Source organism: Symsagittifera roscoffensis, chromosome 7 (genome assembly GCF_963678635.1).
Source record: "Symsagittifera roscoffensis chromosome 7, txSymRosc1.1, whole genome shotgun sequence".
NCBI classification, from domain to species: Eukaryota; Metazoa; Xenacoelomorpha; order Acoela; family Convolutidae; genus Symsagittifera; species Symsagittifera roscoffensis.
This window is the reverse complement of record NC_087068.1, coordinates 49582729-49654817: the sequence shown is the minus strand read 5'-3', so window position 1 is coordinate 49654817 and position 72089 is coordinate 49582729. Positions and strand designations below refer to the sequence as shown.

Sequence of the window (72089 nt, the reverse complement as noted above, 5' to 3'; positions counted from 1 at the left end):
GTGCTAGTTTTTTAACCAAAAATAAAGTGCTATTTTTTGATTATCAGTGCTATAAAATCATATACGATGTAATTGATTGCAAACCGATAAAGACCCTATTAGACACCCTAATACTCGTGCATACCCAGTACCCTAAAACGCCAGTAGAGTTTCGAACCTAAAAAAATTTGTGAAAAAAAAACCAGAAAAGTTTTCAAAAAACTTTCGCAAAAATGTTTTTTTTTTCAAAAAAAAAATCCTCGAAAAAAAAAATTTATAACAACAATTCCCAAAACTTTCACTGACAAAAAAAAACTTTTTTTTGCCCGAGTTTAGAGCAAAGTTGGAAAACACCGTTTTCGTCTGGCCCGTTCAACCGTTTAAACCGTCAATCGTGTCGAGCAAGTTTTTTGAGTGAATCACTTCCTCGGTTTCCTCCAGTGGTTGGATAAACTTTAAAGATTTAATCGGCTTGCCCCGTTTTCGGCCGCATACCGCCGCGACCGTTACTACTACCGTTTCGCCGTAACGTCGTTGAGTTTAACCGATAAACCGTACGCGTTAACTTAAACAGTACTGAATCGAAGCTTTAGTGGAACCTTACAAGCCCTCAGCTAAGGGTTCTTAAAGTTATTATCGTCATAACTTTTTTTTATTTATTTCTATGTGACGACTTTACAACAACAGACTCCTTAAATTGATTGCCATTAAAACAACCGTATCGCTTATCACTCTCAATGGTGTTCATCATTGCTGAGAGTTCTCTCCATCTCTCCGCTAATACATTACCATTAACTCCACGACACTTTTAAAGCAGTTCCAGGTTTAAGCTTTAATTTGAATGCAAATAACCGGCAAAAGACTTTCAATATCTTTTAAGCAATTCCTCAAATTATATGACAGAGAAAAGTTTTATAAACTGGCACGATGTTATAAATAAATCATTGAGCAAGCATAGATCAAACAACGATAACCCACTTACACCAGAATTTCTGATTGAAATTTTAAAAGAATAGAAAAACAAAATATCAGCCATTATTTACGTACACCCCAAAATACCCCCAATATTAATAAAAGTCTGTTTGAAACAGGAATATTAACCATAAAGGTGACCAAACATTTAATATCAAAAAGAAAAGCTAGCAACAAAGAACTAATTCGTAAGCTTGAATTAATTCATCCTCCGGCGTTTTTAGAAATAAAAAATTTGAGAATCATTCAATGTTATTTTCCCAATCTGTCCAAACTTATCAAAAAAATTAAAAATTGTCGACCAAGTTTAAGGAAAAGAAAAGCAGATAAGCATAAAATTTCACAAATGACAACAGTCGAAGAATATTTAACATTTGTTAGGCATTATAAATCTTGATTTGTTTTTTTTTCATTAGTTCAATTCATCTTCATTTTCAATCTTGTAGTTTGTTGTCCTTCTGTTCCGTAGGCAACGAGAAGCGGTTTAGGACGCGGCTACTTGAATTGATTTTAGTTTGATTCCGTCAATCGACAATAATTATTTTTCTTGCTCCTATTTAAAAACAAAAAACAAATTTTTCAAAATGGAGTTTGATATCGGCCAGAAGCTAAACAAAATTTATTCTGCCAGGAAAGAGTTGGAAACAAATCTTTACAATTACCATGCAAAAATTACGGAATATATAAGTTCAAATGATAGACCAGCTTATATTGAAACTTACATCGCAAAATCTAGCATTTGCTTACAAAAAATTATAGAGAAAAATGATGAGCTTAAATCTTTGTCTATGCACAGCAACATTGCTGCTGAAACAAAAAAATCAACTTAAGTTTTACCTAGGATCAATCACTGCAAAAAATGACGATGTATTAGGTCTAGCTAAAAATTAATTTCAAATTAAACCTCAAAAGGACCAGGTAGCAACTGCACGAACCCAACGCCAAGCGAATCCGTCCGTTCCAAGAAACCCCTTTCACAGCGTTCTAAGATTGCATCAATGACTTCGAGCGAGCGTCGAAGAGAGGCAGCCCTTGCACAATTTAGACGCGAGGAAGTTGAATGCCAGGCAGAGGCTAATCTTTGTTTGAAAAAGCAAGAGATCCAGATTCAGTTGAGGAAGGGTCAACTTGAACTTGATGTGGTTGAAGAGGAAAGCCGTCAAAAGCTAGCCGAAGCAACTATCGAGGAGGCTGAATATCTGGAAGAAGCCTCTGAAATCTGTGGACTTCGTCGTAGCAGATGGAAAGTGGCAATAGCCGTTCAGGAGAACCAAACGGAGGAAGACAGGACAAGAAGTTGGGTGAACACTCATTTCCCAGCTCATGAGATAGTTCAGCCGTGGCGCCAGTCCAAAGTGTCAATCTGGAACCAGCTTCTGAGTTCTTTTCATTTTCAAGTTTTGAACCGCCTTTCAGTAGAAATCTGACGATGATTAATAACTCTCATCCAAATGCTAATTATTTCGAAACCACGTGTATAAACTCACAGAATGTTAACGTCCCTCATACATCAAGTGCAAGTGTCAGCTTGCCAAATTCAAACGTAAACAGTACGTATGAGCCACAGGAACAGCTACTTTTGACCAACCTATACAACTACAACCCTTTGATGCAGAGTAGTTTTCATCAATCTAATATCCCGACGAGCCCAATGCCCATTGCTCATCAAACCTTTTTCCCAAGTAATTCTGCAAATTTTGTATACCAACCGCTTTTACCAACTAACGCTGGTCCTCTCAATTCTCCAACAGTCACCTTCTCCCCTAACTCATATTATGTCACACAGCCATCGAATGTTCAACCATTCTCTAGCGGAGGAAAAACTTTTTATGTCGGTGATCCTAATGATGTAGACGCCGCTATCTATTCGAAACCACTGATGGCGCCTTATACAAATGAGAACAAACAATATGGGCCCCCTTTACGTCCTCGGGCAGTAAACCAATCTTTAATCAAGATCTAGCTGAAATCTTGACACTGAGCCAGAAAGGTCCCTTGCCTGAGCGGAAATTGTCTTCTTTCGATGGAAATCCATTGCAGTGGCCTGAATGGTTTGGTCAGTTCAAAACGTTTTAAGTGATGATGTTAAACTGACATATCTCAAATTTCTCCTTTCAGGCAAAGCGAAGAATGCAATTGCCGAATTCGCTTACAGTGGAGTATTCTACAAGGACGCTTTGAAAACTCTGGAGAGGAAATTTGGACAACCACAGAGAATTGTGGCAGCTCATCTTGAAAAACTTACGAATTTTCCATCTCTCAAAATGCACAATTCAGAAAGCATTATCAGTTTCACTTCCTGTATATCCAGTCTTGTCGCTGTTTTAAAAACGTTAGGATATCAGTTCGACTTGAAGAATACACTCATTTTGAATCAAGTTATTTCAAAATTGCCTCCAAATATGAAAGAGTCGTGGTCTCTCCTTTCTGTAAAGAAATGTTTGAGACAGCCAATCGTTTTAGATTTTAATGTTTGGCTCCGCGGCAAGGCTGAGGCACATGAACTTATGCGTGTGAGTCAGAATAAGTCACGTCCTGAGGAGACTCCAAAGACTGGTTTCCATAAACCACCTACAAAAGTTTTTGCCGCTGCTTTAAAAGTTGAAAAACCAATTTATGCTCTGTGCCTTCAGTGCAAGGGTAAACACAGGGTAAACTCAACGAGCTCAATTTTCCGCACAAAATAGGTTGTGCTTTGCTTGATTTCAACCTGACAACATGTTCCGAAAATGCCCTAAAGCCCGCAAATGCACTAAGCCTGGTTGTGAAAGCACCCATAATGTCTTGTTGCATGGTGCTGAGAAAGTTTTCAGCGTAAGGTCTGCAACCAAAAAGTTAAAAAATAGCAATAACGCAAGCCATTCAAATTCAAACAGTGCCGCCCCGCCGAACCGGAATGAGCCGCAAACTTCGTCATCGAACGTAGCCGGTTCGCCGTCTTACAAGAAACTAACGGGACTCCTTCCTGTGTTTCAATTGGAAATAAGATCACACACAGACGTGACCACTGCTCTTGTAATGTGCGATTCCTGTTGTACCTACTCAAGGGTCTCGGCGAACCTAGCACAGCGTTTAAATTTAACTGGCCAAAAGCTAGGTATTCTGGTAAACGGCTTCAATTCGACGGAATCCGTTCTCACGCAACAAGTCGAAGTGAACGTTTTTGCCAAATTCGACCACCATGAGTACTCGTTTAGGGTTACGCCGTTTGTGAAAAACAGTTTGAGCGTTGGTTCTGAAACCACTGACGTTACCATTCTCCAAGACAGGTTCCCACATTTGCAGCCAATTAAACCTATTGTCTACAACTATTCCGACGTTGAGATGATATTAGGGCAGGATGTCTTTCATGCAATCAAGCCTCTCGAATACTTCCAAGGATGAAATCAAAATACTCCCGTCGCTGTCCGTATGCCCATTGGCTGGGTTCTCAATAGCCCACTCCCATCACCAATTGGTGTTCGAGCCGCCAATTTCAAGTGCAATGTTGAAGAGTGCAATGTTGTTCCGAGAGCACAAATACGCAATTTCCGCAGATATCGAAGGCATGTTTATGCAGGTCGGCTTACTAGAAAGCAATCAACGTTCCTTGCGTTTTTTGTGGCGGGAGGACCCCACATCAGATGTGAGTGTATTCAATATACAAGGAATATATTTGGAGCGAAAGATTCTCCGACATGTGCTACTTATGCTCTTCGCCGAACAGCCGTCGACAACCAAGATCGTTACCCCGATACCGCTTACGGCGTGCTAAGCAAATTTTACATGGATGACTACCTTGGATCTGTGAAAAATCCAGAAACTGCTTTAATGTTAAATCGCAGTTTAGTTGAGCTGCTTAAGTTGGGTGGGTTTAATCTTACAAAATTTAATAGAAACGTTCCCAATTTGTCTTCGAAACTAAATACCCGCGCTAACAACAGTAAGGAAATTTTTACCGCTGCGATTAATCCGGAAACCGCATCGCATGTTCTCGGTCTCAAATGGGACCACGTCACCGATACGTTGATTGTGAGCAGAGGAGTCGACCGCGAACTCAAAGACTCTGTTACGCAGCGATCGGTTCTTAGTTTTGTGTCCTCCGTGTTCGACTCCATGGGTCTTGTCGCCCCGTATACCGTACGCGCACGTTTGCTACTGGAAAATATTTGGAGATTGAGTGGCCAACAGTGGAACGAACCACAGCCAAATGAGTTGTGCCGCAGATTCACTGAATGTCACTCTGGCTTGGCAGTTTTAGGGCAGCTCAAAATACCTCGTTGCTATTTTGACTTCCCAGTAGATGAGGTTGAGCTGCACATGTTCGGTGATAGCTCATTGGACGTTTTCTGTTCTGTAGCATTCCTTCGAGCTCAGAAAACGCCGATTCTAAATGTCAACTAGCGTTTGTCTTCGGTAAAGCAAGAGTAGTCTCGATAAAGATGTTTTCCGAAGTTGGAGCTTCAGGCTGCGCTTCTTGCTAGTCGCCTAAAGGATGATATCGAGAAAGCTCTGACACTGAGTATTTCCAAAGTGTGCATGTGGTCTGACAGCACAACAGTCCTTCAGTGGTTGAAATCGACAAGCAAAAAGCCCGTGTTTGTAGCCAATCGAGTAGCCGAGATTTTGGAGTCAACATCAATTGATCAATGGTTCCATGTGTTGAGTGGAGACAACCCACTGACTACGGAACTAGAGGTATTACTGCTGACTCCCTCAAGCAAAGCAGTTGGGTAAACGGCCCTACCTTTTTAAAAACTTCGGATCGACCTTTCAATCCATATAGGGAAGTTACTGAGAAAATTTGCCTGGATGGTCTGGTCTACGATCTGAATGAGGGTTTCGAGGCCTCTTCAATTTTTCCGTGCACTGCAGTTTCGACTGACTTTGCTTTTCCTTGGGAAGAATATAGCGCGTTCTCCAAAATAAAGCGACTGGTAGCATATATGTTGAGACTCTCACCTAAGCATAGACATTTCAGATCGCCAGATAAGGCCATAATTGATCCAGCAGAACCTGTAATTGCAGAGGAAAATTTTTTGCAACTTTCGCAGTTAGAGTCATTCCCAGCTGAAAGTAAACAATTAGCAGCTGCAAAATATGTGAAAAAATCGAGCCGTATATCATTGTATTCGCCTTTTATCGGACGGAATGGTTTAATTAGATCTACCGGCGGTTTCCAACGTCTCTCCGCAACCGCTTTCGAAACTCGCCATCCTATAGTTTTGGATAGCCGCCATCGGCTAATCCAATTGTTTCTCCGGTTTTATCACATTAAGCACGAACATCAGTCAGTCGACTACCATCGTTCCGTCATTCATCAGCAATTTGTTGTACTACTCTTAAGATCTGCACTAAGAGCTTTTGAAACACATTGTGTGTGCTGTAGAGAGCGAAAAGTGAAAACCGTTACTCCATTGATGTCTGACCTTTCCGCGGAGCGTCTAGGTTACCAACAGCCACCGTTCTCGAACTGCGGCGTCGATTATTTTGGACCATTTCATGTAACCATTCGTCGATCTTCCGAGAAACGCAGGGGTTTTCTATTTACTTGCTTAACGACTCGCGCAATTCACATTGAGTTGGTTCCATTCATGGACACAAGTTCATGTGTGATGGCTATCGAGCGCTTTTTTTCTAGGCGAGTAACACCCTCAATAATTTGGTCGGACAACGGAACAAACTTTGTAGGAGCCGAAAAAGAGCTTCTTCTGTGCATCAAAAATTGGAACGCAGAAGCTCCACTGTCGCTCGTACACAACGGCTTTAAGTGGAAGTATAATTCGCCAAGTGCACCACATCAAGTGGTCCCAAGGTGGAGCATGGGAGCGAATGGTGCACAGTTGTAACCGTGTGTTTTATGCAACCTTAGGGTCAAAAAAATTGACTGACGAGATTTTGAACTCAACCATGTGCCTAGTTGAAGGTTCACTAAACGCTCGTCCACTAACTCCCGTTTTTGACGACCCAGATAGTCTTGAGGCTTTGACGCCAAATGATTTCCTCTTAGATCAGCACAGTCTAACGTTTCCGTCTCTTTGGTCGAGTGAAAACTATTCGCACTCTAAACGCTATGAGTTAAGTGGCATGCTATGTTCGGCCACTTAATTGGCCGAATATTCTTTGAAAACGGGAGATATGGTGTGGTAAGTTGAATCCACTAGCCCTAGGGGCCACTACCCACTAGCACGCATAAAATTGCTAAACTACGGCAAAGACAACACCGCCCGCTTCGCAAACCTAAGGACCGTTTCCGGAAAATATACTCGGCCGCTCGTTAAGCTCGTTCCGGTTCTCGCTCCTTCGGGGGTGGAGGATGTTAATGCTACTTAGCATTGAAGTTGAAATTATGAAAGTATCGTATAAAGCCAGTATAGCTCAGCGTTTACATAGTGCGTTCCGGGAAGTTCGGCGTGGGTTCGATTCTCACCTAAATTGTTTCAATTGAGAATCCTATTTGAGCTGAACCTGACAGAACATAAAATGCTAATTTTTTAATCGGTTCAAAATTGGTTTGCAATTGAGCTTCTGTTGGTTAAACTGCGTGAACTAAGTGTGAATTCATTGTGAAAAAACACATAAATCACACAAATGAGAGCATGAACAAGCCCACTTTTTAACTTGATACGTGTAATGTTGTTGCTAATTCCGTGCAATATAAATTACTAAAATTCGCCGTTTATTGATTCTCCTGAATCAAACCGATTCTGTTTCTTGTTTTTATTCGAGTTATAGAAAAGGCCAGAATACATACCAATATGTATTTTTTTGTTCCCCATGTTAACGGTAACAGACCGGCGAAGTCTAATTCTATTGCTTGATTTGGTTCTTTGACCGTTGGGAGTTTTCCGAGGTTTTTATGGTGTGAAAGAGGTTTCAAATTTTTACCTGCTTTGACGCACTCAATGCGGTTTTTGTCTTCGGTAAAGCAAGAGTAGTCTCGATAAAGATGCTTTCCGAAGTTGGAGCTTCAGGCTGCGCTTCTTGCTAGTCGCCTAAAGGATGATATCGAGAAAGCTCTGACACTGAGTATTTCCAAAGTGTGCATGTGGTCTGACAGCACAACAGTCCTTCAGTGGTTGAAATCGACAAGCAAAAAGCCCGTGTTTGTAGCCAATCGAGTAGCCGAGATTTTGGAGTCAACATCAATTGATCAATGGTTCCATGTGTTGAGTGGAGACAACCCACTGACTACGGAACTAGAGGTATTACTGCTGACTCCCTCAAGCAAAGCAGTTGGGTAAACGGCCCTACCTTTTTAAAATTTTCGGATCGACCTTTCAATCCATATAGGGAAGTTACTGAGAAAATTTGCCTGGATGGTCTGGTCTACGATCTGAATGTGGGTTTCGAGGCCTCTTCAATTTTTCCGTGCACTGCAGTTTCGACTGACTTTGCTTTTCCTTGGGAAGAATATAGCGCGTTCTCCAAAATAAAGCGACTGGTAGCATATATGTTGAGACTCTCACCTAAGCATAGACATTTCAGATCGCCAGATAAGGCCATAATTGATCCAGCAGAACCTGTAATTGCAGAGGAAAATTTTTTGCAACTTTCGCAGTTAGAGTCATTCCCAGCTGAAAGTAAACAATTAGCAGCTGCAAAATATGTGAAAAAATCGAGCCGTATATCATTGTATTCGCCTTTTATCGGACGGAATGGTTTAATTAGATCTACCGGCGGTTTCCAACGTCTCTCCGCAACCGCTTTCGAAACTCGCCATCCTATAGTTTTGGATAGCCGCCATCGGCTAATCCAATTGTTTCTCCGGTTTTATCACATTAAGCACGAACATCAGTCAGTCGACTACCATCGTTCCGTCATTCATCAGCAATTTGTTGTACTACTCTTAAGATCTGCACTAAGAGCTTTTGAAACACATTGTGTGTGCTGTAGAGAGCGAAAAGTGAAAACCGTTACTCCATTGATGTCTGACCTTTCCGCGGAGCGTCTAGGTTACCAACAGCCACCGTTCTCGAACTGCGGCGTCGATTATTTTGGACCATTTCATGTAACCATTCGTCGATCTTCCGAGAAACGCAGGGGTTTTCTATTTACTTGCTTAACGACTCGCGCAATTCACATTGAGTTGGTTCCATTCATGGACACAAGTTCATGTGTGATGGCTATCGAGCGCTTTTTTTCTAGGCGAGTAACACCCTCAATAATTTGGTCGGACAACGGAACAAACTTTGTAGGAGCCGAAAAAGAGCTTCTTCTGTGCATCAAAAATTGGAACGCAGAAGCTCCACTGTCGCTCGTACACAACGGCTTTAAGTGGAAGAATAATTCGCCAAGTGCACCACATCAAGTGGTCCCAAGGTGGAGCATGGGAGCGAATGGTGCACAGTTGTAACCGTGTGTTTTATGCAACCTTAGGGTCAAAAAAATTGACTGACGAGATTTTGAACTCAACCATGTGCCTAGTTGAAGGTTCACTAAACGCTCGTCCACTAACTCCCGTTTTTGACGACCCAGATAGTCTTGAGGCTTTGACGCCAAATGATTTCCTCTTAGATCAGCACAGTCTAACGTTTCCGTCTCTTTGGTCGAGTGAAAACTATTAGCACTCTAAACGCTATGAGTTAAGTGGCATGCTATGTTCGGCCACTTAATTGGCCGAATATTCTTTGAAAACGGGAGATATGGTGTGGTAAGTTGAATCCACTAGCCCTAGGGGCCACTACCCACTAGCACGCATAAAATTGCTAAACTACGGCAAAGACAACACCGCCCGCTTCGCAAACCTAAGGACCGTTTCCGGAAAATATACTCGGCCGCTCGTTAAGCTCGTTCCGGTTCTCGCTCCTTCGGGGGTGGAGGATGTTAATGCTACTTAGCATTGAAGTTGAAATTATGAAAGTATCGTATAAAGCCAGTATAGCTCAGCGTTTACATAGTGCGTTCCGGGAAGTTCGGCGTGGGTTCGATTCTCACCTAAATTGTTTCAATTGAGAATCCTATTTGAGCTGAACCTGACAGAACATAAAATGCTAATTTTTTAATCGGTTCAAAATTGGTTTGCAATTGAGCTTCTGTTGGTTAAACTGCGTGAACTAAGTGTGAATTCATTGTGAAAAAACACATAAATCACACAAATGAGAGCATGAACAAGCCCACTTTTTAACTTGATACGTGTAATGTTGTTGCTAATTCCGTGCAATATAAATTACTAAAATTCGCCGTTTATTGATTCTCCTGAATCAAACCGATTCTGTTTCTTGTTTTTATTCGAGTTATAGAAAAGGCCAGAATACATACCAATATGTATTTTTTTGTTCCCCATGTTAACGGTAACAGACCGGCGAAGTCTAATTCTATTGCTTGATTTGGTTCTTTGACCGTTGGGAGTTTTCCGAGGTTTTTATGGTGTGAAAGAGGTTTCAAATTTTTACCTGCTTTGACGCACTCAATGCGGTTTTTGTCTTCGGTAAAGCAAGAGTAGTCTCGATAAAGATGCTTTCCGAAGTTGGAGCTTCAGGCTGCGCTTCTTGCTAGTCGCCTAAAGGATGATATCGAGAAAGCTCTGACACTGAGTATTTCCAAAGTGTGCATGTGGTCTGACAGCACAACAGTCCTTCAGTGGTTGAAATCGACAAGCAAAAAGCCCGTGTTTGTAGCCAATCGAGTAGCCGAGATTTTGGAGTCAACATCAATTGATCAATGGTTCCATGTGTTGAGTGGAGACAACCCACTGACTACGGAACTAGAGGTATTACTGCTGACTCCCTCAAGCAAAGCAGTTGGGTAAACGGCCCTACCTTTTTAAAAACTTCGGATCGACCTTTCAATCCATATAGGGAAGTTACTGAGAAAATGTGCCTGGATGGTCTGGTCTACGATCTGAATGAGGGTTTCGAGGCCTCTTCAATTTTTCCGTGCACTGCAGTTTCGACTGACTTTGCTTTTCCTTGGGAAGAATATAGCGCGTTCTCCAAAATAAAGCGACTGGTAGCATTTATGTTGAGACTCTCACCTAAGCATAGACATTTCAGATCGCCAGATAAGGCCATAATTGATCCAGCAGAACCTGTAATTGCAGAGGAAAATTTTTTGCAACTTTCGCAGTTAGAGTCATTCCCAGCTGAAAGTAAACAATTAGCAGCTGCAAAATATGTGAAAAAATCGAGCCGTATATCATTGTATTCGCCTTTTATCGGACGGAATGGTTTAATTAGATCTACCGGCGGTTTCCAACGTCTCTCCGCAACCGCTTTCGAAACTCGCCATCCTATAGTTTTGGATAGCCGCCATCGGCTAATCCAATTGTTTCTCCGGTTTTATCACATTAAGCACGAACATCAGTCAGTCGACTACCATCGTTCCGTCATTCATCAGCAATTTGTTGTACTACTCTTAAGATCTGCACTAAGAGCTTTTGAAACACATTGTGTGTGCTGTAGAGAGCGAAAAGTGAAAACCGTTACTCCATTGATGTCTGACCTTTCCGCGGAGCGTCTAGGTTACCAACAGCCACCGTTCTCGAACTGCGGCGTCGATTATTTTGGACCATTTCATGTAACCATTCGTCGATCTTCCGAGAAACGCAGGGGTTTTCTATTTACTTGCTTAACGACTCGCGCAATTCACATTGAGTTGGTTCCATTCATGGACACAAGTTCATGTGTGATGGCTATCGAGCGCTTTTTTTCTAGGCGAGTAACACCCTCAATAATTTGGTCGGACAACGGAACAAACTTTGTAGGAGCCGAAAAAGAGCTTCTTCTGTGCATCAAAAATTGGAACGCAGAAGCTCCACTGTCGCTCGTACACAACGGCTTTAAGTGGAAGTATAATTCGCCAAGTGCACCACATCAAGTGGTCCTAAGGTGGAGCATGGGAGCGAATGGTGCACAGTTGTAACCGTGTGTTTTATGCAACCTTAGGGTCAAAAAAATTGACTGACGAGATTTTGAACTCAACCATGTGCCTAGTTGAAGGTTCACTAAACGCTCGTCCACTAACTCCCGTTTTTGACGACCCAGATAGTCTTGAGGCTTTGACGCCGAATGATTTCCTCTTAGATCAGCACAGTCTAACGTTTCCGTCTCTTTGGTCGAGTGAAAACTATTCGCACTCTAAACGCTATGAGTTAAGTGGCATGCTATGTTCGGCCACTTAATTGCCGAATATTCTTTGAAAACGGGAGATATGGTGTGGTAAGTTGAATCCACTAGCCCAGGGGCCACTACCCACTAGCACGCATAATGTTGCTAAACTACGGCAAAGACAACACCGCCCGCTTCGCAAACCTAAGGACCGTTTCCGGAAACTATACTCGGCCGCTCGTTAAGCTCGTTCCGGTTCTCGCTCCTTCGGGGGTGGAGGATGTTAATGCTACTTAGCATTAAAGTTGAAATTATGAAAGTATCGTATAAAGCCAGTATAGCTCAGCGTTTACATAGTGCGTTCCGGGAAGTTCGGCGTGGGTTCGATTCTCACCTAAACTGTTTCAATTGAGAATCCTATTTGAGCTGAACCTGACAGAACATAAAATGCTAATATTTTAATCGGTTCAAAATTGGTTTGCAATTGAGCTTCTGTTGATTAAACTGCGTGAACTAAGTGTGAATTCCTTGTGAAAAAACACATAAATCACACAAATGAGCGCATGAACAAGCCCACTTTTTAACTTGATACGTGTAATGTTGTTGCTAATTCCGTGCAATATAAATTACTAAAATTCGCCGTTTATTGATTCTCCTGAATCAAACCGATTCTGTTTCTTGTTTTTATTCGAGTTATAGAAAAGGCCAGAATACATACCAATATGTATTTTTTTGTTCCCCATGTTAACGGTAACAGACCGGCGAAGTCTAATTCTATTTCTTGATTTGGTTCTTTGACCGTTGGGAGTTTTCCGAGGTTTTTATGGTGTGAAAGAGGTTTCAAATTTTTACCTGCTTTGACGCACTCAATGCGGTTTTTGCCGTGAACTTGGATCTCGCGATAAATTTTTGGCCACCACATATGTTGAGTTGCCAGACTTTTCATCGCGAACTTGCCTGGGTGGGCTTCATGTAATCTATGAAGCAATGTCGATCTCAAGCATGCCGGGACAACTAATCGGTCGTCAAACAAGACATCCTCCGCTGACGTGTAAATTATCAATATAAGATCTATAGTAATTTCCCAATTATGTAATATCTTGTTTACGGTCTTCCTCAATTGCTTTAATGATTTTTTTCATTACCAGGTCATGTTTAGATATTAGTGAAATAAATTTCGAATCAAATATTTCAGGCCACGAGAATCTAAATATGTTTATCTTAACTGTTCTCGAGCTTTTATTTACTAGGTATTCTTTCCGAGGGATTATCCGATGGGTTGCTAGTACTTGGTTTTAAAGTATTCAAGTTATCAATGTTGGAATGTTCAAGTTGTTCGGCCACATATTTCAGAGTTTCATAGTTAATTGAAAAATCAATAATTTTGCAGGATGGATCGCAGTCCTCCGTTCGTGAATGTAAATTTTGGCACACTGAAATTTTAGAGTGGTTAATGATAGCTTGGAAAGTTTCAGCAGCGTTCACAATTCAATTCTCATGTTCTATTTCTTGACTGGTCATATGATCTATCGACTGGTCGATCGTATTGCAGTGTATGACGTCATGCGCTAAAATTTGCTGAGCAAAATTATTTCTTATTTGCGGCCAAGAATTTCTAGGCATCAAATAATCAAAACCTAGGAGAGTACTTATTTAGTTTACCGAAGTGATAGCAAATTTATCGTCGTCGAGGGAAACTGGTACGGGTTCACCCGATGGGTGTCGGGATAAGTAGTCGACAAATCCCATGTCCTTGCCCGTTTCCAAATCCCCCAATTGTTTTGTTTGACGGACGCGCCCAGTCCTAAATGCGATGCCTCGCATTTCACTCTGGTGTTCAGGTTTACGTCAAAATGGTGATTCATTACCGTTTTACAGATTTCTTTCTTGATTTTTTTCAAACGCCTCGGCGTGCACCGTGGACCACTTAAATGTTTTTTCTTCTGCATAAGTTCTCTAAACGGTGCTGATAAGGACGCTAGATTTGGTATAAATTTATTGAATTGGTCAAAAGAAAACCATTAGTTGCCTTTTTTGATAACGGAATTTGGCTATATGCGTACTTTAAGTCGATCGATAAGAACCAAATTTTGTTTTCCTCGTGACCGCTATTCGTTATTGCTACGTTATCGATTAGTTCAAATAGATTCGGCATTTGATATCTATTACGAAATATCTGTTTTTTCAATAATTTTGAGTTTAACGCTAATTTATTTGATCCGTGCTTTTTGGCTGTAATTACAATAGGGGATATGAAACAATCTTCAGAATATCTAGACAATTTTTCAATGTGACCATCTCTTAGTATTTGGTCGATGCATAATTTCACCTTAGGGAGAAGATGGATTGGAATGCGTTTCCCCTTTACCTGTATCGGTTTTATCGGTTCGTTGAAGTAAGTGTTAATTATGAAATTCTTTGGTCTATCGGATATTTTTATAAGGTCAGAAAACCGTCTTGTTGTGTATGCTTTAAACTCACTTTGTAATGGTGTTTCTTGGTCCTGGTCTGGTTTTCTGTTCGCTGCAAATTTTATTTGGTTGACGTCTGTCCCGATGGGAGTTCCTTTCTGGGTTGTCCGTAACTCTGACCCATTGGTTGGGGCTTGTTTGTGAAGTACTTCTGTTCCCAGGTTCGGTAATATGTTATTTCCGAGATTATTTTTTTTGCTCCTTCAGTAATGAAAAGTTTCTGATCTCTCGCGTCCCAACCCTTTGATCGAATCCTCATCCAAACTCTTGTGCTCTCGAAGCCCTGATTCGCTTTTTTTGTGGTTTCGTCTACAGCTTCTATCTTTAAAAACCTATCTCGTATTTTCAACTCATGAATTAGATCTTTCTTCATAAATGAAACTGGGCTTGTTGAGTCAATCTGAATTTCGGTGTAATAGTGGTTGGAATTTCTCAGAGATACCATCAGCGTCTTTTTTAGTTCTAGGCCTTCGTGATTGAATACGGTTCTCACTCCGCGCTCGATCTTATCTTCGACTGCATTTATTTGAATATCCGTGTCCACCGCTAGACTTCGAATTCTGGATTCTCCTGCGGGTTAGCCCGGGTGTTTTCTTTTTCGTGTGATGTTTGGTTTTGTTCGACTAAGTTTGTTTCCGTTGTTGCTGTACTCTTGCAATGCTTTGCAAAGTGACCTTTACGGCCGCACGTATTGCAGTTTCTATCTCTGGCTGGGCATGTAGTTAAGTGTCCTTTCTTAAACTGCTGACCACAGTTACGACATTTATTGTTTTCGACGATATTTAGGGTCGGTTCGTTCTTTACGTATTGTGGTCTTTGTACCGCGTTATAGACAAGGAATTTTAAGTACGTAGGATAGCACGTTTTCTTGGGTCAAGTATTCAATACATAGTTTCTTTTGTATCTCGACATTTCGCATATTTGTAATGAAAATATATCTTACTAATTCGGACTCGAGTTCTCCCAATTTACAATTTTTTGCCACATCGGATAATGTTTGTTGGAATTTCTCTTAAGACTCGTTTTCTTTCTGACTTCGGCCAAAGAATTTATATCTTTCGTAAGTTAGATTTGTAGTAACCGTAAAAGTTGTTTTTAGTAGTTCCCAGAATTCAGCAAAGTTAATATCCAGTATTCTTTTTCCAGAATTTTTGTGTGAGAAGCATTTCTGTCCTTCTCTTCCAAGTGCCAAGTATAATTGTTATTTTAATTTCTTGTCGATATCTCCGATTTGAAGTCCGTTGATCTTTGCGTTATCTTCTGCCTTTCTCCTTCTCATCTCTTCGTTGTAATCTTGGATAGGTAGTCGGTGACGTTCGTCTTTTTCTGCCCGACGGGTTTGATCATCGGAAGGATCCGTTGGTTCGGCCATAAGGTATGCTAGTTCGGGTCTTGACGGGGGTTGATTACGTCTTCAATGTCCACGGATTCTTTCGCGATGATTGTAAGTTGAAACTTTTCTGACCATTTTTCCCAGTCGTGATGATTTTCGCTCGATGTGTTGTTCCAAAAAAACTCTAGTCATCGTAGGTTCGACTCATTTGACTGCTCCATGTTAAAAAATTCAGATAAAGCCGTCGATTTGTTAAATCGGTTAAACTTAAACTAAAACTAGTTTAAGACTGGTTGGTTTTAAGATCCCTACATTTTAGTTGTAGGCTTTTATCAAGGACTAGACTAAAAGACTAAGGGTAACTAAACTAAGCTAAGAGTCAAGTAAAAGGGTTGAATTAAGAGTTAGTTGCACAGAATTGGTTACGTATCAATAAAGATTAATGATCGGACTCCAGATCTACCAAAAGCCGTTGCGCTTTTGGCAGGTATTTAAATTGGTATGGTCATAACTGAGTATAACTTAAAGGTTAAAAGGTCGACAATAAGATATCACGTTTGACAAATTCTGCAATTTCTAATCCGCGAGCTCAAACCGAATAAACGGATATATCTCATCAAAAATATCGACATAATTATTTTCTATATAGGAAACAATATTCAATTTAATTCAAGCTGATGCTTTTGTCGGAGATATTTATGCTTGAATCTCCAGTCTCGCTGGGCGCGTTATATCTATCCATACGCGCAAGTCACGGACAAAAAAAAACTGACTACGAACAATGTGACCGGCGCGACTTTCCCTGGATCACGCTAGTCGTGAGCAGCCTCCTTGTCGTAAAAAATCTAAGGAAACCAAGGTTTGATTCTGGTGTTTGAAAGTTCAATTTTGGTTGTAACAGTCTAAAAGAAACCGAAAATCGGTCGCCGTAATTCAATCAGAAACTACCACCTTGGCTGGGATAGAGCAGCAGCGAATATCTTTATTTTCGATTGGAACCCTATTCTTTTGATTAAATGTTCCATATCTGATCACATTAGCCTATTGGTTTTTTGGGAGTTTATGGATTTTACAAACAAATAACTAAAAAACTGTTGCGCAAAAAATTGCTCCAAACCAGCCGAGATTTGCGGAATCCAAAAAATTTTCCGCGAATGATAAAATAGTTAATTACATTTTACAATGCAGTTTCGTGGGATACGCTTAAATTTGCGAAACCCTCTCACGTTGTCATATTATGCATGAAAATTTTGCGGAATCAGCAAACGTTTGCAAAATTCGCTTAAGCCAAACAGCCTTGGTAGATTCTCTCGTTACGGAACCAGAGACACAACTAGCGTCCAATATTTTGAAACATAATTGAAGACTTACCTGAGGTCTGTGGACTGACAAGAAAAAGATTTCAATCAAAACTATACATACAAAGAATCAAAGACGTAAAAATATTTTGACTCAATGAAAATCATTTTAGCTTGATACAACGACATAGTTTTAACAATTTTCCCATCGTTTCTAAATCAACTTAAATCCAAGTATTGGTAATTTTTTGGTTTTATTTTCATTTGGGTCTTGTATCATCAATTTTTTTTAATTTTAACAGATTATACAGGTTGAATTTAGATTTTCGCGAGGATTAAGAAAATCTGATAAAACTAATGTGTAAATTTTGTGAACTGAAAATCAATTGTATCATGTTGAATTTTTCAATTACGTGAAATGCCATAAAAAAACTGCGCCTAGAAAATTATAAAAGAAATAACTTTTGACACAATTTTGAATAATTTTAGAGGTCATCACAGCGAGAACCCTCAAATTTGCAGAAAAAAAATTGATTCCCTTAAATTTGATAGTTTGCGGTAAAAACTCTCCTCGAGTACCTCTAGCTCTTTGGAGCTCATTTCATAATTTTTCTCAATTACAAGTTTTTCTCAATTTTGGAAACGAACGTAACAGCTAATTTCAACCAAAAGGAGGCGGGCTTTGTTTAGCGAGGGAGTCAAATACCTGAAAAGATAGGGGCGTCCCGCCTCGCGCCGGTTATTAGTGCTATTAAATCGATATGTTTGCGAAAAAAGCACTTTTCTTTCTATCGTAAAACAAAGCCATTAGACAGTTGGAAAAAGGACATGAACGCAATAAAACAGAAAAACATATTGCATTGTTTCTTGAAAATATTAAAAGTAATCAAAAAGCAAAAAAAAATCAAATTTTAAGCGTGAACAAATTTTATTTGAAGTGATTTATAAAGTGATTCTATATTTTAAGTGATTAATGAAAGTAAACGAGCTTTTTTAAAAAGAATCAGTTTACTTCTTATTTTTTCAGAAATTTTGTTACATATACTTTTTTATATAACACAAAACAAGAGGAAAAATTGAAAACACATGTTGATTTAGTGGAACTTCTTTCTACTATCTATTATCTTCTAAGAACTTAAGGTAAAATCCAACAGAGTTTTTTAAGCGCTATACAAATCTGGCAGCTCAAAAACCGCCGTACAAGTCAAATTTTAATTGATTTCAAGTGATTATTGTGTTCGTCTTTCCCCCTTGTTATCGAGTCTGAGCAAAATCAGCTCTGCCCGTTCTGACAAGAAATGGATTGCAATCAATTATAAAAGATAACCTAGCAGATACGTTATAAAACTGATTTGATGTAATTGAAAATCAAATTTTTTTGATCTGAAAATGTAGTCGCTTAAAACACAATTTCAATCGATTTTTATCAATTCAAATCCTTTTTGCCATTTTTTCATTCTCCTCCGGATTTTAGCTACATAAAGTTGATTCAGATCGTTTTATATCTATTTTAACGACTTTTTATGCTCATTTTATACAAATAATATACAGGTTATATTCGAATTGTAAAAGTTATCAAGCATTGGAGAAATAGCGAAAAAAAATGAGCATTTGCTTTTCACTTGAATTTTATTTTGAAATTTGGCCTGAAAATAAATTATGAGGATACTTTAATGTCTGAGTTTTCTGCACCAAAATTGTTTTTTTTTATCTGAGTTGTTAATTATTTGTTATTGGCCTGACAAAGTTTAGACAAGAACGTTGATAATGGAAGCAAAATTTGCTTGATTATAGTTGAACTTCTTCTCATTACAGTGGGAACGCTAGCTTAGCTCAATTTTAAAAGAAAGCCCTTTAAACGCAATAAAAAACTCTCTTCTAGTGAGATTGCTCTTTGTAGCTCTTGTTGGAGATTTTCTTGATTACACAAAATGCACAAGCTTCGAAACAAAAACAATGGTTAAGTTAAACCAAACTTGTAGAGATTTCATGATTTTTACAACCTCACTATATTCTACTTGAATCATTTTAAATCCATTAAAAAAATCTTATAATTTGAAATAATTCAAACTTTAGGTAGCATAGGTTTCAACAGAGCTGATGCTTGCGGGATCAAACAGCTGCAGGTTCCTGTTTTTGCTCATGTTGATACATTATTTATTCATGTTTCATCGCTAAAATTTAGACAAATTAGCAATAATTGTTCAATAAGTTTTGCCATACTGGCAATGAGAATCTATAAATCATCAATGGTGATTGCTGTTTTTTTCCAATTGTTCATCCTAATTTTAAACGTGAACTCAACTCGGGCTGCGAAAATGTTCGAATTTATCCCTCGAAAATTGTATTGATACAAACATTCAAGCTAATTTTGTGATTTATCCTGTCGAACATCTTGAATTTAAAAATAACGACACAATTTGTCCCCAATTCGTGCGTCATGTCGGCTATTTTAATCAACGCGCGAATACAAGAAAACTCTTTCGAGAACCCGAGGTTAACTGGTCATAATGTGGTCTCGAAAGATTGTATTTTAAATAAATTAAGTGAGTTTTTTCCCATTGTATCCGTTTTACCGAGAACTGTTATTGAGAAACTTTATTTAGAAAGTTTGATTGCATCACACATTTTTCTGATCAGACTTAAATTTTATACGTTATAGATGCATACAAAAGCTACTTCCCAGAGATGACGTCACTTGTGTGAACAGATGCCCGAGGAGACTTCGGGACGAAGCCTATTACTTGGGATTGAAGATGTGTGACAGCGGGCGATGGATGGTGGAAGCATGCAACTTCTCATACAGTAGTGGCCACACTAGATTACATCCATGGGCATGATTGAGCAGTTTTTCAGATCTTTCAATTAAAATCCGCTGAAAAATAGCAAAAAAATAAAATTGTAGCAGTCACGCCCAAGCACTAGTCTTATGGTGGTCTTCAAAATCATTTTCAACCAGTTGAAACGCGTGTTTTATATTTCAACCTCAAGATAATTGGCTAGGCATATAAATTGGATTTGAAGGAAACTGTCGAGCTCAGTTTAGAAAGTTTGATTGTGCCCGATATATTTTTTACTGGTTCGACTACCCCATAGAGTTATATGCTGAAGGAAGTTATTTCACATAGAGCAGGCGTTCTTTTATTCTTGTATTAGTGTTTTCATTGTAACTCATTTTAATTTCCGATATATATTTTCAACTGTTTAGAAAACCCATTGTTTTTCTTTTTTTTTTCCAGCTGCCAAAACTTGCCTTTGTTGAAAAAAAAACGATAGAAAGCGATTTTTTTTCAGTTATCGGCTTGTTTTAAAAACCTTGCAAAAAACCTTTGTCGATGGAGTTCTTACTTGGCCCAAAACTACGTTGCTTTTTCAAGTGTGGGTGAGAAAAACTGTTTCTTGATTGCGATTAAAACCCCAGTTTTTTTAGCATAAATTCTACAAAGTTTTGCCAAAATTCAAGGGTTATCTAAGAAAAACGTTTTTCAGGAACGCTGAAGTTTTCTGCGTGGTGTAAAAGATTAGTTTAGTTCATCAGTATGTAATCTATTGTTCAAAGGTGATGTGGTTGACATCTTCGCCCTTCCCGTAATCAAACCTAACAACCCAATTTCCAAAATGCTTGGTGAGATATTTAATCCTTCTCAGGTGTTGGTGAATAATATGAGCACTACAAGTACGAGAAAATATGCAACTGCTCACAAACTTCAAACTCAATTGTTATCTATATTTTTCACTATTATGCCTATGAAAGTATTGTGAAATTAAATCATTAGTATATTCATTTTTTTATTTCGGTATTTTGACCATCACAAGGCAGTCTCTTTAATGTTCCAAGCTTACACCTTTTTTACCGACTAACTTCAATTTCTTATTCTCAGGCCATTTCATCTAGGAAATTTTACCCTCACTGACAAAGTTGAGATTGAAAACGATTTAAATAAATCGATTTTTTTTGTTTACAGTATAGCATTTAAATACGCTTTAATTGATTAAGAATGGGTTGAAACGCAAATCGAGCAATTTTGATTTAACTTAATTATTGCTTTTATATCGAAATTTGAGCAAAATTTTGTTACTCAAGAAAAATCTTTATTTGGATTGTTGCAGCGCAAATGTAAATGTGCGAGAGTATAAATGCATATAAAAGTAAATACATACAGGGACAGTAGCCAAGCGTATACATGGTGCGTCCCGGCGGGTTCGGCGCCGGTTCGAATCCCGACTAGGTCATTTCCTCTCTAGAACTCGAATGTGCACCGAACTTGATGGGATGCTCCGTAACCAGGTTCGGTCCCCCCAAAACCCATTTTAACCGTCTTTTCGCTCTAATTTGGTTCAGCCTTGGTTATGGCTGACCTTTAAAAAGAGCAATTTGTCTCAAGGACAAATACTGGCCATTTTTGCAGCTTGCTTTGAGTTATGCAGTTTTTGTGGCCGATGTTACCGATGATAAAGTTTGTTAAAATTATTGTTATATTTTCAAATTTCCGTTATATTTCCGGAGTTATTTTGCCGAGAAAATACTCATTAATTAAATTGTTTAAAAACCGTTTTTTATATAATCTTGGAGATTGACGCGCACATTTTGGCGCCCCACAAGGGACACGACAGTTTCGCCGACACCAGTGCAAATAGAGTTTGAAGTTGTTCAGTTGGCAGAAGAGTCGGCAAAAAATTGTCTCGATTTGTACGAAAATATCAGCTAACAGAGGGCCGAAAGTGGGCGTTTGGCCGAAAGTGGGCGTTTTGCCGAAAGTGGGCGTTCGGCCTAAAATATCAGACTCAGATACCAGTTGGCCGAAAGTGGGCCTTTGGCCGAAAATATCAGAAAGCAGTTTGGCCGAAAGTGGGCGTTTGGCCTAAAATATCAGATACCAGTTGGCCGAAAGTGGGCGTTTGGCCGAAAGTATCAGATAGCAGTTGGCCGAAAGTGCACGTTTGGCCGAAAGTAAGCATAGCGTACCCAGTTGACCGACAGACATAGCAGACGGACGAAAAAGCAGACTGACTAGTGGAAGAGAGCCCTGTTCAGGTGTCCTGATTGTTGACTTTTGGTCAAAGTGGAGCTGTAATTTTCTCGACACCCGAAGTTTTTGGTTTTTCCCGGTGACGCCAATCTCCAAAACCGTCAAAAACTGTAAGACTAGTCTAATCTTTACAAACCATTCTTTGCAATAAAATTACGTACGATGTGTTATTGTGTATCCCAACTCAAAGCAAGCTACAAGTAGTAATTTTTTCTCGATACCAAAAATTTTTGGACATTTGTGAACAGAATATTAATCCGTGAAATCGGATCAAAGACAAGGGGTACTAGACTAGTTTTTTGGATTGGTTTACGACTCGAACCTGCTGACCAAAATTTTCCGAAAAATTTTTGGGAAAAAAGTAAAAATTTCCAAAAAAAATCGTCGAAACGTCCCCATAATTCTGCGAAACTGTGCTGTAACATGACACCAATCTTATGGTAAGTGGTCTGGTAGCGAAATATCAGGCAAATTAAGTTGAGTTTTTTCATCCTCAGGTTTTTTCCGCGTGTGTTGTTGGAACTTAACCGATTTGCTTGATTCTCCAACCCCATTGGTAAACTTAAGGTTTACAACGACTTGATACCTGTTTGCATCCGTTCGCTTTTCAAAACATTCGTTTCGCAACGACTGACTAAGTGGTCCGGGACGGTAAAATTAAGCAAGTTAAGTTGTTGTCTTTCATCCTCAGGTTTGCTCCGCGTGTGTTGTTGGTTTTCAACCGACTTGCTTAATTCCCAAACCTCTTGGTAATTCGTCGAGCTACTAGCCGATTAGTAGTGACGCACCGTCGTACGACCGTTCAACAAATTTCGTACGCTGTAACATCATCCTAAGTGGTCAGGGAGGTGATATTAAGTAAGTTAAAATGGTTTTATTCATCCTCAGGTTTACTCCGTGTGTGTTGTTTGATATCAACCGACTTACTTAATCCCCAGCCCCATTGGTAACTTTACTCACCGAAAACCGTTCCGAATCGCCCCGCAAACGCCCGATAACCGTTAAGTATAGTTTGAGTTAAGTATAGACCCTAGAGCCATGGATGAGAACTTTCAGAAGAGGGTTCAAAGGTTATTTGCGAAGCGAACCAAACTTGAAAATGAACTGTACAAGTGCCATGAAATTATAATTGAGAACATTGAAAGTCAGAGTCGCTCATCAAAGATTGACACTCAGATTCAGAATTGCAAGAGCCTGATAGAGACTGCAGTTGAAATAAATGAGGAATTGATTAAGTTAGCTTCTAAAAGTGTTGATCCTGATAAATTGATACCAGCGCAGGATACGTGGCTTCATACGGTTACATCAAGAAACGATACAGTTTTACAGAAGGCTGCATCATATAAAACTGGCTTAAACGTTGAACCTGAGGAAACAGAGCTTGACAATGTTGCAGAATCGTTAAGTACGATCGTAACAACACAACCACAAGATTCACATGAAGCAGATGCGCGCTCTAAGGTGTCGCGGTACAGTAGTCGACATCATAAATCAGGTTCGCATAAATCCAGTCGCTATACCGTCGCGCAGTCAAAAACATCAACTGAGAAGAGGCGAGATTTGTTGGTTTTGAAGAAGCAGCAGGAGGAACTTGAGAGACAAGCAAAGGTGTCATTGAAGTTGAAAGCGCAGCAAAATAAAATAAAAGAACAGCAAGGTAATTTAGAGTTGGAAGAACTAGCTGAGGTACACCGCAAGAAACTGGCTGAAATTGAGTTAAAGGGATTCGAGTTGGAAGAAGAGCTTTCTGCAGCAAGTGAGAAGATAGGAAATGCTAGCGTAACACATGTTGACCCACAACGTACTGAACAATGGGTAGAAAACGTTGTCACTGAGCAAGAGCAGGCCGAAGTTGTTGCAAGCTCAGAGCAAAGTCATCCAGTAGTCGAGAGTTCCACTTTGATTGCTACTGATGTTTTGCAAGGGGTTGGTGCCGTCGTCAGCGGGGGTGCCGTCGTCAACGCTGGTCAAACCACATACAGTGAACCGGGAGGCCACAATAGGAATCGAATTCAGGCTCAGAGATCAAGTTTGGTCCAATCGCGTCTGTCATTGCACTCAATCGAGAACCCATCTAGTTTACCACAGTTCGTTGCCTCCAGCTCAAACTTTGTTACTCCACACTTAGCTTCAACACCTCATGCTGAAGTTTCGCAAAATCACAATCTGATACCACAAGCAAGTGGTAGCATTCCCGCTTCAATGCCCTTTGGTAATCCCACCATTAATGTGGCACCGCCTTCTGTGTCGACCGTTACTAATCCAGTTTCGCTTCCGGCGAGTCAACCTTTTGTTCCTCCATTAACCGTTCCGATTCCCATTTCGCTTCCGATTATTCAACCATTTGTCCCGTCAACCGTTCCTATTCCCTCTTTGCTTCCGGTCAGTCAGCCACATTCCGGCCCCGTTTCAACTGGGTATCAGGCGCCTGCAGCGCCATCCCATCAACCTATAAATGTTCCAAACAACCCAACAAGTTTCTCAAGTGAACACTATAACCCGTATAGCAGTTTGTGGAGACCTGCCGCGACTGCGCAAACGATGCCAGTTCCTCAATACTGCGCACCGCCCTCAAACGTTTTCTCAGTGACAACTCCTGTTGTTCCACCAAACACCGTAGTTCCTTATACAAGTTTTGGGACTGTGTTTTACACCCAGCCGCAAACTCATCCAGTTGTTGAAACAGCGCATCAAGGTTATCCACCTACATATCCTGCGCCCACTACGGGCCCGTCTTACGTGCCTAATAGCGAACAACCCATCTCGGCGAGAGAGTTAGCAGATATCATTCTGCATAGCCGCAAAGACCGTCTACCGCAGTTGAACTTGGAAGTGTTTGATGGAGAACCACTTAACTGGTATGAATGGTTCGGGCAGTTCCAAGCAACAGTTGATTCGGCTATGCTAACTGATGATGAAAAACTCAAATATCTGAAAACACACGTTAAAGACAAAGCCAAGAGTGCAATTGCGGAATACGGCTACAGTGGAGTGTTGTAAAAGGGTGCTCAAGCAACTCTCCAGAGAAAATTTGGGCAACCTCATGTTGTAGTTGGTGCACATTTGGATAAGTTGAAGAATTTTCCCGCATTGAAGATGCACAACTCTGACCATGTTATAAGTTTTTCTGCGGTGATTTCTGGGCTCGTAGCTGTTTTTAGGTCTTTGTCGTTCAATGACGACTTGAAAAGTGTGAACCTATTAAATCAAGCCGTCAGTAAGCTTCCTCCAAATCTAAAAGAGGCATGGTCCATGCATACTGTTAGACAACATTGGCAGCGATTAACATTGCTAGACTTCAACGATTGGCTTAAGAATAAGGCAGAAGGCCATGAGCGATTGAAATCTTTAGTCAAAGTCGAGCAGCCAGTTAAACAAAAAGTAGTTACAAAAGTGCTTGCAGGTAACACTAAGGTAAGTTCTAAGGATGAGAAAAGTAGAGAAAAGACAAGGTTTCCTCCATGCTCGCTATGCAAAGGGCAGCATGCACTCTGGAACTGTTCCGTGTTCAAAGAGAAAAACGCAACACAAAGGGCTAAATATGTAGCAGAACAAAAGCTCTGTTTTTCTTGTTTACAAGGCAACCATACCTTCCGAAAGTGCCAAAAGGCAAGAAAATGCCCAAAACAGGACTGTGAGAGCACTCACAATGTGCTTCTTCATGGAGCCGAGAAAGTTTTCCCGCCCAAAGAGGCCGACCGATCACCATCGACTCAAACTAATACAAACACTACTTCTGGAAACAACGCAGCTTGTGTTAAACCTTGTGAGGGAACTGCAAAAGGTATTCTTCCCGTTGCGTTGGTAGATGTGTCCTCTGGTTCGGAAAATTCGAATGCACTAGCACTTTGTGACACCGGTTCCACTCATTCTTGGGTTTCCGCGGCACTCGTTGAACGTCTGAAATTAGTTGGCACGCCCGTAAATGTTACGACCGATGGTTTTAACTCAGCCAAGGTATCTAAAACTCAACGAGTTCACTTGAAAGTTTCCGCAAAGCCCAATGAAACTGAATTTTCGTTTTCGTTTGTCGCTTTCGTTAAGCACAACATGTATATAGGACCCGATGTTATAAACGTTTCCGAATTGCAGGTCAAATACCCGCAACTAGCCCCGTTAAAGACGACTGCGTATAATTACAAAGAGATTGAGATAGTTATAGGACAGGACTTCTATCATGCGATAAGACCCCTCGAACATGTCTTCGGAGATGAACTTGACTCACCGTGCGCCGTCCGACTTCCGATAGGTTGGGTCATTAGTGGTCCGTCTCCTGATCGTTCGTCCTTAAATTCTTCTTCCTTTAAATGCGTTACGGACGATACTTCTCTGACCGACCAAATCAAAACTAAGTATGAGTTAGAGTCGTATGGTGCGTTCAAGCAAGTAGATGCCCGTTCCGCCGCAGACAAGCGTGCTTTGTCGATCCTAAAAACTGAAACCGTCCACGATGGTGAGCGTTACACTGTACCGATGCTGTGGAGTGATAATGATGTTAGCTTGCCTAACAATTATTATTCTTCATTAGCCCAATTAAAGTCGTTAGAGAAAAGATTAGATAAAGATCCGTTACTTCGCGAGAAGTATACCGAAACAATCAGAGAAGATATAAGTAAAGGATATGTCATAACCGTCAACCCGCACGATCCCAGCTCACGAGCCGAACGTGAGTGGTATCTTCCACACCATCCGGTTTTGAACCCGAACAAACCCGGCAAGGTGCGCCGTGTGCTCAATGGAGCATCCAAATTTCATGGCACTTCCTTAAATAGATCTCTCTTGGTTGGCCCGGATCTCCTTCAAAATCTTATTTTTGTACTGTTGAGGTTCCGTCAACACAAGTACGCCGTCTCAGCGGACATAGAAGGTATGTTCTTACAAGTTGGAGTACTTGTGCGAGACCAACCGTCTCTCCGTTTTTTGTGGCGGGAGGACCCCACTTCAAGTGTGGTGGTTCACCAATACACCCGTCATATTTTTGGCGCTCGTGATTCGCCAACTTGTGCGAATTTTGCGCTACAAAAAACTGCTTCTGATAATCAAGCTGAATACCCCGAAGCCGCTTCAGCCGTTGTCCAGAAGTTTTACATGGACGACTATCTTGACTCGTTCGAAAATACCGCTGACGCTCTTAGCCTAAGTAAAGACTTAGTCGCAATGCTCAAATTAGGTGGGTTTAACCTGACAAAGTTTGTTAGCAATGTACCCGAAGTTACAACCGCTCTTAATCCGGACAACCGTGAGTCCAACCCGTCATTTAAGGATATTTGTAAGAGTCCAGACCAATCGTCGCATGTTCTTGGTCTCAGGTGGGATCATGTAAAAGATACCCTAGTAGTAAGTAGAGGTGTTGATCGACCACTAGATAAAGCAATTACTCAACGCACCGTGTTGAGTTTTGTTTCCTCAGTTTTTGATCCAATAGGACTGGTAGCTCCATATACTGTGAAAGCGCGCCTTTTACTAAAAGACATATGGAGAATCAGTGGTCAAAAGTGGGATGATGATCTCCCAGAGGAAATTAAACAACAATTTCTAGATTGGCACTCAGGACTTCCACTATTAGGTACTCTGACGATACCTCGTAGCTACTTTACCGAACCGTTCGACCGCTGTGAACTTCACACGTTCGGTGATAGTTCGCAGGACGTTTTTTGCGCCGTATCGTTTCTCCGAGCCCGACTTGCTAAATCGCAAAAGACCGAGTTAGCTTTTGTATTTGGGAAAGCCCGTGTAGCGCCTATGAAGATGCTCTCCATTCCCAAGTTAGAGCTTCAGGCTGCTCTGCTTGCGACTCGACTCAAAGAAGAGATTTTGAAAGCGCTTACTTTCAAAGTAAGCAATGTATTCATGTGGACTGATTCTACCACCGTTCTCCAGTGGCTTAACTCGTGCAACAAACTTCCTGTGTTTGTTGGAAACCGCACTGGTGATATCTTGGAGTCCACCACCATTGATCAATGGAATCATGTACTGAGTGGTGATAACCCAGCTGATACCGGCATACGAGGGATTTCTTCGGAAGCCCTCAAGGATAGCAGCTGGGTTAGAGGCCCTAGTATATTGAGGACATGTGATTGGCCATTCAAGCCGAACACTGATGTCATCAAAAAGATCCAATTAAAAGGCCCACTCTGTGACATTGATACATGCCTTGAGACTGCATCTACGTTTGTTGTTGATGCTTCATCTGAGAAAGCGCCGTCGATCCGTCTGTTTAAAAATTGGGATAAATTCAGCTCAATTGTAAAGTACAAACGTGTTTTAGCGTTTATGCTTCGTGTGCTACCATCGCATAAACACTTCCGTACAAAAACGCTTGAAATAACCGACCCGTCCGAGTTAGATATTGCCGAGCAGAAGCTCATTTATCTCGCTCAGTCCGAATCATTTCCTGCCGAAGTGAAAATACTTCAGTCCGATAAACTGATAACAAAGAAAAGTCGGATTGCTAAATATTCTCCGTTCATCGGCCCAGCTGGCATCCTGCGTTCAACTGGACGTATCAGCCGTCTTGTTGATACCGACTTTGATAGCAAACATCCAATAATACTGGATGGTCGACACCGAGTTGCTCATATGTTGATTAGGCATATGCACTTTCAACATGCACATCAGGGGTTGGATTACATGCGTGCTGTAGTTCAGTTGAAATACATTGTTCTGAAGTTGCGCTGGTTACTTGGGAACATCGAAAATACTTGCATAACATGCCGTAAGCGCAAAGCAAAAACAGTTGTGCCCATTATGTCTGACCTACCGATTGAAAGACTGGGTTACAAGCAGCCTCCCTTCTCCAACACAGGTGTTGATTACTTTGGCCCGTTTCAAGTGCCGATACGCCGAAGTACCGAAAAGAGATGGGGTTTCCTATTTACCTGCCTCACGACTCGAGCAGTTCACATCGAGTTGGTTCCATCTCTCGATACTAGTTCCTGCGTCATGGGCGTAGAGCGATTTATTGCAAGGCGAGGTACCCCCAAAACCATTCTTTCTGACAATGGCACGAATTTTGTTGGTGCTCAAAAGGAGCTCCTATCCTGTGTCCAAAATTGGAACAAAGTCGCCCCGGCCGTTTTCGTCCACAAAGGTATTAAGTGGAAGTTTAACCCGCCCAGTGCCCCTCATCACGGTGGCGCCTGGGAGCGGCTAGTGAGAAGTGTTAAGCGAGTGCTGTACGACATATTAGGCAACAGGAGATTAACTGAGGAAGTTCTAGGAACAACGCTCTGCCTAGTTGAACAATTACTTAACGCAAGACCGATCACTCCGGTCAGTTCCGATCCGCACGACCTAGAGGCACTCACCCCGAATCACTTCATTCTCGGTCACAGCGCAGCTAGCTTCCCGTCGTTAAGTTTCGAAGATAACTTTGATTATAAAAAGCGTTACGCCAGAGCACAATCGTACGCTAACGCAGTTTGGTCACGCTGGCTGCGTGAATATGTACCATCTCTCAACAAGAGAGCAAAGTGGCATAATGATTCGGATGTCACACTGAAAACCGGCGACTTGGTTTGGGTAGTCGAACCCGACAGCCCACGTGGGCATTACCCACTCGCCCGTATTGCTAAACTACACTACGGCAAAGACGGATGCGCCCGATCCGCCGATATCAAAACTGTTACGAGCGAGCTGACACGACCGACCGTAAAACTCGCACCTGTTCTTCTGTCTTTAGGGGCGGAGGATGTTGCAGCGCAAATGTAAATGTGCGAGAGTATAAATGCATATAAAAGTAAATACATACAGGGACAGTAGCCAAGCGTATACATGGTGCGTCCCGGCGGGTTCGGCGCCGGTTCGAATCCCGACTAGGTCATTTCCTCTCTAGAACTCGAATGTGCACCGAACTTGATGGGATGCTCCGTAACCAGGTTCGGTCCCCCCAAAACCCATTTTAACCGTCTTTTCGCTCTAATTTGGTTCAGCCTTGGTTATGGCTGACCTTTAAAAAGAGCAATTTGTCTCAAGGACAAATACTGGCCATTTTTGCAGCTTGCTTTGAGTTATGCAGTTTTTGTGGCCGATGTTACCGATGATAAAGTTTGTTAAAATTATTGTTATATTTTCAAATTTCCGTTATATTTCCGGAGTTATTTTGCCGAGAAAATACTCATTAATTAAATTGTTTAAAAACCGTTTTTTATATAATCTTGGAGATTGACGCGCACATGGATAAAAGAGCAAGAGTCATTCGAGGAGATTTTTTCAAGCAAATTAAGGATTTTCAGGGAATCAATTTTGAATTTTGTTAGTCTAAGAGTTCCGTGGTGATGAAAAGTAAAGTTTCACAAAGTTTCTTCATTTTAACCGTTGTAGGCGCAACTTTGCTAGGAAAATGAACACATAATTGACATTTACAAAACTGAGCAAATAGATTCACGTATCTATTTATATTTAAGAAAAATAATATTTTGCGATGGATTCATGGAAAAATTTCCTTACTCAACCCAAACTGTGTTGAAAAGATTAAAAAATTGAGAAGGGCTCGTTTTATTCAAATTTTTTGCAGGTTAACACAAAATGATTAAAAACACATTAAAGTGCTTACTGTAGCCTTAAATTTCAAAGATAAGTGCAAAATTTAAATTAAGTTAGATGGATTTTTGCAAGACACTAAAAACAAAAGTAACTTTTTAAATCGATTTAAATATCTATTTAAAATATTTTAAATCGATTTAATTAGATTTTCTAAAGATCATTTGTTTTAGATTAATAAAAATTTATTTTTATTTAAAAAGAAATGTTGCTTCAAGTTTTGAGCAAAAATTTGTCCTCGAGAAAAAGTCTTTTTCAGTGTGATTGTAGTATACAGTCAATTGAGGAGAGATGTTTATCAAAAGCAACTTTTTTCTGGAGGATAATTGTAAGATTTTGCCTTCTATGGGTTTTAGCGGTGGCTCTTGAGTAGTTTTCTCAAGCTTTTTAAAGTTCCTAGACATTGCTGATTTTTAACTATGACAGAAATTGGATTCAAACTGATTTAGACTCAATTTTAGTTGATTTTTTAGTTTGGAAAAAAGATGAAATCGAATTGCTCTAAATCCATTTTAACTTACGTTTTTTAATCTGCATTTTTGATACTGAAATCGATCTCAATTTAATTTGCATTTTTTTTTTCAAAATCCAACTCGACCTAATTTTGAACATGCGGGTAGGCACATGCAGTTGGGAAGAATTTTGTTTCGGCTGTTTTTTATCAGCACTCATTAATTGAGTTGGTACCCAATAAAGTAAAACGTTCATTGTTTTCTTTCGTCATTAAACATTTTTTATATGTTTATTTATAACCATCTCGGGTACCTAGTAACAAATTTGCCCTTGTAACAAAAAAAGTCAGCGGCTAAGCGTAACAGAGTTTTATACCTAGTAACAAATACCCACATTTTGCAAAAGGGATATATAGTTAATGAGATCCCAAATTTCTGGCCAAATTTCTTGAAGAGATCCCAAATTTGTTGTTTAACAAATTCAACAATCTTTTTCAATTCAAAAGATTTTGTTCTCAATTTAAGTTTAGTTTTTGGCTTAATTAATTGCCAATGTCAGACAAACAAAAAAAATCTGTCAATCAGTTTTTTCTAAAGAGAAGTAAACGAGACTGCTACTGGTCTCCAATAACTTTGTTTAAGGACAAGTTGACAAATCCTGAATTTAAGCTGAGTTTAATCTATCATATACGAATTTAATAGAACCAATTAGCCTGCCTCGGTTGAATTTGGAACGATTTTTTGAATTGAGATATTTCATAATGCGCGTTCAACTTCTAGCATCAAAGTATTACAGAGCTTTTATAGTCACAATAGTCTAACAATAAGCCATTCACAGCATTCTCGCAGCCAGTATAGTATAACGGGAGCGTGCCCCTTCTGGGATCACAAAGATCCCAAGATCCAGCCGCCGAGTGAAATTTTTTTTGAGAATTGATCTGAATAAAAAAAATACCCCGAGCATATATTTTCCTTACTTTTTCAATTTCGGAACAACAAATATAATCATTACGAGGCCAAACTCTGCATTCTGTGTAATTTAAGCGGATTCCGCGACCGGATCAAATCAAATTTGTCGCGAAATCCTTAACTTTCTTTGATATTCTTCGCAGTTTTAGATTCCACAAACAAATACCTAAAACACTGTACCGCTCAAAATTGCTCCACAATAGGCGGATTTGCAGAATCCACAACCGTTTCTGCGGATTCCAGAACAGTTTGTGGAATCCACAAACAAACAAGAAGACATTTGTATAGTTAAATTGAGCTGTTGCGGATTCCGCAATTGTAAGTGAAATCCGCTAACTGTAAATGGAATCGGCAAATTGTACGTGGAATCCGCATTTTGTTTGCTGGTTCCGTTTACATACATGTATATGAGTAGTATAGAGTTATAAAATATGTCTTTTGTTTTTTAGGTGGTCACCGGAAAATCAATCGCAATTATTACATTGATCAAATACCAGTTGAAATACCAAACGTTTGGTCTCAATTCCCGTCAACCCAACATCAATCTCCAATCCTGTCAACTTCGATCTCAACTTCGATCTCAACTTCGATCCCAATTCACTAGAATCGGAATCTACTAGATCATCAGTATTTGGGATTGATGGAATTCCAAATACTGACCAGTATTTGGGATTTATGCAATCCCAAATACTGACCTAATTCGGCGATTTGCTGTGCGTTGTGTTTCTAAACACTCTCAAGCCAATGACCACAAATGTTGACAAATTTTGGCGATATGATGTGTGTTGTGTTTCAATACACTCTCAACCCAATGACTATTTAATTTATTCGGTGTTGTGTTTCCAAAATACCAAAAGGTGACATCCACCGACTTAATTAACAAATGTTTTAAGATTTGTTCGTGGAATCCGCTGGCAAGGGTTAACGGGTTAAGTCCTTTCCTTTAAATTCCGCATTGCTATAGATAAGAATTCCAGCTCTAGCTTTTAATTGTTCACATGCAAGTTCAGTTGTAAGCAAATTTTTGAATCCAAATTTTGATGATTGCACTTACATTTACGGAATCCACAACAATTAGTTATGTTCGCTTGTTGCGGAATTCGCGACACAACAAATGTGCCGACTAAGTTTACGTTACAGGTTTTTGCACGCGGAATACAAGGAAGTTTTGTTAGTGTGGAATCCATTAATACATTGGAACATGTTTAAAGGTTTGTCTATGGAATCCAGGAACATACAGACCCAAAGCTGTGCGCCTATCCAGTGTACAGTTTGGCCTTGTAATGATTGAGGTAATCAAATCTTCACTTTTGCTTCACATTTATATACAAAGCAAAAAAAATCGTAAAAATTGAAATAATTTGTTGATAACTTGAATCTAGACTAAAAGGGCTTGTATATGATATATCGTTTCATCTCTGCTGGTTTCATTTGCCGCACTAGGACTAGCGAACAAAAAACCATACTTGATTTCTACTTTGTTCATATCCCCCTGCACGTTTGAAATAGCTTTGGTTTATTTTGAAATCATCAAGGAAATTTTTTTCAGAGAAAAAGCCATAAATAAAAGTCTAAAACCTTTTTGAGAATTTTGTATTTTTGCTCAGGCTTTCATTCATCTAATGGTTAAAACAACTAATCTAAATTCAATTTCAAATGAATACATTTTAACTAATCAAATGCTCTCCTTTTTTTTCAAAAACAGTGCGTTTTCATTCGGGTTTCAAGAATGTATATTTCTATCGCTATAAGTAATTTGTTCGATTCTGTTGATCGCCCAAATGAGTTGTTGAATCAAACAAATTATTGATCAAACGTTTTTCGAAAACTATTTCAGCGGTTGGTAGTTCGGTCGTCTTGAAATTTCCTTCGTACTGGCAAGCACTGTGAATACAAAAGCTCCTAACAAATTCACAGCCCCGCAAAGATCGAAAACTTTCTGCCAATTGCTGAAACTGTAAACATTTTCTGCAGTTAACCATTCCGAAATAGTCGGCGCCAGAAAACAGCTGATTATCCCAAACACATTTGCGAATGAAAATACAGCACCGACGAAAAACTTATCGGGGCAAATATCCAGCACATGTGAACAAACTTGAGTCAGAAAGCACGAGTTTGCGATCGAACCCATGCTTAAGAAGAAAATAGCCAAGATTGCGTTGCAAGGGTTGAATCGGATCGCAAAGCAGAAAAAGGCGGCAATGACGCCTCCAAAAACGACCGAGATCTTTCGTATACTAATCGTTGACCAGCCAGAATGCTTTCGGGCCAAGTCGGTAAAATACGAACAGAGAATACTGAAAACAGTGCAAAATACATGGGGAAGAGCTGCGTATAACCCACTGATTTGTACATTGAGACCCAATACATATGAAAGGTAACTGCAGCCACGATTAATTAACTTTAGGCCTTATGAATATATTATTACTGGCTTAGTTTAAGGTTTCTGACTATTTTTACTAATAACGACAACTCGCAACAAAAAAAACGATTCACAATAATAGACAACTCGCAATAAAAGACAACTCACAATATATATCCCGTCGCAGCCGCGCCAACATTTTTCGAGCTTGCCAACAGAGAGTAGGACTTAAGACGAAATTTAGAGCCGGTTATCGCCCACCGGCGGCCTTAAACCCAAATTCTTAAAATTTAAAATTTATTTTCAAACCTTGCAAGTTGTACACTTCTTTTAATTAAACCAATTGTATTTTATTCCCAGTAGTTTTTTGCTACTAACTATTTAAAGATAGTTGTGGAAAATAAATTTAAAAATATAGCGGTAAAATAAAGTCAAAGTTTTAGTGAGTCAGTGTCTCGTCAATTTTTTTCTTGCATAGTCTGGAAACCAAAAACAAAAATGTATAACACAGAAAACTATGAGTTTTTGTGGTCGGAACAAAAAGCAAGATTAATTTGGATGGATGTATCACTTGAAAAACCAATTAAAGATTTAGTTTTTGTTTGAAAATCACATCTTTTCTACATTCTTAATGACTCTTCAATTCACAGCTGCATTGTACCACTGTTTTACAGAATGTTTGTGCATTTAAAAAGAATAACAAAGCAGATGATTGCTAATAAAATAACATTGAACGTTTGAACTCCTTTTTATATTAGCTACTCGCTCAAAAATTAATGGAAAATAAACATTTTAATACATTTTTGACACTGATTTTTGACACTACTTTCGTCAAAAGTAATTGAAGCCAGGCCAAAACAAAAACAAAAAAATGACAATAAAAACCTTCACAAAGCCCTAATGATTGTGAGTTAGACTTTTATGTCGATCTTAAACAACCTTATCACAACTAAAAGACTTTTTAATGAAATATAAATCAACACACTCTGATATTCATTTCTGGTACCTGGGTTTGTGTGGGAAGAATGGAACTGCAAGCAACTATATTGTTCTCTGTTGGTTTTTCTGTCTGAGTGCAAGATCCTCAAATATGATTCAAGCCAGGTCATCTTTAGTACCAAAAAAAGCCGTGTTGTGGTTTGAGTTTTTTAAACTTTGATAAGTAGTCCAGTCCAAACTACAACTAATAGGGTTTTATCAAATTTTTTCTTTGTGTCAAAAAATTGGTCTGGTTATTTTTGTTGTTCAGACAAAATTAGCGAGGAGCGGATGAAAGAATTAACTCTTCTTTTACCCATTTTTTCATTGATGCAATTAAATTGTTAGTAGTTTATTGAACTGCTTGAAACGCGTAACTTTCAAAACGATGTCCGAGTATCTGGAAAAACAGCTTTTAATAATTTTCAAAACGTTGGCCCAGCACCTGGAAAGACAGCTTTAAAGAATTTTGATTTTAGTTTAAAATTGAGGGATTAAACGAGTGAGCAGTAGGTTATTTATGCTTAATTTCAGACATGAAAAATTGGTTTGACATGAAAAATTGGTTTGGATTAAAAAAGTTATGTGTAAGCGCCATTTTGTAAATCAAAATATTAATAAATTCAACGAAAGTTTTTTGAGTCATTTTTCGACAGAAACAGTTTTTTACTATGAATGTCGAAGATGCCCAAGTTGCATTTCTTTCGGTCAGATCTTCTTATCACTCCACGCAGAAAAAAAACAACACTCATATGAAAAAAACCTCATTTTTGTATTTTATAAAGCTATGTTCCGAATATTCTGTGCTGTAACCGGATATCCTTGTATTTTTTTAGTTTCGATGATTTTTTCAACAGTTTGTGTGCTACTTACTCTGCATTGTTTAATTGTTTAGGTTTAGAATCTTTTTCGGCTTCTCTTTTTTCCTTCAGTTTTTAACAAATATTGAGAGCCTAAAGTTAATTATCAATTGGCATGCCTGGGCACTATAGTTATCAACAGACTGTACATGAAATCAGTGCAGAACAGAAGCACACAGCAACTCCATACATTGCGACTCTTGAAAATCTGACTCCACGGAATCTCCTTGCTGAAGTCTACCTGAAAAAAAAAATGGAAAAGAAAGTAAAATTAATGCAAACAATAATGAGTTATGCCCGAACTGAAAATGAGCTAAGAAACAGTCGCGTTGTTCTTTTTACGTTTGCTGCATAAAATCTTCGTTTAAAATACGTTCGCTTTCAACAATTCAATATGGCCTTACTGCAAAAACTTTCTTTGACGGATTTGAATAATGGAGACTCTGTTAGATTACTTCTTGAGCAATTAATAAAACAGATCGATTCCCAACAGAATGAAATTATAGAATTACGGGGTGAGAATGACAGGCTTCTTTACGACAATCATGAGTTGGAAAAAAGAGTTACGAAAGTGGAAAGGTATTCCTCATTTATGTGTTTAACATTTCATGGTGTGTCGGATGGTGGTGAGTACCCTGTCCATTCAATTGTGAAGATACTAAGGTCAGTAAATATTTCAATTCAGCCCCAGGACATCGTCGCGTGTCATTATTTACCAGGTAAAGGTCGAAATCGTCCGATTATTGTCAAGTTTTTGTATAATCACCAGCGAGATGCTGTATGGAATAAAAGATTCGATTTTTGGGATGATTTAACTGGAAATAAAATTCATGTAAACGAACGATTGGCAGAAAAAGATAGGGAAATTATGAACTACTGCAGACGGGACAAAAATCTACTAGCATCTACTCATAAGAATCAAGTCCAGATTAAAAAGTACAATTCATATGGCAGATGGCAACCAATTGATAACAAGAAGGATGTCGATATTTATATGGGAAATGATATCTCAGTAACTACTGACAATGAAAAATATACGGATGTTATTCAAAATGCTGCTGATTCCGACGATGTTCAATATCCAAAATCTTATTCTTTTTTGGGAACTCCGGGGAAAAGGAAAAGGAACGTGGCTTTTAGATCACCGGATAGTCATGAATCGCAAAATGATATACAAGAGCGGAAACTTGATAAACTATGCTGTTTGGTGGAAAAACTCATTGAAAGCCATTCTCCACCTCCTAAGAAAATGACTACCAGTGGTGATGTTGTTAGCGATGATAATATGGGCAGCAGCGAAGAAAAAGATCAACCTGAAAATTAAAAAGAGTTTCTGAACATCAGAAAAATATCTCTTTTTTTCCTGTGTTAAAGCTTTATTTTTGATTTTAAAGGGATTTCTAATGGGTAACGACGGGGACATACTTTTCTTAAATATTCAATCACTGCGCAACCATCATGACCAATTAAAAGTTCTTGTTGCTTCACTAAAATGGCAACCATATGTCGTTGCCTTATGCGAAACTTGGTTAAGTGACAATGATCCCTTGGAACTTTATAACTTGGACGGCTACCAAGAAGGAGTTTTTGTTAACCGTCAAAAAAGTAGGGGTGGGGGTTTAGCATTTTTCATAAAAAATCAAATTGACTTTTCGCACGAAATTTTATCGAATGAACTAGAAAATGTTGTCTTAACTTTAACTCTAGGAAGTAAACAGAAACTAAACGTTTGTTTGATGTATCGACCGCCATCAATCAATTCAAAGCATTTCTTAACGCAATTTGAGGATTTACTCGTGAATTTGAATTCAAAACAATGTCAGAACTCAATCATTGTGGGAGATATGAATTTAGATATTCTGGACGTGTCGCGCAATTCTCGATTAATTGATGAATATAAATTGATACTTAGTTTTTTTGGATTCTTCATATCAAATAGTGAAGCAACAAGAGAAACCGCATCTAGTTCTACCTGTATTGATCATATCATCAGTAAATATGATATGAGCGTAACTACTTTAAAAACTTCTCTAAGTGATCATTATGCGCTAGTTGCCTCTATTGGACCTTTTTTGGATGATAGTGACAATTTTAAGATAGGTCGAAACTTGAAAATCTTGAACAGAAATGAAAATATTTTGAAATTCTTGTTTGTTTTGCATCAAAATCTCAATAATTGCAATATGGCAACAATTGATGACATGTTGACCGATTTAACAAAAATGTGTCTGGATGTTTTTGACCGTTTTTGCCCCCAACAAACATTACTAAGGAAAAAACACAAAGACTGGATCACCAATGATATCAAAAAAATGTGTAAAAAGAGAGATCGTCTTCATGCCAAAATGATTAAGAAACCTTCACTAGAGAAAATTAATTGCTTCCGAATGTTTAGAAATAAGGTAAAAATGGCAATTAGGCGTGCTCAAAGAGACTATCATGATAAGAAAATTGAAAAATGTACATCATCAAAACAAATGTTTCAAGCTTTTAATCGTTTTTGTGGAAAACGAAAACCAGCCCAAAAAGAGATTGAACCCAACTTACTTAATGATTTCTTCGTCAATATTGGTAAGCACCTGAGCAATTCTCTGCCACTTGTTGGTTCTGCTTCTCAAAACTTAGACAGAAACATATCAAGTTTTGTAATTTTTAAAACGGATGAACATGAAGTGTTTAAGGTAATAGGGGCCTTAAAAACTAAAACTTCAAGTGGTCATGATGGTCTTTCAACTAAAATGATTAAATTATGTTCACCAGTCATATCTGTTTTCCTGGCAAACGTTTTTAATAAATGTATTGATACAGCATATTTTCCAGATGCTTGTAAAATTGCAAAAATTGTCGCTTTTCTGAAAGAAGGAGAAAAAGAAAATCCCAGTAATTATCGACCTATTAGTCTTTTGACAGTTTTTAGCAAAATTTTTGAAAAAATAATTTATAAAAGAATGCTAGTTTTCATTAACAAAAACAATATTATAATACCGGAACAGTTTGGTTTCCGCGAAAAACATTCTTGTATCCATGCTGTCCTACGAGTTACTGAATTCATGCGAAAAACGATTGAGACAAAAAATATGGGCTTGGCACTTTTTATTGATCTGAGAAAAGCATTTGATACAGTTAACCATTGCATTCTTCTGGAAAAATTATGCGCGTACGGTTTTAGAGGAAAATTCAACAAATTGATATTAAGTTATTTGACAAACAGACAACAATTTGTTGTTAATTCGAACGGTACTTCTAGGCAACAGGTAATATCGTACGGAGTTCCGCAGGGCTCTGTTCTTGGACCCCTTTTTTTCTTACTTTACATTAACGACATAAATAAAATTGTTTCAAAATCGGAATTAAGTCTTTTTGCGGACGACACTGCTATTCTTGCTTCTTTCCCAACAACAAGGGTAAATGATTACTTTAAAAATGATTTGCTGAAAACAGATGACTGGTGTGTGCGAAATAAATTGTCGATAAGCTCTACAAAATGTAAAATCTTACCATTTGGTAAACAATGTTTGGATAATGACTTTTCACTTGCGGGTGAAAACATAGGATTTACAAATTGTTTCAAATACTTGGGTGTTATCATTGATAGTCAACTCAAATTTACAGACCATGTTGAAACTGTGTGCAGAAAACTAGGCCGATTTAACGGAATTATGTATAAGGGCAGGGTAGCTTTTTCTCGCAAAATGCTGTTAAAGTTCTACCTGGCATATGTGGTACCTATAATTTCATATGGTCTGCTTGTTTATGGGAGTACTAGCAAAACAAATTTAGAAAAAATTTATATCTGCCAGAAAAGAATTCTCCGTACTATATTCTTCAAACGCAAATACGATCACATAACAACAAAGTTTAATGATCTGGGCATTGATACAGTTCATGAAATTTATTTAACTCAACTTTTTAAAGAAACCATTTTTCAATATTTAAAACGTTCACCTCTTGATTTTCTAAACGTCAGTAATTATAGTAATAAACGAAATACACGTTCTACTTCTAACGGAATGATTCCGTTTTATCGCTGTAGGACAAAAACTATGGAAAACTCCCTTTCATGCAAAATCGTTAAATGTTTCAATTTTTTGATGTCAAATAAACTCCTACCCGATAAAATCGAAACGTACTCTCAAGAACAGCTGTCAAAATTTTTAAAGGTTTTCAAAAGAAATTACATTTTAGACAATGTACAGCTGGTCGACAACTTTTTCTGATTTGTTTACCCGTTGTCGTTACTTAATTGTGATAGTTATCCCGGAGGGTAGCTACTTGTTAGGTTGAAAAGCCTGTTCTAGCTATCCTGATGCAGTGAGTGATTAAGTATGTATTTCTTCACTGTATCGAATAATTGAATTGAATTGAACTCATAGAGTAATTTCGGATAGGGTACACCGTCTGCTCGTCACGCTATCTTATTTTCGGCCGGATAGATTCGTGCAACTTCTTAGTCTAATACCGATCCTAATCTTACTCTTATACTTTCTAGTCTCAGGGTGTTTAACTAGTCTCTGCTAGGCTCAATAGATCTAGGGTATAATGGTTTGTTGCGGCTGCTGAAGTTCTCTTGGAGAGACAACTAAGTTCTAAGTTAAATTCAAATCTCTCTGGTGCTGAAATTACAAGTAATTTCAGCACTTACAAATAAGTGGGTTGTTAGTTAGATGGATCATGATTGGTTAATATTAAATACTTTACAGTGGTAAAATACCTAATTTATCCAATCATAAAATATAGTTTAGATCAGGTTCCACCCATCCGGGTTTTACAGAGTTTTTTAGAATTATCTTTCTGCAATTCAAAGGATGGATGATGAACGTTGGTACTTGGCGAACATCGTATTCTTGTCCGGTTCCTCTTGTTAGAGAAAATCCAGAACGCTGGAGTTAGGGGCATCAATCGTTGTGTCTTCTTGTGACAACGACTGTGTTTCCCAACGAAATCAATCTGATTTCAAAATGGTTTGCTATGACGGGTTTTTCTGTATTATGTAGAGAACTTGTTTTTTGTTCAACCTCGTCTGGGAATGGCGTGGAGATTGTGCGTGGAGGGGATGCCTTGTAACTCGGATCTGTACGTATACTTGAACATCGAGGTGGTCATTGGTCTAGTTCAATGAAATCTTTTTCTGCGAAGTCAAGTCGTACTCTAAATCCTTTGAGTTGTGATTGTGGACGGCATATCGGTTGTGGTTAGCCATTCTTGTTCGAGTGTAGTGGGGTCATTTTGTCTTTGGATGTTCGTCTTTGTTGTTGTGTGCTGATCTATATACTGCAAGGTTTGATTTACATTTTATAAAATTTTTATTAGTTCAGTTTTTTAATTATGAATTTAGTTAGTTGTTTTCACAAAAGCATTTTGTTTTAGTTCGGTTATTTTGAAGAGTTACTCACCCTTGAGTACCTTTTATTAAAAATAGAAGTGTGGTCACAAAGCGTGGATGTAGCGCGGTGGGTTAGGCCGGCTATGGAGTATGATTTCTTTGAGAAGTCCTGTTATGTGATAACGTTTTATGTTGGGTTTGTGTTGGTCTTTCTTATATTCCTTTGGTTGTGTCCTTTTTTCAAAAATCAAATTGTTTTTGTTATGGGTTTGTCTTTCGACTTTTTTGTGTCTTATTATTGCTTTCTTAGATTTTATAAAAGTCTTCAAAAGAATAAATTATCCAGTTTTAAACTGGGTTAATCCGGTTTGGGTACTGTTGGTTTTCTTTTCTTAGTCATGCTGTTATTTTATGATTTGTGGTGTTTAGTAAGCTGCGTTGGTTAGTTTGGTTTAGTATATAATTCCTTTTCAACCGGGTTAAAGGAAAGTTTGAAACTTGTTATCGTGTGTTAGAGTTGTTGAGTGTGAAAACTTGAAACTGAAATTCATTGTTTAAACAATTCTTCGTGGGCGAGCTGTGCGAGTTTGTATAGAATTCCTGTGCGAATGAATGAAAATATCAAAAGGTTAGTACTGCATTTTCATTTTATCAATTTATTACATAGAATTTCAATTTTACTGCTTGTGTTTTTTGGGGGAAATGTAAAAATATAATTTTTCATCATATTTAAATTTACTGCTTTATGGGGGAATATTTTATAAATTAATTTACTACATTTGGTATAAATTTTATCAGATTATCTTGTGGAAACTATTAATGAAGTGTAGAATAATTTTAACAAGTTTTTATTTTTCATTTTTCTTTTCTGTTTTTTGCAGAGGATCGTGATATGAAGACTAAAAATCTAAAAGAAACATGAGTAAAGAATGGTTAGTATTAATTTAAATTTATTAGTTAAGAATATTTGTAAATTATACTTACCTGTTAATCGTCTGGGAAAAAGCCGTGGGGAAAGATGTCGCGCATTATGTCTGCATTTGTTAGTAATTTTGCTAGTATGCGAATGATGTTTTTAGTTTGGAGCAGTGGCCAAAACAATTGAAGTGCTTTAATAGTTTTTAGTTCTTCGGTGCCTACTGCAAACTCATAAGGTGTGTTTTGAATGAGATTATTTATTTTGTGATTGCATTTAGTATTGTGAATAAATTCTAGTATAGGGATTTCTATAGGTTGGATAAATTCATGTGGGATAAGGAAGGGTCTGGATTATTCGGCATTAAAGGTCTTCGTGATGGGACAAAATATATACATTTGTGTTATTGGGTCGTAATTGCGGAGGATGCCGTGGAGGTTAGTATCTTTGATGCAATAGGTGAAATTTAGAAAAAATGGTGAAGTGTACTTCGAGTTAAAAAACTGAAAACGATGGTGTGGTTGTCTTGATGGAGTATGTAGATCAAAATGATTTTGTATGAAGCGATAGTATGTATATGTGTGAGTTTGTTTAGTGCGTAACATAATGTCGTGTGAACAGTGCAAATCGCGTTCATGTGGTGCAAGGAAGTGAAAGGTTAGTGAAATTAATTGAAATTTTTCTTTAAAACTTTCGTAAGCTTGCATATCAGTTAGTGCTTCAGAAATGATGTGATCATATTTTCTATCAAAAATATTGAGTGTGAATATATATGATGTTTTGATGAAGAATTTTTCTGATAGTTTTGGGTTAGCGAAGCGGTCGTCATCTAAAAATTGGTCTTGATTTGTTCGGATGATATTATGGTCGTAATATTCTATTGTAATTTCGTTAGCTCGGGGTGCAGTGAATGTTTTTAGTGATTTTTTATATCCTATATAAGTAAATTGTCTATGTGATAGTGGTGTGGTGAGTCGATACAGCATATCTTTAATCTTTTCTATATCGTTATGAGTATTAGATAATGGCAGGCAAAGGGGATTAGTAAAATGGTAATATGTTGTCCAATGAAGTGTAGGCATTAAAATATGTTCATCTACAAAACTACGTGTGTCGTTAGTGTCGTTAGGTGTGTTTAAAGTATATTGTGGGAATGAAGGTAAGGTGATTGCTAGAAAATCTTTCGTGTTGGTGTGGTGTGGATGATTAATATACTCGCAGGCTGTTCCTGGTTTGGTCGGGAATGGATGGTTTGGGAATTTTCTTTTGAAAGTGCGATAAGCTCGGTTAGTGCTATTTGATGGTTCGGTGGATGTGGATGATTGTGCTAATGATGCAGTATAAGGTGAAGAGGGTGTAGGGGTAGGTGGGTTTGAGGATTCTATTGTGGAAGAAATTTGATTTATAGTGAGGGTGTTAGGGTATAATAGCTGTTGTTGTAGGGTGATAAAATTATCGAGTTCTTGGGAGATTTGGGGAGTATCGGGAGAATTAGATGATCGGTCGGAATGAAATGGAGAATAGGTTGGGGTTACTTGTGAAGCATAAGAGGGAGTAGAAACCGACGGGAGTAGATTATTTAGTGGGATCGGTTGAAAAGGGGGCTTTGAAAAAACTGAGGAGTTGGTTTGAAATTTATTGGATGGAGATGATTCGGAGTCTGCAAATTCGTCAGGGGGTTCTATATTAGGGTTATTAAGTTGTGAAATGGAGTATAAAACTGAAATATCTGAATTAGTATCCGAATTCATGCTTGATGTTATATTAATAGTTGGAAAATCGGGTGGCGGGAAAGCAAAAAGTGGGATTATTGTGATTGGAGTGTTGAGGTTGGTTGGATGGGAATTTGAGCGGTGTAGGGATCCAAGTTGTCGGCTCATTTAGAACTAAAAAAAATATTATTTTGAGACTGAAAAGCGGTGGTATGGGGTTGTTCTATAATTTGTTCATATGTATTATCATCTTGTGAATGATGTGTCATTATATGTTGTATGGGACTTTGCGATATGTTTGGTTTAAAATTTGGGTTATGTGTTATTGCTAGGTTTCGGAAATTACGTGGGACTAAGGATATTGGATGGTTATGTGGTAGGGATGGCAACTGTGGTGCTGTAGGTGTTACTTCTATGTTATTATGTTCTTCGATGTATGTGTTCTGTGTTGTCGCTATTTTTGTATTATATTCTTTGATTTGTGCGTCTAGAAGAATTTTGTTAGCTGATGATGAAAAAATTCCAAAAAATCCTGCAAATGGAATGCGTGCTAAACTTGCTTGTCTATTTACTTGTGTGTGTATAGTGTTAAAAGTGAAAAAATAAATCCTATAAAGTTAAACATTGCGTATAGGATAGTTAATTTTTCTAAGATGTAATAGAGCCATCCTAGAAAATCGAGAATTTCATTTTTTAGTGTAACAAAGCTAAAAATATTTATAGGTGAAATATCTTGTGGTCTGAATTTTTCACCGTTTAGATATTTATAGTCTTTAATGTCTCTAAAATATCCGCTATAATCTTGTGTATAGATATCTGCAAATCCTGCGGTTTCGGCAAGTTTGCGTAAGTTTTGGTCAATTGATTGTCTTTGTATAGTGTCAATTTGTGTTAATAATTCCTGGAATTGTTGTGTTCTAAGGTGGTGTTGGATATCGGATTTTGAATATATTCCAATTGATTGTAAATCAATATTTGGGTTACGAGCAATAGCTCTGATGCTTTCGGGTAAAAATTTTTTGAGTGATTGCATTAACGTGGGGTATGGGGTAAGAAGATAATATTTATCTTCATCAGGGTTCAATTGTACTACATTGTGGCTATTTTTTGACCCACATGGGAATGCGGTATCCCAAAAATATCTTCGTCTTGAAAGTGTGTCAACAAAATGTACTTTATTTTTTATAAAAGATAGGGATTCTTTTATAGCATCTTTTATCTTCAAAAACATATAGTGGTGACACTTTTTTGGTGCAAGTATAAAACCATAAAATTTTTCCTTCGTAGTCTAGAAAAATTGATCTATTTCCTGATAGTAAATATCCTGCGTAGGGTATTTTTAACACTGCTAGTGCAAGTGATTGTAGGATTTGTATCCTTTCTAATTCGCATAGTTGGTGAAGTGTTTCTAATTCGGAGAGTGACATTTCTTGAAAAATTCGACTAATCGTGTAGTCTAACTTCATATCTAAGTGGATATCATAGTGGATATTACCAAAATAAGAATTATTCATTAGTGATAGTTCTTGTAAACGTGTGCTTCTAGTGTCATGTGGCTTTAGATGTCCACCAGGTTGACCATTACTTTTTTGAAAGTTAACTGGTATATATGATGTTCCTTCGTGTAGAGGATGACCTGTGGCATAAGGGTCAATTTTTATTTTTCCAGTGGTCATGTCGAAACCTTTTTCGTATTCAACTAATATTTCAGAATATTGTGTTTTGTGAAGTGGGTTTCTGTATTTGCATGCGATTTCTGTTTCTTGATATATTTGAAAACGTGTTAATTTATTTTCTATATTATGGATATTTCGAAAATCAGTACTTTGTTTTCGTGATGGATGGACTTGTTCATATGGAATTGATTGTATAAAATATTTTTCGTGAAGTTTCATCATTCGAGCGTGTATTTTTGCTACTTGAAATGTTGTACATGTATCTTCGGGAAACCAAACAATTGTTGATTGTGTCCGTGTTGTAGGATCACAATAACCTTGATCGTTTTTACAAGGTAGTCTAATTCCTTGATAGATCATTCTGTTGTCAGATAAATCTCGTGTGAGTTGTATTTTTTCGAGTTATATTTTCCAATCGAAAAACATAATATCATGATATCCTTTATTTTTTGTGTCTGCTTTGCATTTTGATGGATTATTTATACCAATGTGTGGTATCCGGTGCTTATCGTGTATGTCATAAGTTAATCTTCCGTGTGCGCCTTTGTATGGGTATTTTTCATCTATTTTTATATGTCCTTGATATCTTTCAAGTTCTGCTTGATGTACAGAATCGGCAAAGACTTGAAAATATACTATTTTTCTGTCGGTGTTTTTATTTCTTGTGATGTTTAATCTGAGTAGCTTGTTTTTACAATCATCGGGATTTAGATGTAGAAGTCGTTCTATATTACTTTGGTAGAATGATTCGTAGTCAAGTCGGTTTTTATTTCCGTTAGAAACTTGTGAACAATGTACTTTCTTTTCGGAAAATGTTGCTGTAAATTTATATCCTATGACTGTTGTTGCTCGGGCTTTTGAATATAGTGTTGCTATTACATTTGTAGTTTCTAAGGCTTGTGGTTCCGTTTCGCATTGTGATACTTGATTTATTGCATATTTGTGTAGTTTTTTTTGTTCATTTTCTTCACAATCGTAATGTGTTACTAATAAGTCTTGGGGTCCTGTGCGGGGAGAAGAGTTTATGTTCTGATCGGAGATTATTAGAAGAAGGAGTTGGAGAAATATCAATATTTTTAGAATATACATGTGTATAATAATCCTGAGTACGGGTTATAAAATGTGATGTAACCAATTGCCTTTTTGGTATATCTGTCGTATTTATATATTACTTCAGTTGTTATAAATGGTGGTGGTAGCGATTGAGCTGTTATATTTGGTGGGTTTAATGGGTAAGGATGTTGAGCAATGTTGTTTAGTTTAACCGTGATTTCAAATTTTAATTGTAGACTATTTTGTTGGAGTATTTGGATGTTATGGTCACGAATGTCTTCGTGGATGTTTTGTCTATACTGTAGTCTATGGAGTGCCCAGTTGTGGAGTCGGTTACTTTCCGGGTGTTGTCCAAATAATGGTGGGGGTGCTGTGAACGTGTTCCAATCTAATCTTAAAGGGATATTTGTTGATGATTGTTCTCGATATCTAGCGTCGAGCTTATTTGGAAAATTTAGGGGGAAAGACGTCGGTGAAATCTGGCTTATTGATGGTGTTTTCCGGTAGTGATAATGTTTCTGGTAGTGATGATGATGTTGTTGTATCCGTAGAAATATCTATTGGGTCATTTATTAAATTTGGTTCACCTTGTGTGAATGATTGTGTTGTCCAATATGGTAGTCGTGATGTTTGGTTTGGGGGTTTAAAGGGATTTTCACGTATTTGTTCAGATGTTGGTGTTGAACCTAAGTAATCTGAGGGTATACTTGAGGTGCTACGTTGTGAAAGAAGTGTAGGGGTTTCCGGTAATATGCTAATTGGGTTTTCTGGAGTACTTGGTGATGGGGATTGGGGTATATCAAAATGAACTCGGGGGTTTGAAAATTTCTATTTCGTCGTGGATGTACAATTTGTCTATTTATTTCAACTGTATTTTGGTTTTGACTAATATTTCTTATTCTACTTAATTCTTGTGGTAGTGTTGGGTACAAGTTATATGTTGGTTCACTTAGGGGTGCCTGTCGCTGAACTGGTTCTAATGGTTCAGATAAGCGAGCGTGTCGTTCTTCAAAGGTATATATGTTATCTTGGAAAGAAATTAGTGTAGATGCTTGGGGGTTTTGGGTAGTTATAGGTATTGTCGGGTTTTCTTGGGATGCTGTCGGTGAAGACTGACTGTGTGATTGTTGGTTAGCAATTTTTGAGGGTTTTTTGATTGATTTCTTTTAGTGAAAAAATTTATGTTTATTGTAGTGTTCTTCAAGAAAAAGAATTAAAAGGATTGTTGCTAAGGCGAATGTTATGATTGCCTTCTTTATACATTTGCATATTGTCAATATTATGGATGATAAAAATGTTACAAAAATTACAAATATTAAAAAAATATCTGTTCTACTAAAAATGGTTCGTATCATTTAAATAAACTTTGCGTTTTCGTACCTGTGAATATGGTCAATGACTTGGGAAAGTTGGAGATAGATTTCAAATAGGGAGTAGAAAATTTAAAAAATATTGCAAAAAATGATTAAAATTATTATAAAAGCTTCAAAAGTATCAAAGAGAAATATGAATAAAAGTTTAAGTATTGTTAAAAAGTTTATGAAAATGTTGAAAATTGTGTTGACTGATCGAGAGAAGAGCATTTAAGAAATGGCTTCTTGGTCGAATATTTTTTGTTGTTTGGGGCAATTTTATTGATTTTTTGACAAGTGGGTTGAGTTTTGTGAAAAGTTGTTTGGGGCGAATTTTATGGTGTTCGGGAGGTCTTCTTTGACTTTATTTTTATTTTTCAGGTGATCTGGGGTATTTTTGCGATTTTTGTACTTTAGGCTAAATTAATATGGTCGTACTTTTACTTTAGGCTAATTTAACATTTTTGTTTGGGGGTTTTTGAGGTCTGAGTTGGGAAAATATTGTTGATTTTTGGGTTATTAGATAAAGGAGGGTTATGATATTATGGTGATATTTATTTTAGTTGTCAAGTTGGAATGGTTTGCTTATTTTTGACCTGGAGGTCGCAAAGTTATAGTTATAGATATGCCTGGAGTTTAATATTTGTCGTCTAATTGGTTTGTGCTAGAGTTATAGAAGGTGACGGATTGAATGAATCCTATTTGCTAATTTTGAACTAGAATTGCTGCGTGTTTGCAGCATGTTATTTTGAAAAATGAAAGTTCGAAATGTTTCAGAGGTGTAAATATTATTAATTTTAAAATTAAAGCTGTTTTTGAAATTCAACTTTCTTTAATATTTTAGATTGTGGGATGAATGTTTTGTAGTTTTTACGTGGTTGATTTCTAAGTCGTGATGACTCTCTATGTTCTGATTTCTCGACTTGTTCTTGGGGTATAATTTTTTCTATCATTTTTCTGTGTTTCCTTTCTTTTTGAGATATTTTTTGATCTAGCTTTTTGGTTTGTAGTTGGTTTTTTATTTTGTTTTTCAAGGTGAATGTCATTTTGTTCATTTATTTCATTTTCCGTATGTGGGTGATTTTGAATAACTTTTAAACCTGTGAAGAATATAATTGAGTTAGTTCGCGTAGTGCGTATTCTTTTGGGTAGTAAGGCAATAGATTGTTTCTATGTTGAACATTTTCTTTTTGGTCTGAATCTGTGATTTTATATGTTACGTCAGTGGGTTTGGCGATTATTTGGTATGGTCTTTTACGAAGGGGTTGTAATTTTTTAGAAATTCTTTTTTTTGTATTAAAATTAGGTGTTAAGACAAATGTTCCAATTTTTAAATCTGAGACTGGTGTAAAGCGTGAATTTATTTGTTCGTTAATGTTTTGCCTTTGTAACAATTTTTTTGTTACTCTTTGGTAATTTTCATTGTTTTTTATCTCAATTTGAAATCCAGTCGGTGTGTGTACCGGAGGCTAATTTAAGGATTTGTGGGTGATGAAAATGATCTTCATCATTCGTGTGTAAAGGTAGATTATAACAAACTGAGTCTTTATTCGGTTGGCAATAACCTTGTGCATTTTTATGAGAGTTTGCTGTAAACTTAATTGGTTTACGTGGCTTTTTATTAAAAACCATTTCGTATGGTGACATTCCTAGAGTTGTCGTAATTTGTGAATTATATGCTAAGGGAATTAATTTTATATCTGCTGACCATTCTGTGTATCTTTTATCATTTCCATTGATGATACATCTAAGATATTCTTGTAGTGAACGGTTCATACCTTCGACTAAACCGTTTGTCCAAGGTGCATGAGATGTACGCGGTTTGTGCTTAATGTTGTATAAATGACATAGTGTGATGATTTCATTATTTATGAATTCTGTACCGTTGTCTGTAACTAAAATTTCGGGTAATCCGAATTTGGCTATCCAGTGTTCATAAAGTGTTGTGTAAGCATAATAAGCGTTACAATGTGGTACTGGGTTGAGTGCTACATAATGTGTAAATGCGTCAACAATAACCATAATGTAGGAGTTTCCTTCAGAGGATGATGAAATTGGTTCTTTTGTATCGAATGAAATACGGTGGTTAAAATATAAACTTTGTCCTTTAAAATCTTGTTTTGGTGCTATTGGTTTTTGATTTGGATAAGGTTTATTTAGCTGACATACTATACAATCATTGCATAGAGTTTTTATCCAAATTGGTGCATTTGGAAAATAAAAATTTTGTGTAAAATTTGAATATGTTTTCTCTGATCCAGAGTGTCCTTTAATGTTTTGTGTATGTGAAATGTAAAAAGCTATTAGAATCATACTTAAAGGGAGACAGGGAACTGTAGTATCATTTAAGTGATATTCTAGAAGGTCTGTGTTTTCATTAATTGTTGTATTATTAAATTTTCGAAAATATCGGAGGAGTGTTTTATTTCCTAAAGTTGTGGTATTTGCCTTTACGGGCTTAGTTTTGTATTTGTGCCATGATTTTAGTTGTCTAATTACTGGGTCAATATTTTGATTTTGTTTCAAGATATTAATTGTAATTTTGTCTGTTGGAGGGAGAAAAATGTTTTCAATTTCTAATTTAGATAAAGGAATTGTGTCAAGTGGGTCATGGAGGTCAAAAACTTGATTTATTGTGTATTTTGAATCATTTGTTTGTGGTCCTGATAAATTTATTTTATCAGTTAAATTTTCTTTTTCAATTAACGGAAAAAGGTCTTTTTTATGCGAGTGGTGTTTTATTCGTTTTTGTTGGCTGTTATTTTTTATCCATTGTGAGTATGGAATTGGTTTGAAAGTTGATGTTCCAAGTAGATCAAATTCGTAGTGATTATTTTGGCAATCTAAGTAAAGTGGGAAGTGTTGTAGATTATTTATTTGTGATTGTTCGATGTCAGTTTTTACTGCATATTTGCAATCTAGTCGGGGTGATGTTTCGTCTTTTGCACGGTAAAATTTTATATTTTTAGGTATTTCAACTGTAGTTTTTCGTGTAAGTAATTCAGGTGGTGTATTTCGACTTAATGTATCTGGTAATGCAAGATTCGTTCCTGCTGTCCAAACTATATGTAAGTTTGGAAATTTCATTAGTATTAATTGAAATCTATAAACTCGATGATTAGGATTTGACTTTTGTGTAAAGAGAAAAATGATTGGTTTATGATCTGTGAATAGAACTGTTGGATGTTTTGATCCAAGTATCAGAAATTCATATTCTGTAAGTGTATAAATTATAGCTGTACATTCTCTCATTAGAGTTGAGAGTCGTAGCTCTGCTTGAGTGAATAATCGGGAATTTGCTGATATAAGGTTCATTTTATTTGTACCACTGTGTGATTGTAGTAATGCTGCGCCGATTCCAAAATTTGAAGCATCGCACATTGCATAGAATGGTTGATTTGGATCTGGGATTGTGTTTGAAATTTGTTCTGTTAAAAGTTTTTTAATTTCTTCAAATCGTGTTTGATGTTCAGTGGTCCATTCAAAATTATTTTGTTGTCTGAGGATATTATAGAATGGTCTTAAATATAATTGCATTTTGTAAACGTACTTGCTTAAGAAATTTAACATTCCAAGGAATTCTTGGATTTTCTTTTTGTTTGTTGGTGGTTGAAGTTTTTGAATAGCATCAATGCGTGATTTTAATGGAGTGATTGTGTTTCTTTCTATATTATGTCCTAAAAATTTAACTCGTGTTAAAAAGAAGTGTGATTTATCGGGGGCGGCCTTCAGATTTTTGTTCTGAAGTATTTTATGATAGTGTTCTAATAGTGTAAACATTTCTTCTTTTGTCTGTGATTGCATAAAAACATCGTCTAAATAGGTGATTGCGTTTTTCTTAAGTATTAGTGGTCTAAAAATTTTGCTCATAAAAGCTGAAAATGCTGCTGGTCCTATGGATATTCCATAGAATAGGCGGTTGAATTCATATTGTTGATTTCCAATAACAAATTGTGTTAAACGTCGTGATTGTTCATCTAGTGGCATTTGATTGTATGCACTATTCATATCTGCGGTTGTAAAGTATTTTCCGTTTATTTTTGTTAAAATAACTTGTATTGGTTCAATAGGCCAATTGCATTTTGATTCGTCTATTAGTGAATTGAGATATCTAGCGTCTAAAACTATTTTTAATGATTCTCCTTTTGCTAGGATTATAACAGGGTTAATAAATGTGTTACCTTTTGGTTGTTCTTCTTTGTTTATTGGTGAGATAATTTTGTATTTTTCTAAAATATCCAGTAATCTATTTACCTTATCGTGTAAATGAATTGGTACTTTACTTGCTCTTTGTTTTTTGAAAACTGCGTCAGGTTTTAACGGGAGATGTAGTGATGAACTGATTTTCCCAACATCAAATTTTGTTGAATATTTTAACAGTTGTTTTGCTAGTTTGTCAAGTTCGATTTGTGTAATTTGCGAGTGTTCAAAGTTAAACATCGTTAAAAATTGTTGTTGTTCTTTTGTGTAATTTGTTATATTGAATGTTGGTTTAAAATATGGTGTTTTTGAGAAATAATCTGTGTTCCTCTTTTCATTGCTTATTATGTTATTTATGGATAGTTCCTCGTTAAGAATTGTGGATTAACAAATATCTAAAAATTGGAGTATATTATTCATGCTTTTTCATGTACAGGTGATATTGTAGCGTTTGTTTTGCAATATCCTAAAAGTCCTAAGGGTAATGTTACTTGATTCGGTGTATTGTTATACACATGTAGCGAAATGATGTCTGAATTCGTATTTTTCAAATATTTTATAGATGAAATCGTGATTTTGAAAAACTTATGAATAGGTTTAAACTCAAATCCTGGCATAAAGAGTTGTTGTTTATTTTGACTTTTATCATATTGGTGAACTTGTTTTATTGAAAAATTATATACGTTTCCTGATAGTGGTTTCAGGTGTTTCCGTTGTTGGTTATAAATTGGATAAAATTTTGAAAAGAATGGTGGTTGTTTATTTAATCTTTGAAAAAATGTTAAAGCTGTATTTTTTGTTTTTGTGTACTTATCTTTGATTAGTATTTTACTATTCAAGATGTTGATTGTTGGTATATATTTAGATATAAGTGGTATACCAATAATATTGTGTTTAATATCAGTGATATGAAATATTTGCTTAAATGGTTTGCTTAGAATTTTATTTTGCTCCATTGTTCTTGTGGGGAGGAGGAATAATTGGACTTTTCAATAATTTACTAATGTTGATCCTTGTGCTGTTGCTAGTTTACTAGAGGTTGCAAGAGGCATTAATTTTGGATGTAATGTTTTGATTTCATTCCATGTGGGAATGTTAATTATGTTTGATTCTGCTCCTGAATCAATTAAAAAATCAATTTCAAGATCTGGTGGTTGAAATTTTTTGTTTCTTGGACTTTCTAAGAGAAATGATATTGTCCAAATTTTTTCTCTGTGTTGTTCTTTTTGTATATTTTGATAAATATGATTTGTGTTTAAACACTTTGTTTTGTCATTTTCATTGGGTTTATTTACCGTGTTAATTTCGTTTATTTTTTGTGCAGTTTGTGTAGTATTGATGGGTTCAATATAATAATTGTGAAGGAGTTCCGATTGATTTTCATATATATGTGATGTAAAAGGTTGTTCATATATAATAGGTTCGTAGTCGTTTTCGACTGTTATCATATTTACGGAGATGGTATTTTCTGTATCACTTTCTGTGTCTGATGGTCCACAGTTTATTTGATTTAGTTGTAGTTCGTTATTTCCTGTGTCATCAATACCTGTTTCTTCATTTGACTGTACTTGATTAATATGTCTTTGATGTTTTGGTGTACTACTTCTGTATCGATGTTTAGAATTATTATAATGGTTATTGATCCTATGTGGTGATTGGGAATAATTTCTATATTGATTATTATAACTTGAATTTCGATTTTGTGAATTATTCCGTGATCTGTTTTGATAATTGTCATATGGTCTGTGATAGTTTGATCTGTTATATGAGTTATTTCTTGATCGATTGTTCGGGTAATTCTGATTTCGATTGTTCGAATAACTTCTATTTCGATTATGTGAATAGTTTCTATTTCTGTTATATGATGAGTTTCGTGATTGGTTATTGGAATAGTGTTTATTTCTTGGGTTTGATTGGGAATTGGATCTAGAAACAAATTGTGTTGCATTTGAATTTGATCTCGTATAGTTATTTCGACTATTTGATCGATTATAATGATTTTGTGGAGAATTCTGTGTATTTCTTCGTTCTGGTGATCTTCCTCTATAACTTGAGTTATATGGTGATTGATTCGTTGTGTAATTGGTGTTGTTCGGAAGTGGTTTTCCTGAACTGTTGTTACTGTATTCATTTTTGTTTGGTAAATTTTGATCTTTCTTCATATATTGATAGAATGATTTATTTGGTTCTTTATACTTTCGAGGTTTGTTTTTGTTATCTTGTTGTTTTTGTCTACATTCGGAAGTACTATGGCCGTATCGTCGGCAATAATTACACCATTTTTTAAAAGATGGTTTGCCTTTAAAATTTGGGTGTTTTTCATAAATATTTAGTATTTCAGTGATTTTTTCAACTAGGTCTGTATCTGATTCCTGTATGTTATTGATATGTGTAGTGTTTGTTTCAATTCGATTAACATATTGTAGTTTTAGATTTTCTGTTTCTTCAAGTTTCATTGTGATTTCCGCTTGCTCTAGTTTGTCTACTAGTTTTCGAAAATCTAAATCTGGCTCTCGAATTGAAGAAGGATGAGATGCTCTCTTTTTTATTGCTATTTTCCTTGATTGAGGTGTTAAGTTCATCATTGAAATTTCTGTCATTTTTGTGTTTTTATAGTCATGTGTATTTAATGAATATTCTTTTCGAACTAGTGTTTCGATACGTACTGCTAATTGTTTGATGGTTTCATTTGGTAATCTGCGAATTTCATTACATAAAACTCTTTGGTGTTGTTTATATCTTTCGGAGTCAAACATTTTTGAAAATTCTTGTCTAAATCTTTTCCAGTCTGATTTTATTTCTATAGGTTATACTGAAAACCATTTTTGAGCTGCGCCATCTAAGGTTGTTTGTATCAACGCTGTGCGTCGATGTATCCAATTTTGATGTAGTGGTGTATTAATTGGTTCAGGTCCTATATTTAAAATTACATTTGCTGTTACTGCATTTAAATAATCTTCTACAGAATATTCAGGGTCTGTTCCTGTGAATACCATTAGTGGTTTATTTGATGTTATTGATGATCCACCCATAAGGTATGGATTCATTGTCATCTGTAGTGATACTGCGGCATTTGGCATTTCCGAAAAATTTGAAAGTTGATTTTTTGTTATTTCGTGTTGTTGAAGGTAATATGGGAGTGGTATTTCATTTTTCATTTGAGTTGGTTGATACGAGTGCATAGTCATTGGGTTTTGTGGTTGAATTGGTTGAAAAGATTGTGTATTAGTTGGATTTGGCATATGTATTGGTTGTTGATTTCGTGTATCTGTTGGGTTTGGAGAAAAAATTCTATTATATGTATGAGGTCGTCGCGATCCTTGTTTGCGATATTCTTGGATATATGGTGCAAAAATGTCTGGTTGTAAATAATCATCATCAGATGATAAGTATTCCGTATGATGAGGTGCTTGCTTTTTATTTTTATTTTGTTGAAAGAATGGGTAATTTTCACTATGATCCTGTGGAGGATGTGAATTAGTCCGAAAATTTACTGAGTTGGTTGTTGTCATTGGGTTATCCCAATAGTGAGAACATACATGATTATTATTAGTTTTTGGTGGCGGATAGTTTGTTTTTGACGAATGTGCATAATTATAATTGTGTTCTGCAAAAGTGTTTCTTGTGAACGTTCTTCGTGGTTTTGATGGTACTGTCATAGGTCTATATGTTTGATAATCCATATGTGAATATTTTGGAGCAACCGAAGGTTTAACGGTTGATTGTAAGGTTACTTGTGCCAGTGAAGTGTTTGTATTTTTTGGTGTTGTTAAATTTGGATGTATTGGTGAAATACTTTGTTGTGTATTTGTTGTTGTTTGGACAATTTCTTCATTTATGAAGTGTGATTGTGTTTGGATATCTTGTTGTGTAAGATTCCTAGTTCCATTAAGGTTTTCATTGTGTATGACGGTCGAATGTAAACTGTTACTTCGCGTATCAGGTAAAAATGTATTGTAGTTTAATGGTGTTGCATCAATGGTTAGTGGTACTACTTTTACATAATCTCTTTGATAAGATATTGTACTTATTGCTTGAGATTGATTGTGGGATATTTATAAATGCAGTCTGACTGTTCTGTAATGGCAGTATCATCATTTAGACTTTGAGGTCTGAAATTTTTTCTTGCTTGTGAAATTAAGTCTATATTATGTGCGAAATAATCTATTATAAACCATGTCAAAATTTTTTGTAAGTCAATTTTTGCGTGTTCTGAAACATCGTCTTTAGTGAAATTTTCTTTGATTATATGTAGAAAAGTTGAAAATAATGTGATTTCCTGTCGTACTTTTGTATGTTTGGATGTTTCAGTTGGTGAGATACTTTGAAATTCTGTTTTTTCTAATATAGAAATATAGGTATATATTATTGCAAAACTTCTTTAGTGAATATGGAGTTTGCTCTTTGTGAATTATGATATTGTATGCTTTTAATATATTCTAAGAATGCTTTTGAAAATTATAATTCAAGATCGTCTGTTTGAAGTACATATTTACGATGATTCGTATTTGGTGTGCTGAATTCTATGGTGTAGATTCCATATTGTTGTGTTAAATTACATATATCTTTCAAATAATGTTCAATAATTTGTCTTTTGATTTTTACATCTGGGAATTCTGCTTTGCATGGGCTGATTCCGGGTTCAAACAAATTTACAAGTAAATTCTTGCAAAAATCATGTTGCCCTCTATTATCGGGTGCATCTATAAGGAAGTGGTAAGCCTCTTCGTCATCTGGACTATCATCACTTTGAGTGTGGCTCATTTTTTTGTTTAATGACTGTTAATATATAACTATCGATGTGTCTAATTGGTTGATTCCAATTATACAAGTGTACTGGTTTGTGTTTATATTGCTTTTTTATTCTTCTTTTTCCTCTTTTTGATGAATTTGAAGTTGTTTCTGAATCGGAAAAATATATTTGATCGTGAATGGGACAATTTTTATCAATCGATTCTTTTAATTTGTAGAGTTCATCTAAATTGCTGGCTTCTGATTCTGAAAACGCGTTTCTATTTTATGAAAATCTTTTTCGTGTGATTTGTTTTTGTTTGTTTATTATTTTTCTTTTTTTTGTTAGTCGTTTTGTTCTAATGTATCCAACTGTTTGTGTATGAGGTGTGATTACAAGATCGTATTTTTGGTTATCTATCTCACAGTTGTGTAAAACGATTGTTTGTTTATTTCCTAGGTTTTTAAATGACATAAGGTTTAGGATGACGGGTGCAAAAGGTTGTTGAATGATTTCTATTTGCTTAAACTGTTAGTCCTTACGATTTTTTTGTTTAGCTTAGCCTGGGTCTATTTTTTCAGGGTTGGAGAGAAAAGTATATCGATTCCGAAGAATGATTTTTTACTTTCTCGTGGCTAGTCTAAGCTAAGGTGTTAACTTACTTAATCTTACTTAGGGGTAGTGATTGTGTTCAAGGGTTGGAGAAGAGTAAATCGATCCACAAGGTTCAGGTATAATTAGAACGCAAGTAGTTTGTTAGATACTATTTTAAACTTACTAAGTCTAAGATTTATCCTGGGTCTGGTAAGAGGAGGGTTCAAGTGAAGGATGAATAACCGAAGTTCTTCACCGTTTATCCTAATTTTGAATGGTTAATTTTGTTGAAAAATTTCTATTAGTCTTGGGTTTTTTTTGGAAGGGTTGGATAGTGAATCGACGTTTGAGGTCGTTAGACACTTGTTAAGTAGGTGGGGGAGAACAAAATTGTTCTTTTTGATCCAAGGATAGGCCTTGATGATCAGGTTTTAAATTTAATGAAATAGAAAATTTATTAAGATCCAAGGATAAGCCTTGATGATCTAATTTTAAAATTAAGTGAATATAATTTATTTTGGTTTAAATTTATTTAAGAAAAAGATTTAGTTTTTTAATGATATTAGTGAGCTTATGATTGCTGTTATGTTTAGGTGATGAAGCTGGGACAACAGATGATTTTATGATTACTACCAATTTATTGTCATGCTACTAATTTTTATTTTGATTTTCAATAAATATTTTTCAAACATGTTTTATATAAGACTGCAGAAACTAAGAAAACGATCTGAGATCTTTTTATCAATCGTTATTGTACATTAATAATTTTGTTTAGCGCTTGAAAAGATCATGAAGCGGCTGCTGAAGTTCTCTTGGAGAGACAACTAATTTCTAAGTTAAATTCAAATCTCTCTGGTGCTGAAATTACAAGTAATTTCAGCACTTACAAATAAGTGGGTTGTTAGTTAGATGGATCATGATTGGTTAATATTAAATACTTTACAGTGGTAAAATATCTAATTTATCCAATCATAAAATATAGTTTAGATCACGTTCCAATAATCAAATTGCACTGTAATAGCACATGAATGAAGCAAACATAAATAAAACAAGGACAACCAGTTGCTGTGCAAGTTGCTTAAAAAAATCCGACCGTTTTAATATAAAAAAAAATAGAATTGTTTTTTTTTTACTTTTCAAATTATTGTAGTTTTTAGTGGGTGGTGTGAATCTAAAATTATACGATCGCGTAGAAAAATAATGAATAAGGCATGATCGACAACACTTGTCTTCAAAAAATGCAATACCGAACAAAAAAGTACAGTATTTTTTTGCCAAACAGGGGTGGAATTAGGGGGGGGGCTGACAGGGGCGGATGCCTTTTGTTTTCAGGGATTCGATCCCCTGCTGACCCTAAGAACTAATTTGGTCCCCCATATGAACTATTTTGAGATATCCATTTTTGGCTGATGGACCCTAAAATTTTTCTAAAGGCGCCTTGGGTGCCAATATACACTAATTTTGAGGGTGGAACGCGTGCAGAATAACGTAATTTTTCTCTAAAGGTGGCCAAAAACGGCATTTTGACCTGATTTTTTTTAAGCTTTGCCTGCGGCACAGAAATTTTTTGAGAGACATTTTGGAAAGTTTGGGAGAACACTAAAAAGTCCGTTTGGAGAAACGGGCTTTTTAGTGCTTTGAGAGAGCTCGGAAAGTCAATTTCGTGGACCTAAATAACAAGAGAGACTATTCGATGTCAAAGTTATACAGGAATGTCGGTTCATTGTCATTTGACACTGAAGGGTCTCACATTTGGTATTAATTTGCTATTTTCATTTTGAGTTGACAAAACTCTGAAGTTTAAACAATTATACTTGTTCTGTGGTTTTTATGATGAAAAGTTGCTATTGTTTATGTGGTTATTGTTCATTTGAGAACAAAAAGATTTCGTTTTGAACAGATTTTTAGTATTTTTGGTTCACTGAATCATATACGTCGTTTGATAAGCTTACAAGAAGGTATGAATTGAAACTCTATGCAGACGTTTCCTTTTACTCTAGTTTAATACTTACAGATAGTGACAGCTCTTTCCTCGTCAAAGAAGCGTCCAGGTCATCTTCAGTCAAAGACTCATTATCAGGTTTCTCCTTGACCGAAAGGAACCAAAATGGCACAAACAGTAGCGTGACTACGCCCCAAAAATAGAACACCAGCGGCCATCCTCCTAGGAACTGACGGTCGGCAAGGATCCCACTGACAATCTGAGACACCACAGGAGCAATCTTGGACCCAGTCGTTGCTAGAGCCAGAAGAATTGTGTTTTCGCTTTCATAACTCCAGTATCCCATTAGAACCATAGCCGCCGGGTAATTTGCGCCGGACCACAATCCGACGAGTACTCGTACGGTGATCAGAAAAACGACATGAGCCGTGGCCGCAATGTGTGTTAGAAGAGTCAAAAGTCCAGAGATGATCATTGATAGACCCATGACAGTTTTCCCGCCCAATTTACCGGCTACTATTCCCCCTGGCACTTGCCCAATGGCGTAACCATAGTAGTAGGAGGAGAGAAGAATTCCTTGCATTTTAGGTGGCCAAGAGAAATCACCGGCTTGAAGACTGGAAGAGTTGATATTGGAAGTTTCATTCTATGGAAAAAAAAAACGTTTTTTTTTTTTCAGGTAGCGTAACTTAATCGGACGCTCAGGCAAACGGAAAGCTGAAAAAGGAACGAAATTTTCATTTTTTATTTCTGTTATTGTATATAAATTTTCAGTTTAAAAGCTCAGTTCATTTTGAAAACAAAAGTTTCGTAAATATCGCCAAACTGTCAGTCATATTATGTCTTAAGTAGGCCAAAGTTTTCCATCTTTTGTTACTTTTTACTAACAAACCCAGCTCCTGCTCTAAAACAAAATATTTTAAGACTAAAATTCTACCCAAAGATTTACAGGAAGCAAGAATAGCTGGTTGCACAGCTTGCTAGTAGCAAATATTGCAAGTAGCACAGATTGCTCCGACCGCATTCATCATTGCAAAAAATATCAAAAAAAAAATCTAATTTTGTCAAATATCTTTTTTATTTTATTCGAAGCTTGATATGATACATTTGCAAATTAAATTGATTTTTTCTTTGTTACAATTGATTGTGAATAGCAAAAATCTCAGCCTAAATTTTCTTCATATAGAGAAAATTTACTGTATTTTGTTTAAAATCAGAGTTTTTACTACAGATGAATTAAACATGGTATCCCACGTGACACTTATATTTCATCCCTAAAACGGCAAAATTCAATCAGTCATAATAAAAAAAACCGTACGCCATAGTTTCTTTCACGCTTTCGAGAGTGTTCAATAACAATTACAATAACAAGTACGCCACATCGGCGATAAAAGTACAGTTTGTAGAACTAGGATTTTCAAAGCATTTTATAACAATTATTTTTCAGAGAAGATCCTCCAAAATGCCCTCGATTTAGTTGGCATTACAATTGACAGATAAGCCATATATACCTGAAACGCAGCACAAGAGTTCATGGACCTCTGTGTCTCTGTCGGTTTCTGGTAAGCCATCTTCACAATAGCAACACTGAAGTCAGTCAGCAGAGCATAGCCAAGAAAGAGGGCCAATGAAGTCATAAAAGCCACGTACAGTCTGTACGAGGGGAAAAGCCGAGGCGTGAACGAATCTCGAAACGCGATTTTTTCATTCTCCTCGTCCGCCGAGTTAGAACCAGAGGCTGTTCTTCCATTTGCGTAATTTTTAGTCTCGCTGAACATACTTGAACATCTATCGCGTTGAAGTTCTGAGTATATCCAAGTTGCTTTTCGTGAAACTTCAATTAAACAATCTTTCGACGCTATCCTAATAAAAATCCGCGTATTAAAAACTATTATTCTTCCATGATAATTTTCGTAAATTGTTTAATCGATATAATCAGGAAGCGGTAGAAGTATAAAGTTTGACAAAAATCGAAGATATGACCGTGTTCAGTTTGATATATGATCCATTTCACGTTCACCTGATAAGATATAATGACCTTTGCTATTGCTATCACCTTTGAACTCTGGTGTAAATGATCACACTTCCGGCTCAACAATTCCAATACATTATTGAGCATTATATTATGGAAATTGTGTCAAATCTTGATAAGAGAAATCTTCAACGTTCCAATGGTTTGTCAGTCGGCGACCACAAGTTCATAGCACTCAGCAAAAAATGTTCCGAACATTATGAGGCCAAACTGTGCTCTGGATAGGCGCACAATTTTGTGTCTGTATGTTCCTGGATTCCATAGACAAACCTTTAAATATGTTCCAAAATTTAAGTCTCAAAGATATAAAAAAGTTTTGCAGGCTTAAGTGTTTGTTCTGACCATTTGCAAACAAAGCTAAAACAAATATTTTTTAAGAAAACTGTATCAAAATGGGTTTAAAATTTTTTGAAGTTGGCTATGAAAAATAAACTTCGTGTAGCCGGGTTGACGCCGCAGGGACAACAATCGCCGATTTGGCGCATTATTTCATGAATCAATGCTGCAAACTGACTGATTTGAATAAGTGACCATGGAATTCATGGCCAGAATCTGCGATGAACATTTTTTTTAACATGAGGCCCTGAATCATCAAAGATAAATCAATGCGACGATCGCTGGGAGTAATTGTATGTGACTGCAAAGCTGCAGATTATGCGTTTAATCGCCGTTGAAGATGTTTTTTTTCTTCAAACCTAAAAATCAGAGCTGATTCAAGGATAATTAAACGCTAATTCCGAACTCGGCGCTGTTTCAGTTTTAACCATGCATAACCTGACACTGATCAGAGTCTGAATCAGCTATGATTATCTCTGCGACGTCAATCCAGGTCAAGCTATTTGATCTTTTTTTTTCTGGTAGTTGAGAATTATTATCAAAAGCGACATTAAACCAATTAATTACAGGGAGCGACAATCACCCAGTTTTTGTATCAAAATTTTAAAAAAGTATTTCGTTTTAACGTGATAATATAGCGCTTGCAAGATTTTGACAGGAAAATTGATGACAAGTTCCAACCCGGTATTTTTAGATTTCAGCTGTTTTTCTAAAAAAAAAGGCAAATTAAATTTTTGCTACCATTTTTAACTAATTAGGAGCAGAAAAAAATTTTAAAAAATGTTTAAAATTTTGGAGTTCCCTGTACAACATTTTGCAACAGGTCATTACAGACTTTAGAGAACTGATTACTTTTAAGTAAGTGTTTAAAATCAACTACGACAATCGGGAAAACTTGAACAAATTTTGGAAAAAACTGAGAACTCAGCCAGATGTTTTTGTTCATCTTACGTTTCGTACATCACAACTTCGCTGAAATTATTGTAAACCTACTGGCATCTTCCGCAAAACAAAACAGATGTTAATCGACAGCACTTAACTCGATGTTCGAGTGGTCAGCAATACTCGAAAATTTAGTTACAAGTTGCCTGATAATTTATATTGCATGAAAAATAATGTAAACACTTAACACCGTGGTGGAGTTGAGGACTGCTTTGTAAAAAAAGGTGATAGTTCAAACAATTCTAGGTTGCTAGCTTTTAAAGCTTTTAAATTTGAGTTTTCCTTGTATACCAAAAGTGCAGTTCGAGGAAGAAAAAAAATTTAGGTTTTTTGAGCAAAAATTGAAACTACCCTTTAAATGATATTTTACAGTTAGTTTCAGAACAGCGGCGTGTTTGTGCCTCGGCGTCTTTATCGGTCAAACAGGTTCAAAATAACATAAAAAGTTTTAAATGAAATTCAAGTCATGAAAACTTATTCAAGTTAGTTTTTCAAATTTTTCTCTCAATAACACAAATGATGGACACATGACTCAATATAAACTAAACTGTTCTCAAAGCTGGATTTGAACGCCGCCTACACTAGGCTTTATTGAAAAATTGGAATTTTTACAATAAATTTTATCATAAGCTAGCGAAAACTTCAAAAATCCTAAAAAATTACAAAAAACTGTAAGTAGAAATTCCACTTCAATTTCAGTTAACACATCAAAACTTGAATTAAACTAACCGAATCAATGCTATGGTTAGTTAGGTGGTCCTACAAGCTTAAGTATTTTGTCCAAAGAAAATTGCATTGGTCTTATCAGTTCATTTTTAGAAAGTCTATTTTTAGAACAAATGGACACTGTGAACGAGTACTTTTGTTCTAAGAAATCCGAGGCGGCGAAATAAAGAGCACATTTTTATTCTTCTTTTTTAATCACGCTTTAAAAACAATTATAAAATAAAAAAAATGAACGGAAGAAAAGTGGGCTCTTTTCCAGACCCCCCCTTTCAAATTCAATTTCGAAAAGCTTATTTAACCTTGTCATAATGCAATGAAGCTTGGCGTGGTGAACAAATCGATAACTGTGAACAGATTTGTTCATCATACTTTACAGCGTAACATCACGAACTTAGCCGTAATAACACGTAAAACAAACATAAAACTCGGTATTTTGAAAGGGGGTGGTGAACTGGAAAAGAGCCGAAGAATGGAAAACAGCCAACATTGTGACTGTTTTTATTTTTTTATTTGCTTTTAACTTTTTTTCACTGAATGTTTTTACAAAAATTTGAAGTTAATTTTGGTTCTTTTCCACTTTCTCAAATTTTTTGCGTAAGGTTTTATTATGTCTGAAAGCTTGATGTTGCGATGTAGAGTATGTTTATCAAAATTGCTCGCAATTGTTCGTTTGTTCAAGTTTTCCTGCGTTATGACAACGCCAAAGTAGTTTCTCAATTTTGAAACTGTTAGATACTGGAAAAAGGAAAAGTATTTTACCATTGAATTTGTTTTCTAAAACCATTGCGGTCAGAAGATCCTGGGCTTTTTTTCCTTCCACCCACATACAAAATTTCACTAGTAATTGCTGTGTTCACATTTTCTTTTTATTACAAAAATTGGCATGCGGACTGATTAGGCTATGAAAAACATATTCATATTCGGTATCATGCCTAATGTACTATAATACCTCGCTACACCATAAAGTTGATTTAAATGTGAGGTGGGAGAGGAGAAGGAAAAAGACCCAGATTCTGTGCCACATGAACAGAAAACAGATCTCCTTGGTTACTTTTAGTCTAGATTGACATGAAAAGCGCCTTAAACAGTAAGTTTGACATGAGAAGCGCCTTAAGAAACAGTAAAAGTGCCTTTAACACCAAATTTTGGCTGAGAAAACTACCACAAAACACCATTGTGCCGAAAACATTCTGCATTAAACGATAGGCTGTTTTCCACTTCCCTCTTTGTCAAAAAGTATTACTTCCATAGTTGTTTTACCTTATTTTTTGGCTCAATATGTGATTTTGTGAAGAAGGTATTCAGAACTAATTTGTTCAAAATTGATTGCATCATGAAAATGTTTGAAAGATTTTTCAAAACTAATTTTCAAATTCGGGTGGAAAGTGGAAAAAAGCCAAAAGACTTTGCTTAAGTTGCTTAATTCGCCAAAAAATTTTCATCTCAATTTCAGAACTTCGTACTAATCTAACATTGCGATCGCATCGATCAAACAGAGCTAAACTGAAAAAACTTAGTTCATGGACCTTTGTTATAATATATAATTGTACACTTGAATTTTTGGCGCTTTTTCCTAGGGACTTCTTCCATTATGCCAAAATCGGTATCCAATTTTGTTATTGCGGAAACTCTCTATCTGAAACGATCATTTCCGAGTACTCCTTGTCGTCGTCTCGGTTGTCATTCCAGTCGTGTCGGTGTAATACGTACTCGAGCCAGTCAGGTTCGGATTCGGCTGTCCCGAAACATCATTCGGATCCAAATGATTCCCAGTTCCATTTGAAAATAACGAGCTTCGAACAATCACGTGATTCTTGTCACCCGGGCCCATTTTGTCTACTTTTGTCGTGATAGGGATTTGAACCGGTTCTATAGGCTCAACTTCAGCCTTCCCCCCATCCGCGATACTAGGTCCTTCTAGGGGGGTACATTCCTCCTCGGGGTCTATGAGGTTCTGGGTAATCGACGGTTCATCGGCTGCGATCTCCCCCGTGGCACTCGGAGACTCCGATTCCGATGGTGTTATCGTCTCTTTTCTCGGACCCTTGTCTTCGACCTCTTTTTCGGTTGGTTGCTGGAAGACATAACCCGTCTCTATAGTTCCCCGTTGGGTTTCTTCCTTTTTGGGTCCTGGTTTTGGCTCCTCTACTTTTTTAGGCTCCTCTTTAGGTGGTTCCGAAGGCGGGTCATCCTCTTCAACCTGTTTCTTAGATTTACAACACCCCATAATTTGAATTCGGGGTTTAAAAGGGCGAGACCAATTTGGTCCGCTTCAAAACGCCACGCGCAGTGCTTCAAGATCTCACTTCTTAATGTAATTGGTCAAATAAATGAGTTTAAGTATTAATTTCTTGGTTTACAGAAGTCGCCATTATAAAAATAAATCGCAATCTTGCAATTTTGCACGTGATTTATAACTAACAAGGTTATGAAGAGCATACGAATGATTTGCTAGGAAGCGATTCAAAGTTAAGTTTATTAAGTATGCGCCAAATTAAATCGTTGTAAGTGTGACTTTCTACACTGACGAGATTTAGTGCCCTAGACTTTTTGTATTTTGACTGCTTAGTTTTTTGCGAACAAACTGCTGTTCATGTGTCGCTAGAGGACGACAAATTTGCTCTTGAACTCAAGAATGAGTTTTTGATACGTCAGCCGATGAATTGATCCAAATTGTCTTCACATTTTTTACGTTTGTATATTCAGTTTGGAAAACCAAATTTAAATTTTACCAAGAATCTATTTTTCGTTGAGACATGAACAAAAACCTGATTTATTCAGGTCTTTTTCCTTCCCCCCAATTTTTTGGCTCTTGTTCTTTTTTCCCTCAACCTCACATAAACATCAAATTTATGGTGTAACGGGGGATTTTACGGTGTAAGAGCTCTTTTTACATTTATGGTGTAAGAGCTCTTTTTTCACTCAACACAAAAGACATTTACCCTTGAGAATGTTTTATTGTTGACCCAAGGCATGAAAAATGACGACGGAGTTTCAAAGCTAATAATCAATTAGAAGGAATTCAAGAGATTTTCTTGGGCAGTATCTTCAAACATGTAAAATAGTCGATTCTAATGGAAAAACTATCAAAAACTGTAATTGGAAGTTAGAAAATAAAAAATATAATATTATCGATAACAATCCATTATATTTGATCAACTTTCAGATTATACTGGTTTTAAAAAATTTATGAACCAGGCTGGGCTGTTTTCCAGTCTCGTTTTGATTTTTTCTAAAAATCAATTGATGCATGATTGAGACATTTAAAATGACTTTTGATTATCAAAGCTGTATTACAAAGTTTCAGTATGAACAGGTGAAAAAATTCTGACAATTTTTGACTCTCTTTCCTCCCCCTCCCTACCTGAAAACTATCACCAGTAACTTTTCTTTTCACAATGTCCAATTGTTACAAAAAATGGCCTGCGAACTAATGAGCTTATGACAAACATGGGTCTTCATACCCAACCTTCAAGGTTTTTCGTTACATCATAAAATTGATGCTTATGTGAGGTGGGAGGAAAAATAGCCAATGTTTTTAGATGCAAACTGCCGTATGAACAATTTTTAAACAATTTTAGTTCATTATCTTCTGAGGAGAGTGAGAAACTGGAAAAAAATTAAAAGTTTAACAGTCCTGTATTTAATACTATAACGTTTTTTATGTAATTTTGAGATTGAATTTGGCTTGGAGAGGTAAATTTTTGTTTTAAGTTTTCACAAAAAATTTGTTGAATTAAAAAAAAAGATGTTTCCAACAATTGGGTGATTTTTGTTGACCCGCAGGCTTGATTTACCCTCCATCAATCCCTATTCCTCTTCTACATCTGGTAAAAATGGGAATGGGGGCTACACAAGGGGTCGCAGTTACGTTCTTAATTTTTTACCAACCCCTCCCACCATTAACCCATGGGTTGCATATGGGGTTGTGGTAAGGTATGTTGGGGGAAGGATCTGATTTTGGGGCTGGGTTAGTTGGGTTTTTCCCATTATAGACCCTCCAATAAAAAATAAATGAAACAAATCAACAAAACAAGCACAGAAAGAAATAGCATATGCGTCTTTATTTACTTATGCATGTGTATTAACCCTATGCAGCGCTAGGTAGTAACAAAACATGGATGCACTTTTGTATGAATGCACATTCGACCGAAAACAAAACAATTATTTTAAAATCAATAGAAAATTGACAACCTGGAGGGCTTTATTTTCTGTTACCAGGCTGAAAGTACTATAGTGGAAAACACATGGGTGACCGCCAACAGAGGGAGTTTTAAACAGGAATAGGGGTTTGTGGTGTATGTATTGAAAAATTAAGAAGGTAAAAAAGAAAATTGAGTCGAAAAAGAAGTCGAGTGAGCAATATTTTTGAATAACATTCCGACGTCTGCAAGTGTGATCTGGCGGCAAAAAAGATATGAAATTGGTGTTAAGTTTTCAAATCATTTCGCAAAATTAGAGATTCTAATCGATTCTAATATGTTACATTGGATTTTAAAAGAAATAATATAATCGATTATGATGTATTTTGATTTCACGGATAAAAAAAGAAATTAATGCAAATTAATAAATTTCTTGGCTTAAATTTGCATCAATGGCATCATTTGTCTTTTTTTTTTAATTCAGTTGATTTTATTCGCTAAATTCTGATGCTAGTTTAGATTGTAACATCACGCAAACATCTACTGTGATTAATTTAAGTATCCAGACGGATCGCAAAGCACTTGGGAACTAAGCGGCGGTGCTCTCAAATGGAATTGAGTTTAGGTAAAAAGTGAAGAAGCTAAAACTTGCTTAAAAATCTAGTAGAAACATTATAATGCTTATTATTTTGCAAAATCGAGCCGAAAGTTTATCCCAAAAACTACCATTATTATTATTTTTTCAGTAAATCAAAAAGCATGCTTCAAGTACCGACTCGATATATGCTAAAATTTATAGCAAACGCAGCCTCTCGCATATCAAAACAAATTTTAAAACAAGTAAGACCCTCAAAATTCTTTAAAATAGTCTTTAATTAAAAAATTGGTGTTTTATGTAATAAAAATGACTTTTTTGTCTAATTAACAAACCAGAATTAATATAATCATTTTTTTGGAGAATTTTGTTTGTCCTCGTGATATGTGTTTGGCTATGTAGGAGGCTCAGAAATCAAAAAAATTGTCAGCAACTGAACCTTCATTTTTAGCCTAATTTTAGATGACTTAAAAATCTCTAATTACTCCTTATTGGATAAAAATTTTTACCCATTTTTAGCAAAACAAATTGCACTATCAACACTATTCAAATTTAAAACTTATCTTTTAGCTTGTCTAAAACCCACACAATTTGAGAAATTTTTTTAAAAATGCCAGTTCTAATAATTTTTACCAGTTTCGTCCGGTTACTTTAAATCAACACTGTAAGAGAGCGCATTCAGTATGTCAATCACAATCGACAACATTTGATAGTTGATACTTCGCGATCAAGTGTAATTGATACTTTGAGTAATTAATTGGATATTATTCGTGAAAGGTCGTATTCCTCAATATAGTTTACATAGGAGTCTATCAATAACCTTGCTGTTAACATTTGTCGTTATCGGTAGCTTTTTGTTTTCTTGCTTGATTGAAAGTGAAAGATGTTGTTTAAGATTTTTTATTTTTTTGTTGTACGTTATTATGAATTGATGTTTTTGTGGGTATCACTTCATATTATCATAATCAAAAATTTTCTTTCGTCTCTTGGAGAAAAAGAGGAAAATTGTTTGGGTGGTTTTATTTATTCAGATCAAATACTAAAAAACCGTTTTATCATTTTGAGGCCCAATAGGCCTATCAGGTTGTCTGATTAACCTGAAAAATGTCTAGATCAACATATAAAGTTTTTTTTTGCAGAAATTGATCCGTTTTTAGGATGAACTTCTGGGCCTTAAATTTGAAAAGCGCCCAAAATAATTTTGATAAAACTTTCAGTAAGGTTTGTCATAACCTTTTTTTCTCCTAATTTCAACACAATTTGAAATAAAAACGCTCTTCAAATTTCAAGCTTTGTGAACTTCATCCGAATAATTCAAATGAGCACTGTAGTCAAAATACACATAACAGCAACAAGGCATTCGGTGCCAAAGCCAAGAGGATAACAGCCAAGGCGTATTATTAATTCTTCATCAATTTGTTTATTCAGGTGAAACTTTAGATGAAAAAAAAGTATTTTGAATTTTTTTAGCAAAGCTTACGCCCAGAGAAAAAGGAAAATGAACCAGCAAAACTGGAAGTACCAATCAAATCAAGCTCTATAGTTTGTATTTGAACCTGCTACTCAATAATTTTAATAAGCTGATCCCCAATCAGAACGCATACTGGAGCAAATAGTTAGCACACATACATTTGAGACCTGAGAAAAAAGTTAATTGAAGTTTGGAATACGCAAAGGCTGTAACTAAATGTTCCATCTAAACTTCCTCTCCGAAAGCTATCTTGTTGAAGCATTTCACTAAACCAGTGAAACAATTGACTTCTAAGCAAGTTGGCTACCTCCTGTTATCAAATTAAAGACTCAAGATAAAACTGTTCACAAAAAGAATGTATAAAATTGCATATGGATAAGATAGCAATCAATTTTGCTGGCTTTTTTTAGGCGTCAATGCGTGCTTTTTGTAACTTTTCTGGATAGAGATATCCGCTAAATTATGGTCCCCGTTCACAATAGTTAGTTTTTCACCGTGCCAGATTTCATAAGTTGATCACACTGATCAAAAAGTGCTTCAAAAATGAAAACTAAAACTGGAGGAAATAAAAAAAAACTGATTTCTCAGATCAAGGTGAAAATTTAATGTTCCAAACCTCCTGTGGAATAGTTTTTGATTTAAATTTGATCATTTGATTTTTTTTTAAACTTTTCTCCTACAATTTACAAAAAATTCATATTTTTGAATTCCATTGATTTTAATGTAAAACTTAGGACAAATAGCTTGTCTTTTTTCAATTTGCCAATTACGCGTTGGAGAGCTTAAATATATTGCGCGCTGATTGTCCAAGTCTAACCAATTTTTTTAATTTCAACCTCCTCCCATAATTTCACAGAAATGATAAAATTGATCACAAATGAAGTGTCGTATGGAAATCAAGCTTAAAACATCAAGATATTTCAAATGAATTAAGAAACTCCAAAGAAATTTTCTTCGGAAAATACCAATATCGAGCTCAAACATTCCCTTTTTTCATGTATTCGTCAATAAAAGCATGTATTCGTCAATCAGGAAAAACATACTTTGTATTAATTTCGATAAATTATAAAAATGGATATGGTTTTAAAAAAAAAAAGCACATGCTGAGATATAGAAAACCTGGTTGAGTTAGATTCGTACTTTGTTCTTAAAGTTTTGCATCAAACCTCAAAAGCCCATTACCCAAAAAAACTCAGATGTGAATAAGTACCATAGACACCATTTGCAACAACTTAGAACTGCCCTGAAAAAAACTTACGCAACATACCTCAAATAAAAGAATTGAAAAGCAAATAAGAAAATGTCTGCTAATTTTAGTGTACTGTTTTTAAAATTTGTACATTCTACAAGTTATTCTGACATTGAATTTGTTTTGCAGTGTTTAAATTTTGTTATACATATTTCTCTTCACAAAAATTTTTTTGAATTAAAAAAATGATGCTTCCAACACTTTGGTTATTTTGTTTAACACTCGGTTTGATTTGCCCTCCATCAACCACTTTTCCCTTTCTACATAGGGTAATATGGGGGTGGGGCCTAAACAAGAATTCACAATTACCCTCCCGCCAGCCTTCCTCCCCCCAACATTACTACATGGGCTGCAATGGGTTTGAGGTAAGCTTAGAGTTTGGGGAACGATGTGATTTTGGATTGGGGTTTTCCCATTTTATTTCCTCCAAAAAAATCTAACTTATACAAATCAACAAAACAGGCACAGAGAGAATTAGCATGTGCATCTTAATTTAGTTGTATCCCTATGCAGCGCTAAGCGCAGTAATATTTAAATATGCATGACTTTTGTATGAATGAAAATTTGAATGAAAGCAAAACAATTGTTAAAAAAAAAGCATGACAATCTTGAGGGCGTCTCCAAGTGTGTCCAGGTGGCAACAATACACGTTAAGAAATTGTTTCAATTTTTTCAAAAATTTTTGCAAAAATTAGTAACCTATTATAATCAATTATTTTGGATTTCCAAAGAAGTTTAATCAATTATAAAGGATTTTGTTTTCACAGATTAGGAAACAAAAATAATACAAATTAAAATGACAATTATAATGACTATGAATTATA

General features: G+C 36.5%; 1 protein-coding gene across 1 annotated transcript; it reads right to left on the bottom strand.

Moving 5' to 3' along the window:
- Positions 1-35663: 35663 nt before the first annotated feature.
- On the bottom strand, positions 35664-61817 carry LOC134851090 (uncharacterized transporter slc-17.2-like). Its single transcript, XM_063867013.1, has 3 exons — positions 61284-61817; positions 59843-60418; positions 35664-36513 (listed from the first exon to the last, which is right to left on the bottom strand). Exons 1-3 carry the CDS (start codon positions 61548-61550, stop codon positions 36379-36381), a joined length of 978 nt encoding a protein of 325 aa, XP_063723083.1. The 5' UTR covers positions 61551-61817; the 3' UTR covers positions 35664-36378.
- Between the last annotated feature and the right edge of the window lie 10272 nt (positions 61818-72089).

Excerpts from the sequence above, each read along its gene's own strand:
- LOC134851090 (XM_063867013.1), bottom strand. The coding sequence starts at position 61,550 with ATGTTCAGCGAGACTAAAAATTACGCAAATGGAAGAACAGCCTCTGGT. Across the intron at positions 60,419-61,283 it reads ACTCTTGTGCTGCGTTTCAG|AATGAAACTTCCAATATCAA; the intron begins GTATATATGGCT and ends TTTTTTCCATAG. Across the intron at positions 36,514-59,842 it reads GGAAAGAGCTGTCACTATCT|GTAGACTTCAGCAAGGAGAT; the intron begins GTAAGTATTAAA and ends TTTTTTTTTCAG.